The sequence below is a fragment of the Phaseolus vulgaris genome, chromosome 5 (assembly GCF_051622355.1).
Source record: "Phaseolus vulgaris cultivar YP4 chromosome 5, ASM5162235v1, whole genome shotgun sequence".
In the NCBI taxonomy this organism is placed as follows: Eukaryota; Viridiplantae; Streptophyta; class Magnoliopsida; order Fabales; family Fabaceae; genus Phaseolus; species Phaseolus vulgaris.
In genome coordinates this window covers 7,309,530-7,381,618 of record NC_143502.1, presented here as the reverse complement: position 1 = coordinate 7,381,618, position 72,089 = coordinate 7,309,530, and the positions used below count along the sequence as shown (strand labels likewise).

Sequence of the window (72,089 nt, the reverse complement as noted above, 5' to 3'; positions counted from 1 at the left end):
ACAACATAAAACATGAAACTTGAGACTGTTTGCAAGCCATGTTAATATTTCAGATGTTGATGGATCATTCATGATTTGTTGCTTAAACCATGACATGAAAGTTTTGTTATGCTCAATTAACACCCATTTTTCTGATTGTCTTGGATTCTAATATTTCACAATGTCTTTGTGTGTATCTAAGTATGGTAACACCTCATTAGTGTTATTCAGGATATACAAATGTGCTTGCAGAATCTGTTCTCTAGATTTGCTTATGACATGTACACCTTTTGAAGATTTACTCATTAATCTAGGAGAGTGCCAACATTTTTCAAGAACTCCTATAGATTTGACTTTTGACAAGTACTCGAAACAAAACTCAATAGATTCTTCTGAAATGTATCTTTCAATAATGGAAGCTTCGGAACAAAATTGATTCTTCACATATCCCTTCAAAATCTTCATGTATAGTTCAACCAGATACATCCATCGTATATAAACTGGCCCACACGATCTGATTTCTCTTACAAGATGAACAACCAAATGTACCATGATATCAATAAAAGATGGAGGAAAAAACATCTCAAGTTGAAACAAGATAACAATGATTTCTTCTTCAAGTTCATCCAACTTCTGAGAGTCAATCTCTTTACTACATGTAGAATTGAAAAATGAACATAGTCGAGTGATTGTAAGCCTAACATTTTTTGGTAAGATTCCACGAATAGCCACCGGTAGTAATTATTGCATTAGAACGTGACCATCATGAGACTTTAAGCCAATTAGTTTCAAATCATTCATAGATACAAGACTTTTCACATTTGAAGAGTAGCCTTGTGGTACCTTAACACCTTTAAGACATTCACAAAAACTTGTTTTCTCTTTCTTTGACAAAGTGTAACACGTTGCAGGCAAGTATGTACGTTTACCAACTTCTCGCAGTGCCAATTCCTTTCTTATATTCATCTCAATCAAATCCAGACGTGCATTCACATCATCCTTTGTTTTGCCTTTAATGTTAAAAAATGTTCCTATTAGACTGTCACACACATTCTTTTCTACGTGTATTACACCTATACAGTGTCTGACATCTAACTTACACCAATACGGAAGATAAAAAAAGATTGATCTCTTCTTCCATATTTCACTCACAGTTTGCTTCTTCTTCATTTTTCCAAAAGCCACATTAACATTTTTTTATCTTTTCATAAATTTGAAGGCCACTTAAGGGAGTGGGATAAATGTATGTTCTTGGTATCCGTTAAAAGCTTTTTTCAATCTACGATATGGATGGTATTTCTTTAGAAATCTACGATGCCCAAGATACACAGTTTTTCTTTCGTGTTTCAACTGCTCATATGATGCCTTCTCTTCACATGTTGGACATGCTTTATAGCCCTTCACATTATAACCTGACAAGTTCCCATATGCAGGGAAGTCATTGATAGTACAAAATAACATTACATGCAATCAGAAAGATTCATTCTTAAATGCGTCAAACACATCAACCCCCTTCATTCCACAATAACTTCTAATCTCCAATCAATGGATTAAGATAAACATATATGTCTTTTACAGGTTGTTTTGGACCAGAGATCATCATACACAACATCATGTATTTGCGCTTCATACACAAAGCAGGAGATAAGTTGTAAATCACTAACAAAACGTGCCATGAACTATGATTACTACTTAAATTTCCAAAGGGATTCATTCCATCAGTAGCCAATCCAAGTCTTAGTTTCTTGATTCTTTTCCAAATCCAAGAAATTCTTTATCAATCATCTTTCATTGCAAAGAATCAGCTGGATGACGAAGTGGTCCGTCACATTTTCTATTATCTGCATGCCACCTAAGGTTTTTAGCATCATTTGTATTTGCAAACAAACACTTAAGCCTTGGAATTATTGGAAGATACCAAACAACCTTAGCAGGAAGACCTTCCTTTGTGACTTCATCATTATATTCTTTTTTCACTAACTTTAACTTTATAACGAGACAAACCACACCTGGGACATCTTCTTAAACTACCATAGTCATTTCTGTATAAAATACAATCATTAGGACATGAATGCATTTTTTTATATTCCATTCCCATCGTAAAAATAATCTTTTTTGCCTCATAATTTTGGGCGGGTAATGTATTTCCTTCTGAAAGCATGTCCTTCAACAATTCAAGTAATTTTGTAAAGCTTTTGTCAGCCTATCCATTCATTGCCTTCAAATTCATCAACCTTAATAGTGTTTATAATCGTGTGAAATTAGTTGAACCAGGATACAAATGAGTCTCTGCATCATTAGACATTTTCGAAAACCACTTTAGCAAAAGATTCTGCTCCCACATCACGAATGATATCCTCTAATCTATCGTCCATTGGGTAATCATCAACAAAATCCGAAGCTTCGCGGATACTTGGTAATGCAAGAATTAACCATGTCACGTTCATGTTGTATAATTTTTTAGAAACCCATCACACAAAAGATGTTCTCTAATTTCAGAAACATTCAATATTCTTCTATTCAAACAATTCACATAAGGAAACTTCATTCTTAGTCCGTTATGATTACTAATGACATTACATTGTGCAAACTGTATGAATTCTTCCACCCCTCTTTCGTATGCATCAGTTATATGTGGTGTATTAATCCATCTCCGATCCATAGAGCTTGTAAACTAAGAAAATTATTTAATTCATTATAAACCTAAATCAAAATTGTCGAAGGTCGGACACCCTCAGACTAAGAATCAACACAAATATTATCTAATTCATTATTAAACTAAATCAAAATTGCCAAAGGTCAGACACCCCCAAACTCAGCATCAACGCATTTAATACAAACCAGTATTATATAATTCATTATAAAAACTAAATAAAAATTGTCGAAGGTTGGACACCCTCAGACTTAGGATCAAATCGTTTAATGTATACAAATATTATCTAATTCATTATAAAAAAAATCCAAAATTGCCTAGGGTCGGACACCCTCAAACTCAAAATCAACATGTTGTTAGAATTGTAGACCTTAAACAAAAGAGGAGGGGGGGGGGGGGGGTGAATGGTTTATGAAATATTTTTGAAAGTTTTGAAGGTAGATTGAAAGCCAATGAGAAATCAATGAAGGAGAAATCAGTTCAGCCAAAAACAAATATGTTTTTAATATGATTCCAGAAAAATCAACCGGTTATTTTTATCAGCAGTTATTAAAAACCAAAGCAGAACAAATTTAAATGAGATAAGGGATAAAAAGATCAACACATAAAGTTTAATATTGGTTCACTCTTTACCAAGAGCTACATCCAGTCCTCAGAAACCTCTGAGAATTCCACTAAGCAATCAAACACCTTGATTACACAACCCACACCAAAGTGGTGATCTTGAACCCTTTAAGAACACACACCACCTTTGGCAAACAACACCACATATCATAGAACAACCTCTGGATTTGCACAACAAGTTCTTACAAAAATACAATAGTCAAGAGAGAAAATGAATGATAATACCTGGGTCAATCACAAATTGAAAATGAAAAGTACAAAACAATCCTATTCCACTTTTAGGAAGAATCCAGAGCTTGAAGCAATCTTGGAAAAATTGATTCGAAAGAGATAATATGAATCACTAACAACCAGAAGCGTAAAACAAATTATTTAAACTCCAATTAGTTGTTAAAAATATTTAATGCAAGAGTCAAATCAGTTTTAAAACAATTAAAACAGATTAAACCACTTTAACAAAATTCTGTTAAGGATTTTCAAAAATCAATCGATTGAAAAAATGAAACAATCAGTTGAATAAGCTTGACAACAAGGTCAACCAATTTCAAGCTTTTTCAAAAATAGTAAGTGTAAAACAACCAGTTGAAACGACAATTGAACAAGTTAATTTTCCACTTTCTTTAGAAAACATATATTTTCGAAAAGAACTTGAATCAAACAACTTGGATCATGACTATGAGTGGATTAACAAATTCAAACTACACACAATATACACACACAAGCAGCAACAAAGCCTTCAAGCAATCCACTTGGATTTGGAGACATCAAATCCTATGTTCAACAATCTCCACCTATTTGATGAAGACAAATCTATGGTTTTCTTGTGTTATCCTGTTTGTATTTGAAAGCACATGCAAAGTAGAAATTGTGCATGTATAGAACAACCTAGGTTTTAAATTCTCCCAAGAACCTGTTTTCCAGCAGTGAAAACAGATATGGAACAAATCTAAAAACCAGTAAAAATCAGTGTTCAATATCAGTGTTAATTAGAGCATTCAACAACATTCAATCAGTAGATCATACTAGATTTAAAGCCAAGATAATACAATAGCAATACAACACTAAAACCAAATAAGTCTTCCCCTGTTTATCTTCACAAATAAAGTAAGACAAGTGATAAAAACAACATTTAAGAAAAAAAATAAGAGAATCAAGAATATCCAACTCATTTCTTAATAAGAAAAACATGTCATTAGGCAGTGACTTTGTGAATATATTTGCAAGCTGTTTTTCAGTTTCAATAAATTGAACTTCACAATTCCAATTACTCACATGATCTCTTATAAAATGGTGGCAAATCTAAATGTGCTTTGTCCTTGAATGTTGAATCTAATTTTTTTATGAGATTAATAGCACTTGTGTTATCACAAAGCAAAGGCACCTTGGTAACTTTCAACCCAAAATCTTCTAGCTGTTGTTTAATCCATAGAATTGAGCACAACAGTTTTCAGCAGCTATGTATTCAGCTTTTGCAGTTGAAAGAGCCACACAAACTTGCTTCTTGCTATGCCAAGATATGAGACTTGAGCCAAGAAGATGACAAGTCCCACTTGTGCCTTTTCTGCCTAGCTTACAACCTGCAAAATCAAAATCAGAGTAGCCAACCAAATGTATAGGAGAGTGAGAAGGATATCAAAAACCAACAATGGTTGTGCCCTTAAGATATTTCAGAATTTGTTTTGCAGCTTTGAAGTGAGATTCTTTTGGATTGGATTGAAATCTAACACAAAGACAAACTGCAAACATGATGTTTGGCCTGCTAGCAGTTAGATAAAGAAAAGGGCCAATCAATCTTCTGAATTTGGTTTGATCTACTGTTGTTCCAGCCAAGTCAGCATCCATATAACAGCTTGTAGACATTGGTGTGTGGATGCCTCTTTGCATTTTTCCTTCTCAAACTCCTTGAGAATCTCCTTGCAATACTTGGTTTGGTTAAGGAAGATGCCATCCTTTGATTGCTTGACATGCAGCCTTAAGAAGAAGGATAACTCTCCCATTATAGACATTTCAAACTTCCCCTGCATTGCTGCCATAAATTCTTCACATAAACTATCATTAGTAGCACCAAATATGATATCATCAACATAAATTTGAACCAAAATGATAACAGATTTGAACTTTTTAATGAAAAGAGTCTTATCAATTTTGCCTCTCGCATAGCTATGAGACAAAAGAACATTGCTAAGTCTCTCATACCACTGTCTTGGAGCTTGTTTGAGTCCATACAAAGCTTTTTTCAGCTTGTAGACATGATTGAGATGTTGATGATCCTCAAAACCGGGTGGTTGTGAGACATAAACTTCCTCATTTATGAACCCATTGAGAAATGCACTCCTCACATCCATTTGAAATAGTTTGAAACCAATCATGCAGGAAAAGGCAAGCAGTAGTCTCACAACTTCCAATTTAGCCACAGGTGCAAAGGTTTCATCATAGTCTATGCCTTCCTCTTGATTGTAACTTTGGCAACCAACCTAGCTTTGTTCCTTGTAATCACACCAGCTTCATCTAGTTTGTTTCTGAATACCCATTTCGTTCCAATTACATTCATGCTGTCAGATTGAGGAACTAGAGTCCACACTTCATTTCTGGTGAATTGATTTAGCTCTTCTTGCATAACAGCAATCCAACTCTCATCCTTAAGTGTTTCACCTACAAATTTGGGTTCAATGTGAGACACAAAGGCCATATGTTTGCAGTAATTAGAGATAGAGGTTCTAGTAGAAACTCCCTTTTCAATTTGTCCGATGATATTTTCCATTAAAAGATCCCTAAGAACCCTACACTCCTTAGGAAGCTCATCCTGTTGCAGAAATTCAACCGGTTATTTCGCAGATTCAATTGGTTGTTTTTATGGATAGGTTTCCAGCTTCTCTATAATGATGTTCTGCTCATCCTCTTCTGCAAAATTCTTCCTGGATTCTTGTTCTACATGATTAGACTCATAAAAAAAATGTGGACAAACTTTTCAACAGTCATAAGCCTCTTGTTATACACTCTATAAGCATGATTAGTTAATGAATAACCAAGAAAGATACCATTATCCGCTTTTTCATCAAACTTGGCAAGGTTTTCCTTACCATTATTTAAGATGTAACACTTGCAGCTAAAAACTTTTATATGACCAATGTTGGGTTTTCTCCCATTAAATAGTTCATAAGGAGTTTACTTCAAGATTGGTCTAATGAGGACCTTGTTCATCACATAGCAAGTTGTGCTTACAACATCAACCCAAAAATATTTTGGTAAAGAGGACTCACTTAACATGGTTCAAGGAAGTTTCTCAAGAGACTTGTTCTTCCTTTCCACTACCCCATTTTGTTGGGGAGTACTAGGAGCAGAAAAGTTATGGAAAATCCCAAATTTTTCACAAAAAGCACTGAAATTTTCATTTTGAAATTCTCCTCCATGATCATTACGAATGTCACAAATGTTACATGTTTTGTAATCTCTTGGCAAGCTTTTTGAATGCAAAAAATCATCACTCTTGGATTCCAAGAACAATGTCCATGTGAATCTAGAAAAATCATCAACTATAACAAGAGCATAGTAGTTTCCACCAATACTCATGGTTCTTGAAGGACCAAATAAATCCATGTGCAACAGTTCAAGGGGTTTTGAAGTAGAAATTATATTTTTCAGTTTGAAAGAATGTTTGATTTGCTTCCTCTTTTGACAGGCTTCACACATATGGTTTTTCTCAAACTTGAGTATTGGTAAACCTACCACAAGATCTTTAGAGATCAATTTATTTAGATGATGCATGTGGATATGTGTTATCCTTCTATGGTTCCACCATAGAAGTTTCCACCAATACTCATGGTTCTTGAAGGACCAAATAAATCCATGTGCAACAGTTCAAGGGGTTTTGAAGTAGAAATTATATTTTTCAGTTTGAAAGAATGTTTGATTTGCTTTCTCTTTTGACAGGCTTCACACATATGGTTTTTCTCAAACTTGAGTATTGGTAAACCTACCACAAGATCTTTAGAGATCAATTTATTTAGATGATGCATGTGGATATGTGTTATCCTTCTATGCCATAACCATGATTCCTCATGTTTGGTTAGAAGACAACCAATAGATGCAGAATATGAGATATCAAGAAGATAAACATTGTTGACCCTTTTACCAATCAACAATACTTCTTGTGAATTAGGTAACCGTATCTCACAAGTGTTGGGCTTAAAGGTTACTTGATAACCTTTGTCACACAGCTGGCTAATGCTAAGGAGACTATGTTTGAGTCCTTCCACAAATAGCACATCATGAATCAAGAAGGTGTTCTTGTCACCAATGATGCCTCTTCCAATAATCTTCCTTTTGTTGTTGTCTCCATAAGTCACATGACCTTCTTGCTTGAGGAGAAGATTGACAAACTTGCTTTTATCCCCTGTCATGTGCTTAGAACAACCACTTTCCAAGTACCACATATGCTGATTTTCCACCAAAGGACCCTACAAGACACAAGATAAAGATGCAAGATTTGGCCCCCTTACAAATGTGGGTCCATGAGAATTAATAGATGAATTAAGATCCTTAGTTTTCTTAGGAACCCATTTCAAAACACCCATGGGAATAAAATTTTTTCTAACTCTGCAGAATCTAACAAAGTGAGAGTGAGGAAGAAGTGAGATGAATGGAGGAGAGTGTTGGTCGCGCGGAGAGTGAGGAAGAAGGGAGTTATGAGAGGAAGAGATGAAGTGAGGAGAGTGAGAGGGTGGCCCGCGTGGAATAAGCTTCCAGGCCAAGGATATAAACAACATATAACGACGGTTTAGGCAAAAAACCGTAGTTAAAAAGTAGCGAAAATTTGAAAAAAAATTACAGTAATACCACCACCTCTCTTATTACGACTGTTCTTTAAGAACATTCTTTATAGGAAGTCCTTTTTTTTATGTATTTTGTACTAGGGCCATATGAAGAACATCAAGGTACTTAAAAAAACTATTTAAATTTATAATTTATTATTTCACTTAATTCAACTCTACAAACTAATTTATAAAATATCATGTAATTTTAATTTATAAAATATGATTCATTGATATATTCTAATTTTATTATATCTTCAATTTATGTTCGATTTCTTAGTTAATATATGAAACTATCTGTGTGTGTAGGGTAGGGTCGTGATTAAGGGATGGTTCGTATTAAGTGACTCATAATGCATTTTGTATCTTTAGTTATATATAGGCATGCATTATAAAAATACAAACGCAAGTTGTATAAAAATAAGCATGCACGAATATATCCTCAATTTTTATAAGCCATGTCCCTTATCATAGCTTAAAACTTTCACATTAATAAATGCAGATCCATTTACCTGAATAAAGTGATGATGGCTATGGTTTTTGTTTTTAACTTTGATGTTAAGTCATTAATTTGTCTGTGTTGGAGACAGGTGGTTTGTAACTGAAATAACTAGAAGCAACTTGCAAGTTCAGGATGAATGGAATCATTGAACTCATTAATGCCAACTTTGAGCATCTTTCTCTCTGTTCATATAACATTACCAACTGGGTTCACCAAACAGAAAATGGGCCTTTGGCCAACTGTGAATGATACAAAACTGGTATAATATATATATGATCATCTCACCAATTCTCATTTTTTGTCAATATGTTTCAGAAGGGTTTCATGATTGAAGTCTCTCTTTCTCTCTTGGCATTGTTTGTAAACTGATAAATTAAAGAATGTGAAGGGATCTGAGTTAATGATTGAGAGCTTGAAAGGGTGCATGATATGAGACAGTGGAAGTTGATATGCATGTGAGTGTGTGGAAAGAAGACGAAATTGGAAACATTAAAGAAATAGAAGAAAGGTCAGGTGTTATTGTTTTGTTTAGAATAATAAGGAAAGAGTAGGTATTATATGTAGAATAGCAGAATGCCCAAATACAATGCATCAATCCTTCTACAATGGTCGGCGAGGCGAGCATGTCTGTCTTAGGTTCCACTTCTTGTCCATATACAACTCATGTAAAATCTCTCATTACTTTATACCTTTACTCTCACTCCTTCCAATTTAATTACTGTTATTTGTTTAAAATATGGTGTTTTTTTTTTTTTATGAAATTAGGATCAATTTGGTTGGGCTGACTATACACCATGTTTAGTTAGTGAACTTAATCATTGTGTTCCTTTTATAATTTCTATTTAAAGAGATCATTGCTTGTAATTAGTGGGCAACAGGACAAAAATAAAATTTAATAGTTGCTCGTGTGGATGTAGGTTACAGTTGACAACCGAACCACGTTAAATTCTGTATTGTTTATTTTTTTGGATTGATTCGTGATTATGTAGGTTACACTTTTTTTTTTCCATCACTTCTATATAAATTTTTGTGTGTTTTTCTGTTCCGTATAGCTTGTTTCATATGCAACAATTATCTTTGTATGTAAATATAATGCATGGGAAAATTATAAGAAGCATATGAATCTATTCCTCGATTGATATGTTGATAATCTTACAATAGATTATAAATAAAAAAAATATGTTTTACTGAAATGTGAATCACAAGTAAAAAAGATAAAAATAATTTTGAAATTGTATTTTATCAGATTAAAATTGTAAATTTATATTTTCTGCAGTTGTGAAAAAATAATATTTTTCAATCATCATATTACAACATGCAAGATGTTCTTGTTTCAACTATTATAATTCCAAGTTAGACTCTATGAATAATGTCCAAACTCGAATAATCATTGTCTTGCAAGTGTTATTTTTTTCTTAAATAATTTTTATAGTGGTAAAAGTATATAACCTGACTAATTTGAAGCATTTTATTTTTTTTAAAGATTGTTTATTATGATTTTTAACTTTTGATCATCTATACATTTTTTTTAGTTTAGGAATTACAGAGGTTCTTATCTCAAGTTTGTTAGTATTATTAGAGTTGCTACATTTTGAAGTATTATATATTTGTTATGCTGTTTCATGGTTTTCTCATGACCTTTTCATAATTTTTTTAATAAAGAATATTTTACTATACCAAAACAATAGCTTCTCAGTTAAGACCTAAGAGACTGCTAAGTCTTTTCTTTGTTTTTAGTATTGATGTCTGACTTCAAGTTCTTGCATTATTAAAGTTATCATATTTAAGATATAGTTTACTTTAGTGTTTAATAATTTTATCACGATTTCGTTCTTATTAATTAATGGCTGATGTGATTTAGTACCAACACAATATAACAATGTAAAAAAAAAAGTAATACTTCGAAGAAAATTTATGGTTATTAAAAGTTGTTAAAACTACTATAATATCATTTCATAAAAATCTATTTTAAAAATAAAAATATATAATCACTATATTAATTAAAATAAATACTATTTTATTAGTATCCAAAATTAATTTCTATTGATAAATAATTTTTAAATTAATATTTAATTAACTATCAAATTTTTAACTACTAATTATTCAGATTATAAAATTGATAACTAAAAGCTTCATATTTAAATAAATATCAATTGAGAAACTATTTATTAATAGAAATAGAAATAAATTTAGATATCGATAATTTTGTAATCTCCAAAATAATATATAATTTAATTAATATAATAATTAATTATTTTTTATATAAAATAACTTATGCTTAATAATTTTATGTTAGGCGACTAGAACATTATGAAATACGTATTATGTAATAAGTTTTCTCAAATGTTTAAACATTTTAGCATTGAAATTTATAGTATAGGCTAAGTTAAACAAACTACCCTAACACAAAGTAATGAAGATTACACATGGATATTTTTGTGTGGTGACAAACATATGGTTCGTTATGGCATCAATTCCATGCTATTAATTGCTTTGATGTTGAGAAAGTTTCATTGATTTGGAAATGGGCCACACAAGTTTTGAAGAGTTGAAAGAACATTAGCCAGAGTCTCATAGGAGTGAGAAGCAGACACACATAGTGCAATGCTCATTGAGATGAAGCAAGAAAATATTTGTGTCTTCCTTCACATGAGATTTTTGACGTATGATGAGATTTGGAGAAGGGTTTATCGGAATCTTCTTTATCAATTCTGTTTTTTTTGTTTTAATTATTATTACTAACCACTAAATTGTCAGGGATATCTGTATGAGCAGGTTGAACAATTAATGTGCATCTTACGAAAATAAACTAAAGGCACATGCACACACATATATATTAGGTTAAACAGGGATTTGTCTGTAATTTTATTTCTCTGTATAAATGTTGAGCATGACAGAAGAACAGATACTATATATTATTCTTAGTACTTTGAAGACTGTGTTTGCATGATAAGAATCTGATGTTTATATTGGACTGTTTCTTGGTGTTTTGTTTTTAAAAGTTTTGTTTTTAAATAAAATTAATATATTTATGTTCTTTTATGTATTAATTGTTTAGTTTAAAGTGAAATATTGTTTGTCTTTTAAATAAGTTATTATGGATGTTGTGGGTTGGATTTGGTAGGATTTACTCACTCGATCTATTAAAAAATATTGTGTTGGGTTAAATTATTGTATTTTTAAAATTGAGTTAAGATTTTGAATTTTTGTTTTGTTTAAAATTGTAATTTTCAAGCATATTAATTAATTAAAAAATAACCAATAGTCTTCTCATTAATTAGTTCAAATATTTAAGTAAGACAATAAATATGAAAAGAAAAAAATCATAACATAATTTATCTATAACACAAGTATTAAGAGTTCAAGTTTGGATATTAGGCAAATCATACTAAATTCATTACCTAACTAGTATAAGAGTTAGTTAGTTTGCATTGAGTTATGTTTGACCAAATTACAATACTATTTAGGTAAAGTATATTAATTCATCTAGATCACTCAAATAATTAATATCCATGTAGGTATTACCAAAATTATTTTTAAATTTATGGTTAATTTATTTAGGAAGGTATTAATATATTGTAATGTATTAGTATTTCCAATACTAGTTATTTAATTGAAAATGTTAAAGAAACAAATTATAGTATTTGTATAGTTTTTCTTTGCTCAGTGTTATTTGCTTAAAAAATGAAACCAATAATGTATTGAATTTAGTTCAAAAAATATATAAAAGCCTTAAAAATAATTTAGGAAAGGTTTTAGATATTGTTTCTCCAAATATTTATTAATATTACGTAGATTACTAGTTAAGTCTTTCAAAGTACAATTTTTTTTAAGCAAGCAATAACACTATTATTAATAGCATAAGGGATGATAATGCGGGCTGGTCTGTCCCACATAAAATGCGAACTTAATTTACTACTCCGTCTCACATAAGGGTTGGTCCATGAATCAGCTCGCATAAAACATATTTTTGTTTCAAAATTAATAAAAAATAATTTTTTAAATAGAAATTTTGAATAATTTTTTATTTATTTATTTAGATGTATTAAGTAAATGGTCTTACAGTATTATTCTCATTGACATATGCGTAATAAGATGTGAGTAAAAAATTTGGAATGTGAAATATGAGGTTGCATGAAGAAAATGTGGGGGTAAAAAAAAAAAATTCAAATTTTTAAGTTATGCAGGTTAGTCCGCCCCACACTTGACCCGCATGGACTACGGGTTATGTGGGGCAGGCCTAAACAGACTAGCGGGTTGAAAAAGGCAGCCTGCCCCACATTTTTCTCAATAGGTCAGCCCACACCGCCCGTCCTGCTTTTCTATCCTTAGGTATCACCCATATAATACATTTCATGATTCCAATCCTTCTCCTAATCTTCCCATCCCGACCCAGTAAATGTACAAAAACTAATGTCTCCCCCCTAATACATGCCTACATACATTTTTTTTCATTTTATTCTTGCAATAAGTGTCTATTTTGTGTTTCTCCCAAACCTTCCATTAGTTTGTTTCTCAGTTTCTCTGCACAAGCTCTCTATTCTTCAAATTTTTCACACTTCATTGTCTTACTTAATATTCCTTAAACATTCTAGGGGATATAAACATCAAATTGAATATGTATTTATACAATTGTTTTTCAGCCATATCCATGCTTTTAATTGGCCCATTATAAGCATCTCATTTGCATTCACTTTTCCATTCCTAAAATATTACCTCATTCCTTTGATACTACACACTACTTGTAGGTACAATTGGCTCCAGAAGGTACAATCAATAAAAAATTATAATAGGCAAGGGATAAAGAGAAATATGCATAGAGTTTTATACAAGTTCACCTAATCACAAGGTTACGTTCAGTCCCATTAAGCCAATCGCTTAACAACCTTCACTAACACAAGTATTCTACACATCTCCAGGTAACAAGTATTCTACACATCTCTAGGTAACAAGTATTCTACACATCTCTAGGTAACAAGTATTCTACACATCTCTAAACAACAAGTATTTTGCACCTCTCAAATTAATAATCTTAATCTCCCCTTAAGACTAAGACCTCAACAAATGAGAAACATTATCAATCAGAGAGCAAAAATAGCAGTGCACAAGGTTATCTCACATAGTTCACTACCCAAAATATGAATGCTCTAAATAATAGATATGAAATACACTTACAAAAAGACTATACACACTCAGAATATGAATACACTTTGTAAGCTTTGTATCTTTGTCTCGTGTAATTGTGTGTGTCTTTTTCACCTTCAAGGTCTTTATATAGTCTTCAAATTGTGATCGTTGAAGCTTTGATTCTTCCCTTCGTTCATATGACCGTTAGACGTTGGATGTAGAAATTCTTCAACCTGATTGATTTCTCTAGGTCTTGGACATTAAATGTATTTGGTTTATTTCTTCTTTAGTCCCAAATGTGAACTTTGATACTTCAATAATATAATATTGAGTATCTAATATCATATCATTTATCATTGTGTATTGTTCATCATTTTCTTCTCGTCAAACGCTAAAAACGACAACTTTTGCTTTAATTTGATTCTGCGTATATTTGAGCGTATGAAACAATTTGAATTGTTTCCTTTCAGATCTCTAATGTGAACGCTGACTCTTTAATGTCTTGTGACTTGATTCTTCAATTGTATATCTGTCACGTTGGATCCTCATAAATTTAGTAGACGCTTTGATAAAAAAACTTTAACTTTATTGATATCTGCGCGTCTTTGCTCTTTACATTTCTTTCTATACTTGTTGTGTGAACGTTGATAGATATATCTGGCAGTGATTGGATCACATACTCCATGTCTTCATCTCATACTCGTTCTTTTGAATAGTTTCCTTAATCAACCAAATAAGAACGTTACCCTAAATCTTCATTGTATCAAACAATGAATTAGGAATGTTCTGATACAAGCTCTAAATACTTCTTTGCCTTATGATTACTCTTTGGATTTAATCAGTTGCATGAGCTTTCTTTAGGCAATGACTAGATGAAACTTTAATGCTTGATTTGTGCAATTCTTGTTCACTAGTCTTCTCATTTTCTTTAGTCAGTCGTTGAGTATGGAAACTCAAGATATTGACTTATGGATGTCTTGGTGTTTCTAAAATACATTTAGAAACCTTTTCTAATTCTCAACAATCAATACATTTTATATATCAAAGCATGAGATGTTGAAAACAATCTCTTAGATTATTTTTGAATTATCAAGTGTTTATATTCTCAAAAATTAATTTAAAAATATTATCAACACTTTTCAGATTAACTAAATTAATGTTTGATCATAACTAGATTTAACCTGATTTTATATTCTTGTGAATATTTCGAAAAATATGTTATTAATTTCATACTTTGTTTTAGACTTTGAGTTGATCAATAGGTATACAACTATATTTGAAATCAATTTGTAAACACACTGAAAAATATATATTTCTTTATGAACCATGTAAGCACAATATATTCATTGTGCCATGTATTTCAAATTAATTCTACAAACACATTTTATTATTAGTTTCAACTATTTATTTTAATTTAATTGTTTTTAGTAACTTCATAATATCAAAAAGAGTATGAAAACATTTAATAACCATTTGAACATATATAAAATGTAAATTATGAGTTTGGGAACTTCCCTGTTAAATCGTTGTACAACGCCCATTATCATTTTTCATGTGTATGACTTGATCTCCGTTTGATGCATTGTTGATACTCTTAACGTCCGTTAAGTATACCACTTAATAGCATGATCCATTGAGTTTTTTTGTACACATTGTCTACTATCTTAATAAGACCTTTGGTACAACTATTGTGCGTTTGTCACTTCCATCTGATACTTTTAGTTGATATTAAGTTCATTATTGTCATCGTCTATTACACTAGTGTTTGACATCTTTCACTTTTATGATGAGACAATCGTCTAACATGAATTCTCTGCAACATCTATCACATGTATTGTTTGATATATAGTTTATGGTGGTTTTGTACATGAGTGAGCTTGATTATACATCACAACACATCCTATAGTGTTGTCTATCATCAAAACTCTTAGATTCTCAGTCTGATAGGTGAAAGATAGTTTAATATCTTTAGACTATGATTTGAGTTGATTTTAAATTGGCACATTTTAGAGGTTCCTCTTTTGTTTATGATTTTTTAGATTAACAATTTAAGGTGAGAACCCAAAGAAGATCTCCACTGGACACGAACTTAATCAAGTGGCCGAGTTAGTGTGAAGGTTCACTTCTAGAGGGCAAAGAGAAAAACACAATATGGTGATTATGATGATGAAAGTAAATTGTGGAAATGGAAGGAAGATAAGATGAAGAAAGACAAGTGATAACCAAAATTAAAAGACAAACATGATATCATAAAGAGGAATGGAAAGGATGGGGCAAAAAGAAAGATAAAAAGAGGAAGGGATGAAGAAAGCTTATGGAAGAAGAAGGGTTGTCACGCCACTTGGAGAAAGGAGGCACTCTAAGATGAGTGGTGAAAGAGCCGCCACTTGAAGTGCTCACACACTCAAGATAAGACCCACCATGAGAACTCTCAAGTCTCACAAAAACACTCTTGCAGAGTTTCTTTACTATCCAAATTCAATGTCTCCATACATGAGGCAAGACACCTTTTATATATGAGCGAGTGACTTGGAGAGCAAGATAGAGGGGTAGGGATGTCATTTGTGAGAAACCTTCTAGAAGGTAGGTCAAAGAAAACCTAAACCTAGGTGCACATTGCATGAAAGGTGGGCTTGACACAAACCCAAATTACTAAGCACACCCTACTCAAATTACTAAGCACACCCTACTCAAATTACTAAGCACACCCTACTCTAGCTTATTCTTCTATTTGGACCCCTAAAGTGAGCCCAATTTATTTACATAAACTTGTCTTTTAAAAAGACCAAAAGAAAAAACATTTGATGCTTTGGCCTATGTCCAGTTCTTCTTTTGCTGAGGTCCTTCTGAAGTTTGATGGGAATGTCTTGTATGCTGAGATGACAAATCAATTTGTGAAGTGTCTCTTATGTTCTTGGTCATCTGCTTGGCTAATTGGGTTGTATCACACTACTAACAATAGCAACCCACATACTCTTCCATATTTTTTTCCTTTTTTTCTCAAACCTATTAAACCATGTTGTAGCATATGTATCTTTACATTGTCGGGATTCACTCTATCTTCCCTTATCCACCTATAACAAGCATACTATACTTGATTCATAGTTTGACAATTAAGAAACAAGTCTTTAGTTGTTTCTTATTCCACCCCACACATAACACATAATTTCCCACGAGGATCTACCTTCTTCTTAAATTATCTTTGGTTATAATTCTGTTTAAGCTTATTTTCTAGGCCAAGAGTATGGTTGTTGGGATTGTTGTTGCCTCCCTCAACTTGCAGAAGAATTCATCTTCTCCATCCATACAATTGTCTTGTATGACTTTGTATGTTTATCTAACCGCGAACACTCTTGTCTCCCCCCCTCTCCACACCCACTTATCCTTAGCATTTTGTTTGATTCGAACTATATGCATTTCTTGCATAAATTGGATAACTTGAGCAAGTTCCACTCAAACTATTTCCTTCTCCAAGTAAAATGTCATTCTCATTGATTTCGAACACTTTCACCCATACTCTCCACCTCCTCGTCCTTATTGGTTGAATTCAAATACAACCTTGGGTACTTACACTCCAAACCCACCTTCCCAATCCAGTTATCCTTTGAAAACAAAGTTTTGTTACCTCTCCCTATTTTTCTTTCCATTATTTTTTTCAAACTAGTGTTTTTATTCTTCAGACCCACACATTAATCTTAAGATCTTTCACGCGATTTAGACCTATTTCTAGATTTCTTATTTAATTCCTTCCAGGTTCCATACTTTGATTCCACCATCTCCTTCCATAATTCTCGCTTATCTGTCATCATTTTCCATTTCCATTTTGATAGCAAAGCTTTGTTAAACTGTCATATCCTTAATTTCCAAATCACCAAGTTCTTTTGATTTGCAAACTTTTTTTCCCATTTCACCCATAATGCGTCATATGTCATAACCCCAATCTCATAAGAATTCCCTCTATACCATCATAATTTTATTTACTACAATATTAAACATTTTAAAGAGTGACATAAAAAACAATGGTATAGTTTTTTACAACCAAACTTATTAAGCTAACTTTCTCCTTGAGATAGACTTCTACCCTTCCAACTTGCTAATTTCTTCTTTATTTTATCGACTATTGATTCCCAAAATTTATCTCTTAGGGTTTCCTCCCAAGGACATTACCAAGTATGTTGTTGGCAATGCCACCACTTTTCAGTTCAGAATTGATGCAAACCCCTCCTTCTTATTACTATACACTCCCAGCCCTCAAATTGCTCTTGAAAAATTTGATCCTCGATTCTAACGTAATTTCAAAGCATCTTAGAATGCACTTTGAGACTTATACATTTTGTATGGACTTGTGACATATAAAAATGGTGTCATATGCTAATTGAAGCATATTTATTGCCACCTTTTTATCCCCCACCTTCACCCATACCATATTCTTGCATATTGTAAGTCTCACAAATCCCACAAGACCTTCAACCACCATTAAAAAGTGAAAAAGGGCTAAAGGATCTCCTTACCTTAGATCCTTAGTTGGTTTGAATTTAGTACTTGGGTTCCCATTAACTAGCACTAAAATTGTACTAGACTCTAGGCATCCCTTGAGCCACCCAATCCACTTCCCATTAAACCTTAATCTCTTCATCAAGTGTACTACGAATCTCCATCTGATAGAGTTATATGACTTTTCAAAGTTAATCTTCATGATAATACATCTATGTTTTTTCCTTTTAATCTCTTCCACTGTGTTGTTTGCTACAAGGACTTCCTCAACCAAACATCTTCCCTCCAAAAAAGCACTGTTTCTTGTCAATGAGTTTTGGTAACACCAATTTCAATCTTCTTGACAACACTTTCACAACTATCTTATAAAGGCCACCCACTAGTTATATGGGTCTATAGTCATTTAAGTTCATTGGTATGGCCACTTTTGGAATCAATGTTATGAATGAAACATTGACTCCTTTTTGTCCACCTTCCCATAACATTAAAATCTTTTGTTGCCTTCATGATATCCTTATTCATCGCCTTCCTAAACTCTTTTATAAATCTAAAATTAGGTTCATTCGGTGGGTTTTTGGATGCTTCACATTCCCACATTGCCTCCTTGACTTCATTTTCCTCAAAAGACTTTTTGATCTAGCTTCTCTCATGTTGTTGGAGAGAAAGAAATGAGATCCCATTTGCATTTTCTCTCTCTCCTTGAATCTATCTTGAAAGAAGTCTATAATACACCTCTTAAATGTGTCTGGGTCCTCCTCCAGAACCTCTCCCCACATTAGTCTCCTTATTCCATTCTTCTTTCCTTTGCAGCTCATCGAGGAATGTAAATATTTATTATTTGCTTTCCCCAAAGCTATCCATCTTATCGTTTGTCTATGCCTTCCTGTTTAAGACACATGCCATACCACTCAACAAACAAACCTTGTGTTTCCTTTCTCCCGTCTTCATCTAGCCTCTCTTCATCATCCTGTATATCTAGTTCTTTAATTCTTTCCATGATCCTTTGTTTTGATTTTTCCTCCTCCCAACATATGTGTCTACTCCACACCTTCAGTTCGCCTTTAGTTACTTTAGTTTTTCCTTCATAACATATATTCCATTTCCACTTACTTGATATTCACTCCACTTTTGTTTCACTACCTCTTTAAATTCTTTGATAACTAACAAGTTATCTAAGACTCTAAATAGTTTTGGTCCTCAATCCCTGCTTAATGTCTTCACTAATAATGTACAGTGATAAGACACACACCAAGGTTGCACATATTGTGCAACAAGTGGTTATATCTGCAGCTACTCCGAAAACACACATATCCTGTTAATTATGTTTTTAGTTTTACCATTTGGCCTAAACATGTGAATTTCCACCCACCAATGATAAGTCCAACATCCTTTCCATAAAATCATTAAACACCTTGATATCCTTCTTATTTGTCCTTCCCCTCCTTTGCATTTCATTTCCGTTTTCGGAGGTATTCTCTCGGCTTTGGTTTCCTAAATGTACAATATCCTTATCCCTTCCTTCCTTGTGCACTAACTTAGATAACTTTATTTTGTTGGCCCCTTAACCCCCTTATGTTTATGTTTATGTTTAAAATCTTCATACTTGACCTTGTTTCGTGCCCTCTTCCGACTTTCACTGCAAGAAAATTATTAAATAGAAATCAATTTTAAAGACAAAAAGTAACTAGTTACTATATTGACTAAATTAAATATTATTTTAAACACTAAAAAATTATTGCTATCTAAAGTAGTTTCTACTATTAATAAAATTTATAAACTAGTTTTTAAATTAGTATCTAATTAACTACCAATGTTTTAACTACCAACTTTAGAATCTAAATTAATTTTATATGTGATTTTAAAACTAAATCTCTTGAATTTTAGATTACTAATTAACAAGATCTTGAACTTACTATGGTAAATTGAAACTATTCTAGCTCTAGTTAATCTAGGTAATTAGTGATAATTATTTAGAAAGTTGAAGTTCCATGATACATATGGCGATTCTTTTATTGACTAAACGGTTCTCTTCCAAAAAAATTCTTCACTTTGTGTGTGAATGTTTTTTGTTTACTTTTGGGTAGGAGGGGGGTATTATTCAACATCCATCCCAAAATTCAGATACAAGTACCATAACATTAATAGTGAGAGTTTTTCAAAGAAATGGTCTAAACAATTTGATTTATATTCGTCAAATTTGGAGGGGATGAGATTCCCTTAAAAAACTTGGAGTTGACTAAATTGTGCAAGTGAGAACAAGGGAACATCACCCATGCCCCTTCATTACTGTTTTGAATTGAATATTAACACTTTCTTAAATTTAACATTTCCTCATTAAAGAAGAGCAGTTGGATCTCTCTTATCACGAGGGATGGAGGTTCATAATTTTGGTGTAGCCTCCATTATTATGTAGCCACACTAAATACTTCTGCTACCTAAGGAAGTTGAACCCCATTATTTATTAATCATCTCTGAATTCTAGCTTTTTCTAACTCATATTAATGCATTAAGAAATGGGAAAAATTTGGAATAATGAATTGTGTAGGCGACAATGTAGGGCCAATGTTGACCACGTGGCAGACAGCATCACTAACCCCTTTCTTCCATGGTAGGTCCCAACCTTAAGGACTTCAAGCCTTTCATACTACCCCACCATCATGTCACATGGGACCATTTTCCTCTTTCATTTATTACCTTAACCTTAGTCACAAACAAAACCATAATTATTTATCAACACATTCATTTTCTTCACAAACAAACTCTTCTACAATTGAATGCTTCTAATGGTTAGGATAGTTTAGTCACATGCAAATACTTTAATTTTAAGGGTTAAATATATCTTTTTAAATATATTTAATGGAAATACTTTAATGGTTAAATATATTTTTTATCCTTAAATATATTTAATTTAAGAATTAAATATATTTTTCATCCTACAATATGTCTTTTTATCTTGTAATATCATAAAATTAGTTTTTTTTAATCCAAATTTGTTAGATCATTAAAATGTTTAAAGTATGGAAATTATTGAACTAGGTTATTCTTTATGTAAAATTGATTCATGGAATTGCTTGAAATTGAGATTACACTTCATCAACCCATTTAAAATAGTAATAGTGACCATCATTATCCAATCAAAAAACAATAAATTTTTTAAAAATACTATAAGTCATTTTACATACAATGGCTCATTCTATATATTTTGATACTATATAATATCAACATTGTCTAAAGAATTTTTTTTTATAATACATGAAAAGAAACATATTTAAACCTTGATTTAATATGATTTAGTTACAATGGTTTGGTTTAACAGCAAAAGAAAGTCAAGGGTTCATAAATAAATGAGTGAAGTCAAGGTATGATAATTGGGCTTAATGCATGCATTACCTAGTCACCTTCCTTATATTACACCTTTTTTATTATCATGAACTATTTCACCAGAATTGTATATATGAAAAGATGTTAGAACTCCTTAAAGAAAAGAATGCATGACTGAATACCCAAACCAGAAAGGAAAAGAATGATGACTGGATCAAATGTCATGTTCTAATGGGAAGTAAAATATCACATTTGAGTCCATTATTAAGGGCTGTTCACTACAGTTAACAAGATACCACCTCCAACATGATACCAACTCCTTATCTGCTCTAGCTATTATATATTCATCTTCCCCAACAATGTTAAATCAATTTTGTAGACTAATGCAACCCCATCATGCACACTATTCAGCACCCTCCCTTTTTTCTGCTAACAAATTCTTGGTTTGCCAAATGACCTGCATCTAACCTAGCTAATACCTAGCTTTATACAAAAACCATGCAAAAAACACATTTCCATTTTCCAACGAACCACTCCATTTATTACTACTCTCTACCTGCATGTATCTATCTATGAACACTGTATCACTGTCACCGACTCAACAACAATGATAGAAACAAACGAGATCGAGGGGTATCCACTCCCATACTCCACAAAGTCAAAACCCTATTCATATTTAATTTACATACTTCTAAGTTACCATGATTCTAACTAATTTGTATTGCAAGTTAAGTATCAATACCTTTCTTTAATATGAAACACTCAACTTTTTAAATCTTATACCTTAAACCCTAAATACACTCAACTCATACTGTATAATCATTTTCATACTCAAGTCAACTGTATTAAGGATATATAAATGACATTGCAGAACACTATCAAAGGTGAACATTTGTCCACAGGTATATAAATCTTAGTTCAATTGTGTGATATTCTTTCTTCACTTTGCCCTTCCTTTGTCACATCATTTCTAAAATATCAACCTAATAATAATAATTCAGAGTGTGATAATGATACTATAATAAGAATGATAAAAAAAGAAAAGAATAGAATATATGGAAACTCCAGTTGGTCAACCTAACCTCTGCATCTGTCCACTGTCCATGCCCCTGCTGCTCCAGTTGGGTCAACTTCCTGAAGCTTCGGACCCACCTTCAGTGTTGCCATCCTTTTATATATCAAAACGAAAGCACCAATGTTAATGTCTCAGAACCAAAACCCACACCAACAAGCATGGAAGAACCCACATTGTTGTTCCCAGACACAGACCTGGATCTCAGTTTTACCAGCACCACCACCGACCGCACCAGCGCCCGAACCAGCCTCGCTCGAACCAGCAGCCTCACACTCAGCTTCAACGATCGTATCTCCACCATCGAGCCTTCCATCTCCGTCGTCAACCGTCGCCCCCACCGTAGCTCCGACCCCCACTGGACCGCCATCAAAGCCGCCACCATGCTCTCCTCCGACGGCCGCCTCCACCTCCGCCATCTTAAGCTCCTCCGCCATCTCGGCTCCGGCAACCTCGGCCGCGTGTTCCTCTGCCGCCTCCGCGACTACGACGGCGCCAACTTCGCCCTCAAAGTCGTCGACAAAGACCTCCTCACCCCCAAAAAACTCTCCCACGCAGAGACCGAGGCCGAAATCCTCCAAGCGCTCGATCATCCCTTCCTCCCCACGCTCTACGCGCGCATCGACGTCTCCCACTACACGTGCCTCCTCATGGACTATTGCCCCGCCGGGGACCTCCACTCCCTCCTCCGCAAACAGCCCCACCACCGCCTCCCCCTCTCGGTAGCGCGTTTCTTCGCCGCCGAGGTCCTCGTCGCCCTCGAGTACCTCCACGCGCTAGGAATCGTCTACCGCGACCTCAAACCCGAGAACGTTCTCTTGCGCGAAGACGGCCACGTCATGCTCTCGGATTTCGATCTCTGCTTCAAATCCGACGTGGCACCCAGCGTCACTCTCCGGACCCACAGCAAACCCCCTCGCGCGGGTCCCACCAACGGTCGCTTCAGTTATAACCGTCGCCCCTACAAACAACACCAGCAAACGTTTCTCGCGGAGTTCATTGCGGAACCCGTGACGGCGTTTTCACGGTCGTGCGTGGGGACGCACGAGTACCTGGCGCCCGAGCTCGTCTCCGGTAACGGTCATGGTAACGGCGTGGACTGGTGGGCTTTTGGGGTTTTCGTTTACGAGTTGCTGTACGGGACGACGCCGTTTAAGGGGTGCAACAAGGAGGGCACCCTGCGCAACATAGCGTCGTGCAAGGACGTGAGATTCGTCCACGTGGCGGAAGGAGAAGAGGCTGGGATGGGTGAGGCTAGGGATTTGATTGAGAAGCTGTTGGTGAAGGATCCAAGGAGGAGGCTAGGGTGCACCAAGGGTGCCACTGATGTTAAACGACACCCGTTTTTTGATGGGATCAAGTGGCCGTTGATTCGAACTTACCGGCCACCGGAAGTGAAGGGATTGGTGAGAAGGAACAAGTCGCACGTGAGTGGTCACGTGAGTTGCAAGAGAACGAGGTGGTCGTGGAAGACACTTGCCCATGTCCTTCGGAAATATAATTTGATTCCAAACTATAGTAGTAATAATAATAATAATAACTATTATTATCACTATGTTGATGATAGTTATAAGGTTAATTAATTTGGGTGGATAGACATTAGAACAAGATATGAAGGATAGTGTGACCATACTTTCCAATTTTGGGTGTGCAGTGAGAGTGAGTGAGTCTAGTTTTTTTTTGCTGTTCTACATGAATTACATACCATATATACATTGATTTCTTTCCCTTCATTGATTTCTTTAACTTCATTTTTCCACCCTTCAACTTTAAGTGTTTCACCAATAGAATATAAGCAATAACCGAATGAATGTTCATTTATTTATAAATGAAGCATAAATTATTGAGAATATATGAAAAAAATAGTGTAAAGTGTTGGAAAAAATGGTTCTAGACTCTTTGTTGTTGTTGTGAAAGTGTTTTTCATATCTACAATCTTAATTTCAAGGTATAACGTATGAACAATGGTAGAATAACTATTCTTTGGTTGATTTATTATAATTGATATTATATTAAGGATATAATAGAAGATAACAAAATTTATTTATAAGATATATGAGTTTTATTTCCAATATATCATATGAGTATATAAAAACTAACTTAGATATTTTATAGATGAGTTATTATTAACGTATCAATTAATAATCAATGAGATAAAACTAATAACTAATATAATATTTAGTGACAATATTTATTTGAAAATCATTTTATTAAAATTTGATTGTATTGTATAAGGTCATTTAAAGTCGTATAGAGTAAGTGTGTTATCCAACTGAGTAAAGTGAATATGATTAAGAGCATCTAATAGTAAAGTCTTATTTAATAGTAAAGAGTGTCCCATTTGATGAAGTGCATCTTGAATACTCATATGATGCAAGATTGTCTTATATAACCGTCATGTCTACTTCAATGTAGATTGTCTAATAAAACATGAAAGATATGTTCTATGTGTCCTATATTTTGTTACGTGATACATGACATGATTTTAGGGAGTTAGTTATTGTTCATGTTAAGAAAAAAAAAATCAATACCTTATGGTTTTGACTAAGTGCTGAAAACACTCATGTTCTAACATAATCATGGACCGTCTGTAAGATGATTAATGTTCAACAATACAAGTTCAAATAGATCACACATCGTTTGTAAGCCAATTAATGTTAAAAAACATATCATACAAAATGCAAGTATTACATATGATAGAAGAAACAATGATGTGCAACTCTTTCTTACATTTGCCATAATGCTTATATGATCAAAACATACATTTACAATATCAAACGATAGGCACACCTTTTGAATAATATATATATATATATATATATATATATATTATGTTTGTGTGTGAATGCATTTACTATTTGCATGTAGAAAATGTCCATTACCTTTGTCTACCAAAGAGATCTATTAAATATGCAAGCTAAAGTCAATATCATATGATCTCTTGGAAAAATAGCTAAAGTTACCTTCATCACCAACCTCCTAAGATAAAGAGCATTTCAATTTTGAACTGGCTATTTTCTTTGTACGATATGTACTTTAACCATAAATTGGTGCAAAAGGCTATGCTAACTAGGGAGATAAGCATTGTTAGTAACTAAGGATATTGTGAAAAGAAAAAAACAATTATATTTGAGCTCATTAGACACATAAAAAACATGCATGAAATTGAAGTTGCTCAACAGTTATAAATAACCTCGCAACGGTTACCTTTTTCCAGAGCTTATTTAAAAGCTTTTACATCAAGAAGAAGAAGAAGAAGAGAAGAGAAGAGAGGAACATACCATGCTAGATCACTACTCAAATTAAGAACACTCCTATAAGCCAAGGAGTAAAGGTTGCACTATGCCAAAATATTGTTCAAACGTTGATCAAACCTCCAAAGCTTCAAAAAATTATCCTAAAGCTTAGAGCAAAAACACTCCTAAATGTATGGATCCTTTATAGCTTAAGAGAGAACACTAGAAGAGTTCTTCAAACACCTAGGAGAGAGATTGCTTACCTATTGCATTTATTGAAAGATGTTACCCCATCTTAGAGTGAAAGAACATTTAAACTACGAAAGAAAGGAAAATCTTTGTATTTTTCATCAGACGCAATCCTCCTTAATGATCAAGCCCAATGATTTATTCATAAATGAAATACCTAACCTTTGTATTTTAGCTGGGAGTTTTTTTCTGGAAAATAATACTCAAGGGAGTAACCATGAGTGGCCAGGTGCCCAAAGAGTATTCGTTGAACCAGGATTGGCTTGGTAAAGAAAACTCCTTAAGCCAAGAGTGGCTTAAGGAAAGAATACTCAAGGGGTTATCCAGGAGTGGTTACGAGCCCAAAGAATACTCGATGTCAGCCAAGAGTGACTTAAGAAAATAATACTCAAGAGGCTAGCCAGGAGTGGCTATAAATCAAAAGAATACTCTATGTTAGCCAACAGTTGCTTGAAGAAAAAATATTCAAGGGATTAGCCAAGAGTAGTTATGAGCCCAAAGAATACTTGATGTTAGCCATGAGTGGATTGAAAAAATAATACTCAAGGGATTAGTTAGAAGTAGATACGAGCCCAAAGATTATTCACAGTGTCTAATTGAACTTGCCTTGTTGGCCAAGAATTGGATTTAGTCTATTGCGATAGATGAACCAAAATAAATTGTTGTGTATGTGTTCTTCCTTCCTTATCTCCTTTACATTACATGTCATTATCATCCGCACTAACCAAGAATGAGAGTTATTGTGATAATACTTTTTAAAAATGTTTTGATAAAGTGTTTTTAGATGAATTTTTTAAATCTTCATATGAGAAGGTTGGCCAAATATAGGAACTATGGTTTGATCACTTATTAAATTAAAATATAAAATACATCAATCAAGTGATTCAATTTAGTTTCAAATCTTGCATCTATTGTGACGTCTTAGACAAAATAGTTACGTTTAAAATAAGTTTTCAAACATGTTTGTCTGTCATATGAAATGTTGAGAAGGCATCTTATGTACTTCATCATATGCACTGGGTTGAAAAGTATTAATGAAAATACACTTTTTTAAGATAGTTTATTTTAACAAATCAATCTAAAGCATACTACTGCTACCTCTGTGCAAGGTCTTTTTGACCATGTTGACCATGGTGCCGCTACTATTTCAGAGCACGACCTCCCCCCTGAGGATAACCAGTGTGACCCTACTAGTAGGGTCATCATCTGACTTCTTGGTAAAGGGTAAGTGATCCTAAACTTATATTTATTTTTATCTTCATATTACAAATGTCTGTAATTTGATTTGTTTGTATTGTAGTTGGACGCCAAATAATTATGCCAATGATGCCATTGGACATTGCATTCGGTCTCAATTTAGAGTCCATATCATCAATATGATGTCATGACTAAGGAGGACAAACTAAAATGGTGGAGTGACTTTAAGGTAACTTTAAATTTTAATTACAATTTCATACAAATCAACCAAAATGGGAAAACTGAAACGAAATATTTTCTTCTTTTTAACAAAGTAGAGTCACTTGGGCACCTCAGGATGAGTGACAGATTACAAAGGTCTATGAGTCTAAAGTCAAAAAACGATTTTGTGTCATGTTGACCAAAGCTAGGGAAAAGGGTGTCCGACCTACCTTGATAGGGGAGCAAGCATGGGTTGAGCTTCTAAACTATTGAAATAGACAAAATTTCAAAGATAAATCAACTCAGAATAAAGTGAATAGGGTTTCAGCTCATGGTGGAGCATTGCACTCCACAGATCGAAAATCACATTCAGATATTGCAATGACCTTGGTAAGTACTCATCACTATCTTACATGGAATTCATTTTACATTTGCAACATATACTGCTTCTAATTGTACAACATTATTAGGAACGTCAATATGGCCATCCCCTGAACCTAATGAACAATTTATGGTCACCCACACAAACAAGAAGGGTGATTAGGTTGATACTCGTGCTCGTGAAACTTATGTAAGTTATTTTTTTAAGTTTTCTTAAATTTTATTTTAATTTCGTAACATTTTCATCTCCTAATGACTTATGTAGGAAAATTGTCATGAGCGCTTGAGAACCCTTCAAGTAAATAGTTCTTAGGACTCTAGCATTGTTGTCCATCAAGTTGATCCAGCAACAAAGCTTCAAACTTGGAAGGAAGCTATTGGAGGAAATAGTAGAGGTTAAGTGTATGGCACAACAGACTTGGCTGCTAACTTCCACCAAGGAGTCTTTTCCCTCACTCAATCCTCTACTTTTGACGCTTCACAATCTGATCAGTTGACTGAAAATCAACAACTTCATGCAGAACTTAATATGTGGGGTCAAAAGTATGCACACTTAGAGGAAGAAATGAAGGTAAAAAAGGAATAGCTTGTCTCAATTTTGTAACGTGACAGTGCTTCCACTAGTACAAGTTAATTCCACCACCAGTATGATCTAGAACATGATGACCAACCCCTCCCTTAAAGTGCACCCTAGACTGTAAGTTTAACTATTTCACATTTTTATTATATACTAAATATTTTAGTTATTTCCATTTAGTTAATCACATTGTTTGTATTCTTTTTACAAGATTTTACATATCATAACACTGCTATTTCTACTTCATGTGATGTATTTTATATTTTCATTTTCACTCTTTTAATTGTATTATCAAACATTTTAAGCTTTAGTACTTTAGTTAGTTTCTGAAGTACAATTTTATTTTATGGTTTATTTTAATTATAAGTTCTATTTTATGTATTAATATTTAATATGAATGATTTGGATGGATGAAATTATCTAAATGACTTTGTTTAACTATTTGGATGATTTTTCTATTGTGAATGCAGTGTGAATGATGGGATTTGTTATTCTATAGCTGCTACAGGTAAAAATGGCTAGAACAAAAAATAAAATATTTTTTTAAACCATTAATGCATCGATCAAGCCCACATAAGTTTTTTTTTTCTTAAGTTATGCTTCGACCAGACCGATGCAAAATTTGATGCCATTTCTTTCTCTTCTTCGTCGGTCGAACTGACGAATATGCATTTTTCTGATACATTTGTGTCGGTTTGGCCCACGCATAAGCCGGCGATATTACGTCGCTTTTACATCGGCCTGGCCGACGATATTTGCATCCTTTTTTCATCGGCTTGGCCTACACAATATGCTCATGTTGGCCGACGAAATGTCACTTTGTTTCCGCAAATTTTTCGTCCAATGGTTGGTTGACGCAAATCCGACGTTTATTCGTCGGTTTTGGTTCATTCGCATATGTTTTTGGTCGACGGAATACTTTATTTTTCTTGTAGTGCATGGTGTGCAAGAACTCTCGTCTCAGCTTCTCACCATCTAATATCTTAGTTCATATGATTTAGATTATCAATGAAACAAGAGATCTCTGTTACAACATAAGTGTCTTTACTTAATACACAAATCAAATAATGGTTCATATATCTTCCTAGATTTGTGACCCAAATTCATACAATTTTTATCATTCTCAATAATTGTTTCATACAACATAACTCACTTAAACAAAACCACAAATCAATTAAATATACAAATTAATATTCACATTCAATCCATTAAAAAGACAACAGCAAAAATTGTTTAGCTAGAGTGAAAAATGTCTTGCTTTAGCAAAAACCTCTTTGTTTGAGTAAAATTCTAGTCGAGAACAATGATTGACTTTCATTTCTATTTTCACTTGAACAAAAATAGAGTCAAAAGCAAAGGTTGAGTTTCTGCTTTATTTTTATATAAGCAAAAATATGAGAAAATCACTTACATGCAGCAGAACCAAATATATTTTCAAAAGTTTTATTCAAAGCCACTTTAACAAAAATAACTTTCAAACAAACTAAAAATGATCAATACAACCATAATTCGCTCAATCATCACCCTTTCCTCATTTCAATTCAACAATTATCATTCAAGCTCAATGTATATTCCCATTCAAATCAAACTCAAACTAATATATGAAAAAACTATAAACTAATATATGAAAAAGTATAAGAACTATCTTTACTAATCTAAATCATATCTAAAACACAGTTTAAGAGACTTTATACCTTAACATGTATAATCTAGCCATTATATCAACTTCTCTACGAGTGTATCACATCAAAACATTATAAAACAATCATTTATTAACCAAAAACTCAAAAAACATAAATAGATTCTCTTGCCTGGAATTCTTTTCTCTAAATAAAGTTCTAGCTCAAGCAAAAGAATTAATCAAAATCTAGAGATCTAGAATAAAAAATTCAAACATAGAGAGGATAATTTTTTTCAAATAACCTCATTAGATTTTTGAGAAATTGAAAAGAAAAAAAAATCTTTTAAAATAAATAACAGCTAACTTTATTTACAAATTTAATCAGTTAAAAAGGATCATTAACTCTCAGCCACTACGGATGATTAGATTATGAGAAAATAGAGTTTAGAAAAATGAAAAATCTAATTAAGTCAAACTACTATGCGGTGCTTTCATCTATTAAAAATTCATTTATTTAAATTTAGTTTTTATTTTTATCCATAATTTATAACTTTGGTTCTATCATACTTCTATTTTATTTATACAAATTTTAAAAATTAAAAAATTTAAATTTCCAATCTAAATTTTATTAAAAACCTGGACGGATTGGATAATCCAATCCAAATATTTGGATTTGAATTTGAATTTTTATAAATATAAATTACTTTTATAAAAAATTATAGATTACTTGCATGGGGAGAGAGAGAAAGGAAATAGCAAAAAAAACAAGTTTTATATTAATTTAATATAAATTTTAGCTTTTTTTTCAAACAATTCTTTTTAAAAACAATCGTAGTTTTTATGAATAATTTTTAGGTTGAAACTCCATATTAACCACTGTCAAGTTAGGAAAAGCAGCTACTGTTTTCCAATTACTTTAATATATATTTTTCTCAAATTTTGGGCCTAAATAAAACCTATGCCCAACAAGTTTTCTTAATTTTTTTTTTCAAATTTTGCCAAAGCTTTATGGTACGACTATTTCTTCCTGCACCTCCATACCTTCTTCTCTCACTTCCATAAGTTTTCAAATTTCCAAAACTGCCCCTTTATAATATTCTGGATTACATAATTCGAAAGTCATTTTTCAAATTTGTAATTAGCTACCGGATTACATAATTCGGAAGTCATTTTTCAGATGCATGATTATTCTCTGGATTACATAATCCGGAAGTTTTATTTAACTTATGGATTATGTAATCCAGAAGTCTTTTTTCAAATGAGTTTCTGAATTACATAATCCGGAAACTACTATATGGGAGTGACATAAGAAGAACAAAAATGTATTTTCATGTTGTGTATGGAGGTGGCAGAAGAAGATATGGAGGTGGAGGAAGAAACGGTCTTCTGGTATACTACAAAACCCATAAACCATGCAATTGAGGCCTCAAAAAAGGTACATACAACTATAGAAACTCTTTTTCATAACCAAGAATCATATATCCTGAAAATCGTAAATCCTAGAAATTTTAATTCCTATAAAAAACTAAAATGTGTTTGGTTGGTAAAAATATTACGGAAAATATTCACATGAATTTTCTTAAAATAAAATAATAATATGTTTTCTCTTTTTTACTAATTTTTTTTTAATTTATTAATATATCGAATTTAATAAGTGTAAGATGGTATTGTTTTTTCAATACATTTTCTATTTTAATTTGAAAAAAAAAATTCTCACCTCTCTCCTAGGAATGTTTTTTGGAAAGTTTGACTAAACTCCATTTCATAGAAACCTAGTTTCCTAATAAGAAGGCTAGTTTTTAAAAGATAAACTAAATATGATAACATATTTTCCGAACCTCAAATTTTTAGGAAATTAAAAGTTTCTCTTTTACTAAACGTTACTAGCTTCTAACCTCTTTCATAGGAATGATTTTGTGGAAAATTTGACTTAACTTTATTTGTAATCAATTTTGTTTCCTAGGAATATTATTAGTTTTTAAAAGTTAAACTAAACATCATAAACATATTTCCCGAACCTCAAATTTCATGAAACTAAAAGTTCCCCTATTATACTCCTAAATATCAAAACAAAAAATTGGTTATAGTGAAAAAAAAAACATATTTTTTTTTCTTATCTTAAAAAGTAACTATGAGATAATGTATTTAAAAAAAATTACTATTAAAAATCTCACATGAATTAAAGATAAGAACGTTTTCATAATATATAAGTAAATGTAAATTTTATCTTATGAATTAATTTATAAGATTAAGTTAAATTTAAAGTTTACATTTTAATATAATATCAAAGTTTTATAATTTATTTTAATAAAAATTTGTTTAACTTATCTCATTACCTGGTATACCAAATTATTTATAAATATATAATCTCAAATTGACAAATCTTGTAACGGAGATTTGCATCAAATTTGATATGTTATTAAGCAAAATTCAGCATACTTAATTAAGTTATAATACAAATAATATTATTTTATTTAAACTTGTCGAAGGTTAGATATTTCCTACACGATTCTAATTTATTATGTAAATTGTAGTTTCTTGCATGTTTTAAGGGCTCTTGAGATTTGAGTAAGAATAATAATTTATATTATTCTTGGTATGGTTATGCTATATTTGTGATATTTTAAATTTATTTTTAAGACTTTTAAAATCATTTATCGTTATGCTAAAACAAAAGTTAGTCTATAATGTTATAGTTGGAGTTAACCAAATAGGTTCGTCAGAATAATTAGTAAAACGAATTAGGTTAGGTCAAAGAATTTGTAATCTAAATTGATTTGAACTACTTTATCTAATTTGTTAGGTGTGCAATATAAATAAATATAATTAGATTGAACTGACTTTTAAACTTATTTCTTCACAATAAATTTTATTTATCTATTTAAAATCGATATTAAAATTTAAAATAATATTACAATTTCCAAGAATGAAAAACAAATAAAAATATTCTATAAAAATTAAAATTCACTCATTTTATAATTATAACGACTAAAAAAGTTTAAAGCCAACTCTATTTGGAATAACTCTATAAAATAATATTACAATTGTACACTTTCATTTTTTGACCTTATAAAAATTATTTAATTCCTAATATCTGGACACTTGTAAAACGTTCCTTTAGGCATTTTTTCCCGTTAGCATTTTAAAATAGTTATTTAATATATTTTTATATTTTATTAAAAATTTATGTGTTTATTTATTTAGTTTTTTCGATACAAACCGTGAAATATATTTGTGTCTTTTAATTTAATAACAAATACATAATGTGACAGCTTTATCTTAACCAGATAAAATTATAAATTATAAAGAGTTTTTCCTACGATAAAAAAGGGAAACGAAAATATAATAATGCTTCATAAGAGAGGATAATTTTTTTTCTATATTTTATAATTAAATATGTAGGAGAAATTATTAATTGCGTTTAATATTAGTTAATTGCGTTTTAAATGATGGTTACTGCAGCTTGTGGATATTGGCCAGAAATTTTGAGGTAGACTTTCGTAAAATTTGTTATCTAAATTAGGCTATATACCTACCCTGCATGCTTGACCTACCTACTACTTTTTGCCATACATGCTTATAAGCCAAATAAATGTTAAAATCTTGCATCTATTTTTTTTTTTTACTGTGTGAAAGGTTTTTATTTTAAAAGATACCATCTCAATATGTATTATAGAAACTAAAATAATACTTTTAACACCTTTCAAAAAACAAAACACTTAATCTATAACTTATTTTAACAATAAAATAATATATATTATCATTTTAAGTTAAAGAATAATATTATAAATAATAAATAATACAAAAAAAAAATAAAAAAAAAATATATAGAATTATCTACCAGACTGAAGCTCGTAGATAATACTTACTTATGTTCAGAGCACTTACACAATTTTATTAGTAAATAATCTATGAATAATATTGATTTATTTACAAATTTTTACTTTATATAATATTAATTTTAGTAAACTAAAATATTAATATTAAATTCATAATTAAGTGGATTGTTGAATAGATTAGATTCATAATTGAATTGTTGGCCAGTTTTAAACTATAGTAAACAATCTTTGATCATATATTATCTATGATTAGATGATATTCACACAAATATTTAGTATGTTGAAATCAAATATTGTTTAACATCTTGGTAGAAAAATGTTTGATTAAGAAATATTTAAAAATAAAAATGAATTATTGACAATGAGGGAACATCTATTTTTTGGTTCAAGTGAGGATCACATCTTCACTATGCAATTATCAACCACGGCAGTGAACACAACAGTGATCACCAAAATTATTTGTGAACACTTATAAAAGCGCATTTTGAATTATTTATAGTTTAAATTTTAATTAATTTTAAACGTTTGATTTTTAAGTTAATTATTCTAGTGTTTACTTTTTTATATTTTCATACTGTATATTATATACTAATAATCTTATATATTTTCTTAGAATATTTTTAATTTAATTTAAAATAAAGATAACATACTTGAATAAACGAGATAAATTTTTATATTGATTTATGTATTTTAAATAATAATAAATTTATTTTACTTTAAAAAATAAAATACTATTTTTTTACGCATTATAAAGACAAATATATATTAAATATAAAATAGTTAAAAATTAACATTGACAATAATAACATACCTAGAAAGTGTAAACGTTATAAACTATTAAAAGTCATTTATTTTAAATATTATTATAAGATAAAATTACTTTCACTTAAAGAAGTAAAACAAAACTAACTACAATGCTTCATCATCACATAAAATTTACGAGAGAACGAATTCTGACATAATTTTTAATCATTGATTTATTATAATTTAAAGGATAAATATTACCTATTTTAATATAAAGAGAAAAATGAAAGGAGGAGATATGATATATTTATATTACATTTTAATATTATTTTATATAGTAATCATAACGTAGAGGAGAGTGCATTGCAATTTTGAAACAATTTGGAAGTTTAAGAATTTAAATATTATATGATTATTACAGAACAAAAATTCTTATTATATATTCAGATATATATCATTATAAAAAAATATTAAATAAAAATTAATTTTAAAAATAAAAAAATAAATAATTATTATATTAAATAAGTTAAATACTATTTTAAAAATTAAAAAATATTAATATCTAAAGTAATATTTATTATTAATAAATAATTTTTAAGTTAATATTTAATTAGTTACAAAATTTTAATTACCAACCTTAATAACTAATGAAATATTAATTAATAAATATTTATTAATATTATAAACTATTTTAGATATCAATAATTTATTTAATTTTTAAAATAGTATCCAATTTAATCAAATAATTAATTATTTTTTATTTTTTAAAATTAATTTTTATTTAATAAATTTTTATAGTGTATATATATTTTTAATTGGAACTTAAATATTACCTTTTATTTAGTAAAAACTTCCATTTTTCAGTAATATCTTTTATAAAGTAAAAAGCTTTATGCAAATATACTCTTATGATTGAAAAAATAGATGATTAACCAGTTGAAAGTTTCTTTTGAAAGAATAGAAAGCCAAAAGCTAGATAATAGTTAAAAGTTGTGATTTGAAAGATTGTGCTTTCCAAGATTCTATATATAAAAGAAAATATTTAATTTATCCAGCTAAAAAACAATTAAGTTAATTAATAATTTCAATTAATAATGTTAGAAATTTAATATTTAAAAAAATTCTATAGAATTGAATTATTTTACCTAATGATATAAAGGATGCTTTTTTCTTAATAATGAATAATATATTGTTGATAAAGCGAATAAATACATTCACTCCTTAAAAAATATAATAAAAATCTTATTAAAATTTTACATAAATAAAAAGTATAAAATTAGCATCTGTTAATCTAAAAATGAGTATTTTTTTTAATAAAAACGATATTTTTTAGAAAAAGATAAAGAATTTATATAAAGAACAGGAAAGAGTATTAAATTAGTTTATTGATGGGAAGATTTATATGATCATTTTTATTAGAAGAATAATACTTCTAATAGTGATTGCAAAAGTAGATGTAGCCGTTGAGACCTACCTTGTGGAAAGTTTGAGGTGAATGAGTGACTTCCAAGTGGAGCAATATGAGAAGAGAAGGATAAAACGTACCTGATCCCTCCACCAAGAACATGCAAGTCCCATCTACAATCAACCTTAATATTGTTGGAAATTCCACATTAAAGGAGAGATAACAATAAATTCTGATAATTGATCTATTGAATATGTTTAATGATGGACATTTCAATGTCTTGGAATTATACATCTCTTGAAGACTATGAAGTTCAACTTAGAAAGTTGAAAATAATCTTTTCAAAGTATCTTAAAAATGTGACAAACATTAATTATCTATTATTTCTTTACGAAGAAATCTTTCTCTCATTCTCTATATAAAGAGAACTTGTGAGGAAGAGAAATGCAAGCAAGTGAGAATAGCAACATAAAGAGTAAATGAGAGAATTAATATCCACCATAATGTGACATTAGAAATCATAATGAGAGGCTAGAGAGACATTGTATTTGATTTTTGTTAGGTGAGATTAAGTGTTATCCTCATAAAGTGAGAGAAACAAATATTGTAATCATACTTTCACAATTGAGACATTTTTTGGACTAAGTTCAGTGGGTTTTTACTTCTCAAGTTGAGGAGGTTTTCCCACGTAAAAAATTATCAGTATCATTATTCTATGTTGTTCTATTTTCTTTTTTCTGTTTATTGCTTTCATAAGTGTCCATTTTGTATCTACACAAAGGAGGGAGAATTAGTTCTATTTTTTCGAACAATGGTATTAGAGCTTGGTTCTTATACAAGATGGAAGGAGTCATTATTGATGGAGACATGTTTAAGTTGACAGCAGACAATTATTCCTACTAGAAGTCCATGATGGAGGATCACTTATATTGTTAGGATATGCATGAGCCTATTTCTTACAAATACAAAGCAAAAGTAAGTGACAAAGATTGAGAACTTTTGAATCAAATAGTTATTGCAATGATTTGAAAATATATTGATAGAAGTTTGTTTGAGCATGTGTCCATATACACAAATTCTTATGAGTTGCGATCAAAACTTGAATATATGATTCTAAAGAAAACTCCAAGAAATAAAGCATCTCTTGTAAGAAGACTGGTGAAATTTTACTACAAGGATGGTCATAAACCTAACACCTTCAAGATCTCTAGATGAAGAGATTCCAGAGGAAGTGTGGTACAAGAAGAAAATATCCTTCAACCACTTGAGAGTATTTAGATGCATAGCCTTTGTTCACATTCCAAATGATGAAAGAAAAAAGCTATAAGTAAAGGCCAAGGAGTGCATTGATGACTTTTCTACGACAAGTACACCTTGTTGTCAATAGTAATAATGTGTCCCTAAGGACGAATATCGAACCCACAAGGAACCGTTGAATAATAAAGTAAAATATTTATTAATTATAAAACAAAATAATAAAAGTTTTTTTGGATTTGTTATGTTGGCATTGAATGACAATATTAAAATATTAATAATAATAATAATATAGAGTTATTATTATAATATTAATATAGAGTTAATATTAATATTATTATTATGAATATTATTAATATTGTTATTAATATTACTAATATTATTATTTATATTATTACTAATAAGATTATTATTATTAATATTATTAAAATTATTATTATTAGTATTTTTTTATTTTTAATATTACTAATAATTTTATTAATATTATTTATATTATTATTAAAATTGTTAATATTATGAAAATTAGTACTATTAATATTATTAAAATTGATATTATTAATATTGTTATAATAATCTATACCTATATATAAAGGAGATTCCCCTCTTTAACTACTCTCAATTTTTTTTTTCTATTTTATCCTTATACCAATATTTGGTTTTATTTGAGTATTATGGGTATTGTGTCATTTCCTATTTTTTCTAAAACATTTGGTATATGTGGAGGGGTAGTTTGAATTGAAAGAGTAGTTTTGAATTTTAAATTTTGAAGATCCATTATTCTCTTTACCACATGTAACCTTTTCTGTTAACTACCGCTCCTACTTCTTCATTAACCTCCATGCATTCTCTTTCTCTTTTTAACTTTCTTGAGAGAAATTGTTTTTGAAGAATAAAAAGAAAGCCAAAGAAAGAGAAGCATCCTTGTGTCTCTTAGTAGGAATGTTTTCTTTCAAATGCTAAAACGACTCTTTTGTAAATGCTCAACAAATACTTGGAGAGGGACAAAAACTCAAGCCATGATGTAGATTAATGCCTCCTTCCATGTCTCACAGTTTCACCACCCCATCCGTGCTGCCACTCGCGATAACCGATCCATCTGTAGGAAGCGCCACTACGTTCATGTAACCATCGTGTCTGGAGGTTGCAAAAACGCTTCAGCAATGCGCCGTCGTCAGCAGCCTCGGAGATGACTGAGTCGTTGGAGAGCGTGACAGAGAGGACATGATAGGTGTGTCTGACAAAACGATGCATGTTGAGGTCGCTGGCCATGGAAAGGGAAGGGGGTTTCGTTGACTGAGGTTAATGCGATAGATATAGTACGTTCTACTTTTGGTGGTTTCTTCTACTTTTAGAATTTATTGTTGCTTCTTTCTCCCTCTCTCTTTGGGCACTATCACATGACTTTTGGTCTTGAATTAAAGATTTTTTATTATTTTTAAGCCTTTAGTTTTCCATATGACCCTCAAACATTATTTCATAATTCAGATTTATAGAGTATTTGCTTAATTTCCATGTAACTGTATATAATTTTGATAACTTAAAATAGAGAATTAGCCAAGGGTTGGCCACACTGAATTGAAAGTTTTCTTGGGACTTTGTTTACTTCCTTTCAATATAATTCATGTTAAGAAAATATTGGGTGGGTTTTATCAATCACACTGAAACAAGTTTTGCTTGGTAAGTTTTAAAGGATTAATGTTTAGTGATATCCTTGTTAAGTATTATGTTATTTATCATTAGACAATTGAAGATCGTACCTTATTGGTCAAAGACTAAAATAATACTCATGTTATTCGTATAATTATAACTCATGTAACTTGGTATTTCTGAGGTGCCTATGATATCAATTATTAACCTGCATATTTTGTGAGGAATTGAGACATGGGAAATTGAGAACAATGTGCTTCAGATACGATTACTCAAGTTTGGTGAACGGGGTCATGCATTTGATGTATTATAACTATACCTTGATTTAAGGTTTGCCATTTTATGACCTATTTATTTTTGTCATTTGCAATGAGAAAATGGTTATTTTCCCATTCTAAGATTGTAAAGTAATTAAGTTTATATGTATCATATTAACACTATGTATACTAGCGGAAACACAGACGACAAAGCGCCTGTGCATCTGCATTTTTTTATTTATTATTATATTGTATATTATTATGTGTATTCATATATTTTAAATATCAAATATTACTAAGTAAAAATAAGATAAAAATATTTTCTCTCTTTATTTATGAGTTTTAACCTACTATTTTAATAATTAAGTTGCAGTAAACAATATATTAAACAAATTTAAATTTATAACACAATAAACATAACCAATCTTGATTTGTTGTTACTAACATAAAACTAAAAAAGAAAAATATAATAATGAAAATAAAAAAAAGAAGAAGAATAAGATGAGAAACTCAGTAACAAACCTTAAGAAAATATTTTTTTTCTAATTCCTTTCCTCCTCTCCGCAAGAATGTTGTATTCAAAACGCATTCATCCTCTCCGTAGATGCCCATATCAACAATGATGTCAAGATAACTCTGTACCTTAAAGCAATTACGTCATCATTCTGGTGAATCGAATCACTAATTTTGATTGGTTGTTACTAACGTAAAACTAAAAAGAGAAATATAATAATGAAAAGAAAAAAAAGAATAATAAGATAAGAAACTCTGTAACAAACCTTAAAAAAATATTTATTTTCCAATCCCTTTCCTCTTCTCCCCAAGAATGTTCATAACGCATTCATCCTCCCCATGCCCACATCAAGATGTCAAGTTAACCTTGTACCTTAAAGAAATTACATCTGTAACATCCTTAATTTTACCCATATATAATGAAATAAAAGTAAAACAAGCAATATCTAATTACAAATAACGTATACTACTTTCTCATATGTGTATCTCAAAAGAAATATCCCTCTTCATAGGGATTTAATATATACATCAAAAGTTTTAACAACAAAACAAAGCATTCAAATAAAACTATCTCATCCTCCAGCTGCTCACTAAGGAGCTCTATTACCTGCAATCTCATATGCTCTTGTGTAAAACACGACCATTACAGATAAAGAAACAAACACAAACAAATAACAGGGTAAGTTATCCATATAAAAAGTTTTGATATAATTTAAATTTCAAATTAATAAGCATAATTCATCAATTCTCATATGATTTCTCAAACCATCAAGTGTCTATTACATTTCATAAAATTCATCTTTCATATGTCAGACTTCTACTGACTCACAACACATAGATACTTGACTCTACTTCCGGAAGACTCGTGCGTTGACTTAAACTCAGAGATCTGCACTTGTCATACTATCTCACTGGGAAATCCGCACAGCTATGCGCATAAAGAATCTCAATATCATATCTCTCCTAGTATGACAGAGTTAACTCATATAACAAGTCAAGTTAGTTATCTTTCAAACAACTTACCCATTCATATGAACCTCCTTCGACTCTCACCACCTGAATAATTTCATCTATATGATTCCATTATCTCAGGAGAATCAGGATATCTCCTTCTAGACGAATCCCTAGTCAATGCACATCCTAAACAATCTTAACACGGTATTTTCTTTCCTGAAAATACTATGTTTTGATTAAAATTCATATTCTAAATATCACAATCTCCAACATCAAACAATCAAATCATTCCAAATTTTAGAATTTCCAAAACACACAACAATTCATTTACAAATCATATAAATGCCTTGAATCAAAAGGGCTCCAAAGTGTATCTAAATAACATCAAGTTTTACTACCCAAAAAGAGAGACAATAAAAGGAGAATGAAAGAAAATTATCTCTCGACTGCAACTATATCCAACAGCTCTCAACTTCTTCAAATTTGCACAAGCAAGAACTAATTCCAACATGTATTGTAATACTTTAATATTTAGAATTATTGCAAGATTGTTACTCCAATTACAAAAGGAGAAAAGAAAAGTATTATCCAACATTGTATAACATTTACAGAATGAAAGAAAAGAGCATGAACAATAAATGTTCTTCTTTTTACTTTACATATACCTAGCACCACGTATCCAACATTATTTAATAAAAAGGATGGGGAAGCCACAACATGAAAATTAAAGTTTGATCACCAATTGTTAAACCCAACAACTAATTTTTCTCAAAATCACCAGAATTCATATTACAATCAACATAGCAATTCTCCAAATAATCAACTCTCAATTTACTTTAAAAATTGTCACACAATCTTTAGTTCATAAACTGAATCATCACGAAATAATCAAAATATATGCTCTGAAATTGTCAAGAAAAATCATCACAAACCTTTTTCAAATACATTCAGTAATTCATTCAATTCCAAACTTATATACATTCTACACCATCTACTATATCTAAACTTTTCATTTCAATCTCAAACAATTTCCAATCTACACAAAAACAAGAGATCCTGCAAGAAAAATTGAAACTGGTGACCATGTCACCCCCCATCCAGATTTTCTAGCCTAGGGTTCTATTGGCAATTTAAAACTAGCTTCCCTTACCTGATAGGAGAGCCAAATCTACCAAAAGCCTAAAGGTAATTTAACCTGCACCACAGAATCCTGATAAAAATCTAACTATATAACTAAGACCCTTTGTTAACAAAATTAACCCTGAAGCTAATAAGACCAAAATTAACTCAAAAGAAAAAGGGGCCAAAAATGAACTTACTCTATCTGAGATTTTGATCGGACAAGAATGTCATATTTAGAACACATTCATCCTCCGCGCCGATGCCCACATCAACAATGGTGTCAAGATAACTCTTGTACATGTGCAGTATTCTGCCTTCGGTGTACGAAAATGAAAAGTAGAGTAAAAAAAATAAAAATGAGTAACATTAACAATTAAACAACCAAGAAAAGAAAACTCTCACTTACAGAGACTACGTGCGATGCGTGCTCTTCTTCTTACTCTTCTTATATTGAAGAATGAATCTTTTTTATCTAATGGAAGTGATATGAACAGAAGAGATAAAGTGAGAAAGAGGGAGGAGAGAAAAACGATAATAAAAATTCCAAATATAAATTCAAATTGAAAAGAAATTGTGAGTGAAAACTGAAGAAATAAAGATATATTTCAAAAAACAAAATTAAAAAACTCCATTCTGATAACTGTTTTAATATTTACAAAATTATAAAATAACTAAAAATAAAATTAACTTTTTTATATATAAAAAAGGGAAAATCCCATAGATAAATGATACAAATAAAAAATGCAGATATACATACACGTCAGTGCTATGTTTCCACTAGTAATAATAATAATAATAAGCATAATAATAATCACTACATTTCGATTCTTTGAAATCAATTTGTTAAAATTAATATTACTAATATTAATATTAATAATAATAAAAAACATTTTTTTAATATGTTTACTTAAAATTAACATCATATGAAATTGTTTTATTTGTTGTTGTACTATGTACTATCATACAACAAATATATTTCATACCTACCAATCCAAGCATTTATTTTTATTGCAAAAGTTTTTTATTTCTTTGTAACAATTATAAATATTTTATCTATATAGTGAGACTATAAATTACACATTAACATAATAAAAAAATATAATAATTATATTTTGATTTTTTTCTTCTTCTAAATATTTGACTTGAAATTCATATGCGACAACCTTCATAATTAAGTCGACGTAAAATTTCGTTCAAAATATATATGACGATGATATTTTTTTTCTAGGTATGGTCTAAACTCTAATTGTCCATGACTTAAACTATTGGATAAACATGGTTGAAGTTAGATGACATTAAATGAATTTCATGGACGTTATGTAATATAAATTCACTATAAGTACTTAAATTGACGCGAACTCCATTAAAAGTATATATACAATGGGAAAGAAGGAATAATAAAACACGAGTTCAAATCCTTAAAATAACAAAAATATTGTTTAAAGTATAAAATAACACTTTTATCAAACCTTTTTTTTTAAATGTATTGCAAATTACAAAATATTACGGGTTTTAAAACTATTTGTGCCACAATTATTATGTTTTGTATTATCTATTTGTGTGCTACTTTTATACCACTTATTATCTACAATTAGCTTTTTTTTTCAGTATTTGAATTTGAGTTTGTAGAAAAAGTAGCTCCAATTATATATATAAATAAACTCGTCCGTAATAATTTGTATTTTATGATTTATCTCATCATTTAATTTGTTTTTTTTTTAGTTTCTACGTCGAATTATATAAATAGTAAAAATATCGTATTATGAATCGATTTTGTAAGATTGATTATTAATATAATAAGATAATCATTTAAAGTCTATCCTAAAAAGTTTGTTGGTCTTATCAGATCACTGACTATCATCAGACTATCCACAAATTATAGTTTCTAGCACGAATTGAGAATCTCGACTAAAGTTGAATTAAGATTAAAATTTACTTTCTAATGACATAATAGGGAATTGAGAATTTTTTTAAATTTCTTTTTTATCTGTTTGTATTACATGTTGGAAATATGTGAGCTTTTCATGGACAAATAATGAGGAGAAAATTAAAAAATGTTAATGAGAAAAGGTAAATTTTGGTATAAGGGTGGATTGTTTTGAAAATTTAACAACATTAACTAAATTAATTATGTTAGAAACATCTAAATATAGCAAGACTAAAAGTGTGTAGAAATAAGGATAAGAGGAATAGTATTTTTGAAAAGAAACAAAAAAAGAGTTGATTGAGGGAACAGTCAAAGCAAGAAAGATAGGTTGGAAATTGAACTGTGATTAGGCACTATGGCACTGACTCCATGGAAGTCCATATGTGAAATGATTACTCTCCTGACTCAACACATGAAGCACAGCAAAACTTGGCACACAAATTTTCTTTTCTTTTCCTTGTTTTCGAGTATTTTGGCAAATTGGCAGGCCCAGCAAGAATGGCGGGGATCGTGATCCTGAGGAATCTCTTTGTCACGTCCCTCTCAATCCGCACCGTTTATAGTTAACCCGTCAACTCAATCTTTCAAAGTTGAATGATAGTAACAGTGCATGGAGTCCACAGCATAAGGTGGTGGATTGCCAGAATACCAACCAAGAACAAAGAAGCAAGACACACACACAGAGGTTGAACACCTACAGGAACAACCACAACAACAACTAGTTTATGCCACTTCGCTGTAAAGTGCCTACAACACAACAATAACAACGTAGCTTTGACCCAATACTTCAACCATCCTTAAGTCACGGTTCACCTCCACTTTCATGCCCTCATCAATCAATGTTATGTGTCTTTTAGTCTCTTTCTCTCTCTCACACTGTGTTCAGTTGAGTTGTGTTGTGTTATGTTATGTGCTCTCTCTCTCTTTCTCTCTCTCTCACACACACTTTTTCTCTCTTATCCTAGTGTTTTGTATTGATTGCTTTGGTGGGTTTATTTATTTTTCTTTGTAACCAAATGGGTTGTTAATAGTTTCTCAATTGGCTTCTGCTTCATTCACTTGCTTGCTCTCTCACCGCCAAGCATTCTCTTCCTTTCACAACACGGTACTCTTGTTTTTCTTTTCTTTTTTTTTCTATGTCTTCTTCTGCTTTGTCTTGAACCTCTCCATTGTCCCGTGTTCACACTTGCTTTTGTGAAACTTTTCCTTATTTCCTCTTTTGTTTGCTCAATCATTTCAGCTGTTGTTCTTCTGGCAAAATCAAGCCAACCCCTCATGCTTTTTTGGTTTGTTTGAGAGAAATGATGGCATTGGACTGTAGTTTTCACTTCCTTAGTGGGGTTTACATGATGCTGTTGTTTTGCCTTGGCATTGTGCTTGTGAATTCGGTTAATGAAGAGGGGTCTAGTCTTTTGATGTTCAAAGCTTCCCTTCATGACCCAAACAACAATCTCTATAACTGGAATTCTTCTGATTTGACTCCTTGCAATTGGACTGGTGTATATTGCACGGGTTCAGTGGTAACTGGTGTGAAACTTTACCAACTCAATCTATCTGGTACTTTGGCTCCTACCATCTGCAATCTTCCAAAGCTGCTCGAGTTGAATTTGTCAAAAAATTTCATCTCTGGCCCCATTCCTGATGGTTTCGCTGACTGTGGTAGTTTGGAGGTTTTGGACCTTTGCACAAATAGGCTTCACGGACACCTTCTGACCCCTATTTCGAAAATCACAACACTTAAAAAGCTCTATCTGTGTGAAAACTATATGTATGATGAAGTGCCAGAGGAGCTTGGGAATTTGGTGTCACTTGAGGAGCTTGGGAATTTGGTGTCACTTGAGGAGCTAGTCATTTATAGCAATAATTTAACTGGGAGAATTCCCTCTTCAATAAGAAAGTTGAAGCGGCTTAGAGTTATAAGGGCAGGTCTGAATGGCCTCTCAGGACCAATACCAACTGAAATCAGTGAATGTGAGAGCTTGGAGATATTGGGGTTGGCACAGAATCAGCTAGAAGGTTCCATTCCAAGGGAGCTTCAAAAGCTACAGAACCTCACCACTATACTTCTGTGGCAAAATTCTTTCTCTGGAGAGATTCCTCCTGAGATTGGAAATATTAGTAGCTTGGAATTGCTTGCTTTGCACCAAAATTCACTAACTGGTGGTGTCCCCAGGGAACTGGGAAAGCTGTCCCAGTTGAAGAGGTTGTACATGTACACCAACATGTTGAATGGAACAATTCCACCTGAGCTAGGAAACTGCACAAAAGCTATTGAGATAGACCTATCTGAAAATCATTTGATTGGGATCATTCCCAAAGAGTTGGGCCTAATCTCTAATCTTAGCTTGCTTCATCTGTTTGAAAACAACCTGCAAGGTCATATTCCAAGGGAGCTTGGTCAGCTGAGGGTGCTAAGAAATTTAGACCTGTCACTAAATAGCTTGACTGGTACAATTCCACTGGAGTTTGAAAACCTTACATACATGGAAGATCTGCAGCTATTTGACAATCAACTTGAGGGTGTGATTCCTCCTCGGCTTGGAGCTATTAGAAACCTTACTATTCTTGATATATCTGCAAACAACCTTTTTGGTATGATACCTCTTCATCTTTGTGGATATCAGAAGCTGCAATTCCTGAGTCTTGGGTCAAATAGGTTGTTTGGAAATATTCCTTATAGCCTGAAAACGTGCAAATCTCTTGTGCAGCTTATGCTGGGGGACAACCTGCTGACAGGAAGCCTACCTGTTGAGTTGTATGAACTTCACAATCTTACTGCTCTTGAACTCTATCAGAACCGATTTTCGGGGATGATAAACCCCGGGATAGGCCAACTAAGGAATCTAGAGAGGCTTCTCTTGTCAGCTAACTACTTTGAAGGCTATCTCCCTCCTGAGATTGGAAGTTTGACACAACTTGTCACATTCAATGTTTCCTCTAACCGTTTCAGTGGAAGCATTCCTCATGAGTTGGGAAACTGTGTTAGACTGCAGAGACTTGATCTTAGCAGGAACCACTTCACTGGTATGCTTCCAAATGAAATTGGCAGTCTGGTGAACTTGGAGCTGTTAAAAGTTTCTGATAACATGCTCTCAGGAGAAATACCAGGCACTTTGGGGAATCTTATTCGGCTCACAGACCTGGAACTAGGTGGCAACCAGTTTTCTGGAAGCATCTCTATCCATTTGGGAAGACTTGCAGCTCTTCAGATTGCTCTTAACCTGAGCCACAACAAACTTTCTGGCTCAATTCCTGATAGTCTTGGGAACTTACAAATGCTAGAGTCTCTTTATCTCAATGACAATCAACTTGTTGGTGAGATTCCTAGATCAATTGGTGACCTTCTCAGTCTTGTAGTATGCAATGTATCTAACAACAAGCTAGTAGGATTTGTTCCAGACACCACTACATTTAGAAAGATGGATTTCATGAACTTTGCTGGGAATAACGGTTTGTGCCGTGTCGGTACCAGTCATTGCCATCCATCTGTATCTTCCTCTCATGCTGCCAAACAAAACTGGATCAGAAATGGTTCCTCAAGGGAAAAAATAGTGAGCATTGTTTCTGGGGTTGTTGGACTAGTTTCTCTTATTTTCATAGTGTGGATATGTTTGGCTATGAGGCATCGTAGCCATGATGCTTTTGCCTCACTTGAAGGGCAACCTAACACCCATGTCTTGGATAACTACTACTTTCCTAAAGAAGGGTTTACATACCAGGATCTCTTGGAAGCCACTGGCAATTTTTCAGAAAATGCAGTTCTAGGAAGAGGAGCTTGTGGCACTGTGTACAAGGCTGTTATGAGTGATGGTGAAGTGATTGCTGTCAAGAAGCTGAATTCACGAGGAGAAGGAGCAAATAGTGTTGATCGAAGCTTCCTTGCCGAGATTTCAACTCTTGGAAAGATCAGGCACAGGAACATTGTGAAGCTGTATGGATTTTGCTACCATGAGGATTCTAATCTTCTCCTATATGAATACATGGAAAATGGAAGCCTTGGGGAACAACTTCATTCAAGTGCAATCACTTGTGCACTGGATTGGAGTAGTCGATACAAAATTGCTCTTGGAGCAGCAGAAGGCTTATGCTATCTACATTATGATTGCAAACCTCAAATCATTCACCGTGACATAAAGTCAAACAACATATTACTTGATGAGGTGTTTCAGGCTCACGTTGGAGACTTCGGTTTGGCAAAGTTGATTGATTTTTCTTTCTCAAAATCCATGTCTGCTGTGGCTGGTTCCTATGGCTACATTGCCCCAGGTAAGAACATGTTCATTAGATAGGTGCAGTAATTATAGTAGTTTTACCTGTTAGAGTAATTGAGTCCCCTTTTTAATCTTTTGTTGTGATTTACTTTACGATATTGGTTTTAATCAGATATGACCATGCTTTGGAGGAAAAAAATTGTTAAAATGCATGGCACATGAAAACATGTTTTCAGTAAAAATGTTACTAATCCCCAAAATGTTTAATGCAAATTATTACGAGTTGACATTAATGGTGTGCTAAACATGTCATATTTTTACCAAATTTTGGCACAATAGCTAAATTGTTGAGTCTTGATTGTGTGTATAAAAAGGTTTTGTGGTATTTTCATCAACAGTTATACTGATTATAATCCTTTTTGTTGGACTTTTTTTTTGTTGAAAATCTCACGTAGACTAGAGATAAAGATTTTTCATAGTTTATAAATGGGTGCAAATCTAATCTTATAAGCCGATTTTGTAAGATTGAATTAGATTTAGAGTTCACTTTTTAATGTGGTATCAGGGTCAGGTTTTTTTATGATAGCTTGATTACCTTTTCAGAATACGCTTACACGATGAAGGTGACTGAGAAGTGTGACATCTATAGCTTTGGGGTAGTTTTGCTTGAACTAGTCACTGGGAGGTCACCTGTTCAACCTTTGGAACAAGGTGGTGACCTAGTCACTTGTGTGAGAAGAGCAATTCAAGCATCAGTACCAACATCTGAATTATTTGACAAGAGATTGAATCTTAGTGCTCCAAAGACAGTTGAAGAAATGTCTCTTATCCTCAAAATTGCCCTGTTCTGCACCAGCACGTCTCCACTAAACAGGCCTACTATGAGAGAGGTCATTGCAATGTTGATTGATGCCAGGGAATATGTCAGCAACTCTCCAACCTCTCCTACATCAGAATCTCCATTGCATGAGGATGATGCCATTTCTTCCAAAGGTTAGAAAAAAGCCAATAACAGTCCTCCAAGTTATATGCATACTTTTCTTGGGTTCCATTTGCATACATTCTTAAATATCTATTTTGTTCCAAAGTTCTTCTCATGATCAATGTATTGATATTTTGGAAAACTAATTGGCTTGTTGTCATGGTTTATGCAGATGATGGTGTTGAATTGTAAGCTATAAGCCTCATTTATGGAGCAAGTTTTTGGTACAACACAACACAATCTTAATCTAAAACAATGTCACAACACAATCAATTTGAAAGAGAAGCAAATGAGTGCATTAACCCAACCAAGTAAAGCTACTCTAATTTGTTATACCTTAGGTGTATGACCATTCTATTAACATAACAACCTCACTCTTCTTCTCCATCTAGGCATCCTTTATTTGATGTCTATGATAGTGAGTTGAACACACAGAAATCATCCAAAAGTAGGTTCTGCTTTGAATACTAATGATGATCATCTTTGTTTATGATTTTATACAATTTGGCCAAATGTAAGCTGTAAAGTTCTTATACACCTTCTTATGTTCTTACAAGGCTTGTAATTGTAGAGATTTTAATTTGCAGCATTGAAGATGCTTAATGCCACATGTATATCTCTTTGTTGAAAGTGTGTGTGTGTTGGGGGAAATGGATTCTCTCATTTCAATTTTCAAATGAATGTGAAAATTTGATGTCTATATTAATAATTACCCATTTTAATAATTTTCATAATGCACTAACTTAGTTAATTTCCCATTACCCTGAGCTTGTTTTATTCATTTTCAATGTTTACTTATCTACATTATAGTTTTAAGAATAAACTTTCTTTAATACTCTCATATTAAAAAGAAATCATTCTACAATAGTTTTTTTTAAATAAAATAAGAATTTTCTTAAGTATTAAATAGATGAAACTGGTGTGAAAGTATCCTATTTTAAAAAAACTAGTCTTTTAGTTAATCCTATTTTATCTATTTTCATTTTACCATATTTCATCTCTACCTTTAAATTGAATTGTAGTATTTTTTTAAAGAAATACTTAAAAATAAAAAAAAGGTGTATATGTTTGTTTCATAATTTAAGCTGCAATATATTTATATTAAAATATTTATTTATTATAAATTGTAATCATATAAAACAACCATTTGTATTAAATTTTTAATAAGCATGTACAAAATTAACTATTATATATTATTCATTAAGTTGTCAAATCTTATATTTCGAGTGAAACTGAATTTATATATTTTGAGTAATGCTGATTAAAAAAATAAAAATAAATATATATATATATATATATATATATATATCGAGTACCGTCTGCGATTTCGCTTGGCGTGTTTGGTGTCTTTGTTTTAAGTGGCTAGGCGTATCCTTCGTTATTCATAAGGATCCTTTGACAAACTTTCTACAGTTCAGGTAAAGTCAGGCTTCAGATTCGGTTAATGACGTTTGGGGTGCAATTTGGGTTGAAGTTGTGAGTGGTATTTGGAATCATAGGAACTGCGTGTCCTTCGATATAGGGGGGTGGTAGATGCGCTCGAAGTATTCGCCTTAGTATAGGTAAAGGTTTGGTCGTTGATTTACGCAAAGTCTCATTGTGCTTCCTTCGGGTACTCTAATTGAATTTTAAACCCAATGGATTGTATGAGGATGGTAATTTAATGTTTTCCTGTAGTTAGTTTAGTTGTTCTTTAGATAATCAGGTAGGCGTTTTGTGCTAGGAGTATGGTAAAGTATTTTATTCTTTATGTATAAGAGTTGAACTATCGCTAAAGTAATTTTTATTTATTTATTTATTTTTTATTGTGGATAAAAAAAATGTGAAAAAAAATGTGAAGAAAAAGACAGTTAAAACAAACCATCAAAATAATAAAATATCTTTTGACACGTGAATTGTATTTTAAAGTGCTGCGACGTGTAACAACTGTCATTTAACCCACTAGAGATGCTGTCACCATGTTTACGTCATCTTTCTTTCTAATAATTACTCTTCAACCCTTTTAATAATTACTCTGCAACTTTCTGTAATCTTTTATGGGTTTCACTGTTTTACATCACAACAACATTTCTACAGATAAAGTGGGATGTGTATTCTCTAAAGTAAACAAGATCTTTTTAGAAGTAAAGAAAAATTAACTTTTTTTTAACATTATTATGTATTAACTATTAGTTTTCATCACAATTAAAATTACTTATTTTACTTTTACTAGATCACGCCATATAAGCATTTTTAGAAGAAAGATAAAAAAAATCTCTATAAATTAAATTTAGTTTATATATTAATATTTTTTTTAGTGAGATATAAGTTTAAATCAATCTTATAAAACTGATTTACAAGGTGAAGTTTCCATATACTTGTATACTGTAAAATGTTCTTACTATCCGTCGAAACTGTTAATTCGTATGTGAAACTATATATTTATGATTGATTCGATACTTGTGGCTTGGTAAACCCAACAAACTCTCCTTAGGGTAGATTCTAAATGATTTTAATACTATATTAAAAAGTGAACTTTAAGTCTAATTCAACTTTGTAAAATCGGCTTTTAAATGTGCATCTATTTATATACGATTAAATGTCGACTCAATTCCTCATATAACACTATTTACACTTTTATTTCTCCATCTAACACCCTTTTGTTTTTATTTTCTTATCTAACACCATTTCAAAAGTAAATAGAAAAATTAATAAATTAATTTTTTTTATAATTTTAATTTTAAATACATTAAAAAATATTTTTAATGTTTAAAATAGTTAGAAATATAATTAATAAATAAAGAAATGAGTTTTTACAAAATAAAAATAAAAAATTAATAAATTAAAAATGTTTAGTTTATTTTTTTTTTTAAGAATGAAGAAAATAAAAAATTAAACCCTATAACAACATAAAAGTTTTTATATCTTGTCGATTTGTGATCTCCAAAATCTCATATAATTTTTTTATAGCTTATGCATAAATCAATGTATACTTTGGTTGGATTAAGAAGTGGATTTGAGATGATTTTAATAGAAAGTGAAATTGTTTGAATTAAGGTGAATAAAGTAGAAAGTTTATGAAACTTTGTGAGTGATATGATGAATGTGACTAAAATTGTATTTTTTTAACTAATAAAATTATAAATTTACAAATTTATCCTTGAATTTAAAAATTATTAAAAAATTAATTTGTTTGATTTTTTTAAATTATAGTTATTATTCAAATATTATATCATTTTTTAATAATTATTAATTTATAATTTTATTTATATTTTTCATGTTTAGATTGTAATTATAGTTTACATAAACATTATTATAATTTGAGATTAAAATAAAAAAGAATAATAAAGTAAATTACAAATAATTATATATATATATATATATGTGTGTGTTTTTTTTTCTTGCCAATCCTTCTCAAAATAAAGAAAATTTAAAACTGAAAAAGATTTTCGTTTTCTGTGATTTTATGCTTTCTTTTATTTACAGTGAAAACCTATTTTCTTTTTTTTGTGGAAACTAACGGGGCTTTAAAGTTATAATTTTATTTTTAATTTTTCTTTGAAATGTTGTTTAAAAGAATTGTGGAAACCTACTGTTGTATAATGTTATAAGCAATTGTTGTATGAGTAGTAAAGTGATGAAGCTAACGTAGTGCAAAGTTTTGGTACAGTTGTGGTTGTTGATGGTGTTATAAGAGGCAAGAAAATGGGCGCATCCTTGTCCGTTAAATTTGTCAGCAGAAGCATGATGATTATCAGAATGTTCGTGTATCACAACTTTAATTACCACTGTGTCTGGTTTTCAAACGTGAAGACCTTCTAAGGCTCTTTACTTTATATATATACATTAGATTTGATAGATATTATTAAAAAGTAAATTTTAAAATTAAAATCAATCTATTCATATTAAAAATAGACTTTAAATTTAATTTAGTTTTATAAAATTAATTTGAAAGTAAGATTTGTATTTACTTATAAAATATAAAATATTTTAATTTTTAATTAACGTGGATCTCCAACTTTTGCTAGCATCACTAAACTCACTTGCCAACTCTTGCTAGCATAATTGTGATTGTGTTTTGGTATTTCAGAAACAACTCTTAATGCATCATACAAAGATACCTCTTTAAGCTCCATTTGTTTCTAACGAGGAATTTGCGCGAAGAAAAATATAAAAATCAAAGAATAAAAAATTAATTAAAAGCAGAGAATAAGGTAAAAAAATTCAACATTCTTTCTTTATTTTTATAAAAATGGTTTCATGTTAGGCATCACTCTCCAACTTGACTTCTCAGTTGACACCCCAAGTAACAACAATCATCTGTCATCACATGAAAAAAGTGTTATTAAATTTTAGAATAAAAGAAGATAAGAGAAGAAGAAGAATATTATTAAATATGTAATTGAGAGCCCACATGCAGACGGGGCAGGTCAGAATATATAGGTATAGGAGCTAATAACAGACTAACTACTCAAACTATATTAACAAACTAACTACCCAAACTATATTAGCACTAACATCCATCCTGTTAAACTTATGTGGGTGGAACACCAACCAAAAGTTTACGGCGGAAGTCCAACCAATGCAGGGCCAGAGATGGACTTGGTGAGAATGTCTGTGATTTGGAACCTTGCAGGGAGATTAACTAAAGTGATTTTGTGTTGTTGCACGTAGCCTCGGACAAAGTGAAGATCCAGTTCGAAATGCTTGGTGCGTGAGTGCTTTATAGGATTGGCACTAAGAAGAACCACACCTAAGTTGTCAGAAAATAGTTGAGGTTGAGAGTTGGGTAGGTGCAACTCATGTAAGATAGATTGCAACCAAAGAACTTCAATGAGAGCTGTGCCAATGCTTCAATATTCTGCTTCTGTGCTGCTACGCGATACCACTCACTGCTTGTGAGAAGACCACACAATGATGTTGCGACCATAGAAGACACAATAGCATGTGGTGGATTTGCGATCATTAGCGTCACCACCCCAGTCAGCATCACTGAAAACACGAATGGTTGGAGAAGAACACTGTTGAATAATCAAACCATGGGTGCGAGTACCAGTAAGGTAACGGAGGATGCGTTTGACCGCTTTCCAATGATGATCTTGTGGACTATGCATGTATTGCTAGACCTTGTTTACTTGCATAAGATAGTTCAGGACGAGTGATAAGCACGTATTGGAGTGCACCAACGACAGACTGAAAGAGAGAGGGATCATGAATGGCGGAGGATGCATCTTTTTGAAGATGAAGGTTGGTTTGCATGGGTGTGAGAGGTTTAGCTGCATCCATTTTTGTGCGATGAAGAAGTTCAGTGATGTATTTTTGTTGAGATAGATGGAGACCACCATTTGGTAGATGCTTGACTTGCACACCGAGGAAGAAGTGAAGACGACCAAGGTCTTTTAGAGCAAAACAGGCACTAAGATTCGAGATGAGCTGCTGGATTGTTGTCATGGAAGACCCTATAATTATAATATCATCCACGTATATTAAGATGAATATGGTGTATGAGGAATGAAATTTAACAAATAAGGAGATATCACTTTTAATGGAATGAAAACCAAAGGATTGAAGGGTTGTACTTAACTTGTGGAACCAGGATCGTGGGGCTTGTTTTAGTCCATATAACGCTTTGTGTAGTTTACAAACTAATTGTGGAGAGTTGGACACGAATCCTGGTGGTTGAATCATGTAGACGTCCTCTTTGAGATCTCCATTCAAGAAGGCATTGTTGACATCAATTTGATGAGTATGCCAGTTAGCGGAGATGGCATGAGACAAGACAAGGCGGATGGTTGCAGGTTTAACAACTGGGTTGTAGGTGTCAGTGAAATCAGTCCCAGCGGTTTGACTGAACCCCTTGGCAACGAACATGGCCTTGTGACGTTGGAAAGAGCCATCTGCATTGTATGTATTTTTTAATAACCACTTGCATCCAACGGCTTTGGCACCAACATGGAGAGAAGTTAAGGACCAAGTGTGATTGTTGATGAGGGTCGTATATTCATTAGTCATAGCTTGCAACCAAGGAGGAGAAGACAAGGCTTCTTTGATGGAGGTAGGAATGGGTGAAGTGGTGTTGATGTGAGACATGAAACTTTTGGGTTTGAAGATACTAGCCTTGGAGCGAGTTGTCATGGAGTGTTTATTTGCAGGACCATTATCAGTTTGGGCAAGAGGCAGCGAGGGATAAGGTAGAGGATCATGAGGAACAGAGGAAGACGATTTCGTGTTGTTATGTGCAACAGGCACATGCACAACATCGGTTTGACGAAGAACAGTGATATGATGATTAGAGCAGTCAAATTCAGATTGTATGGTGGAGGTGGGGGTGAAGTTATATTCAGGTATATTGTAAGGAAACAAATTTTCATTAAAGACAACATGTCTAGAGATATAGATCTTACCCATAGGAGAGAGACATATGTAGCCCCTATTGTGTAGGCTGTAACCAAGAAACAAGAAACATGCAAATTTAAAATCCAGTTTGTGTTTGTTGTAAGGCCGAAGAAGCGGGTAGCAGGCGCAGCCAAAGGTTTTTAACCGAGTGTAGTTTGGTGCAGTGTGAAAAAGTAAAACATGGGGAGATTTGTTTTGAAGAACAGTGGAAGGTAAAATATTGATTAAATACGTTGCAGTAGTAAAAGCTTCGCCCCAGAATTTTATGGGTAAGGAAGCAGCAACAAGCAAGGTTAAACCCATATCAGAGATGTGTTTGTGCTTGCGTTCAATGGAACCATTTTGTTCGTGTGTGTGAGGGCAGGTGAAGCGATGAAAAATACCATGCAATTGAGTAAAGGATTTGAAGCATAAAAATTCCTTAGCATTGTCAGTTTGAATAGCACGTAACTTAAAATCAATCTGATTTTCAGCAAAGGTTTTGAAGTGAATAAGGGTGTTTAAAGCTTGAGACTTATTATGCAGAAGGAAAAGCCAAGTATATTTAGTGTGAGCATCTAAGAATGAAATATAGTAATGAGCACCATTGGAAGCATAGACTGGAGCAGGACCCCATATATCAATGAAAATTAATTGCAAAGGTTCAATGTATTGAGTAACAGAGGTGTGGAAAGGAAGCTGATGAAGCTTTCCATGTATGCATGGAGCACAAAACTGTTTTTGAGAAGTGTAAGAAATGTTACATTCATTTAAAACATTCTGAACAACAGTAAAATTACTATGTCCCAATCTGTTATGCCAAAACTGTAAAATGGGTATCTGAGGTGTATAAGAAGCATATTGAACAGAGTGATGCATAGGGAGAGATGGCGAAAAGACATAAAGTCCATCTTTAATTACTCCTTGAAGTAAAATCTGATGGGTTTCCTGATGTTTGACATAGCAGAGGTTAACACGAAATTCAAAGTAAACATGATTATCTTTGGCAAATTGAGATACGCTAATCAGATTTTTAGTGATAGCATGAATATGCAACATATGGTGAAGTTTGAACATGGTGTGAGAGTTAGGGTCAATATAGACAGCAGAACCTGTGTAAGATATATTGGTACCTTGTCCGTTGCCGAGCTTGAGATCATCATGGCCTTGATAAGGTTGTTTTTGAGTAAAGAACTCAAAGTTTTTGGTGATGTGGTGTGTGCACCCGTATCAGGATACCAGAGGGGATCTAATATAGTGGAGGGTGCCCCAAGAATTGACGGTGTAGAGTCGTAATCCATGGGAGATGTATAGTGAGATATATTGGCATTATAAGACTCAGTAGTATGAGGATCATACCTGTGCCAGCATGCATCTGTAGTGTGACCAGATTTGTGGCAGATCTGACAGATTGGTTTTGCAGAATTCCAAGAAGCATCAGGGTTGAGAGGAGGACGAACGTGAGGACGAGGATTGGTTGGGCGAAACCCAGTAGGATGTGGTGATCGGCCTCCACAAAAATTATAGTTGAATGGTTCTTTTTTTGTATTGGTTTTTGAGATTCCAGGAAGAGGAGACGGTATTTACCTAAAGAATGGAGTCTTGGGCCAGTTTGTGCCTTTCGAAGCATTCTTCTTATGTGAGAAGAAGGGCTTCAAGATCATCCATCGTATATGGATCTTGGCAAGAAAGAATTGAAGTAACGAATCCATCATATTCTGCAGAAAGCCCATCAAGAATTGCATCCACATGATTTGTAGTAGTTATTGGAGAACCAACTACAGCAAGGGAGTCAACAATTTTCTTGATGTTAGTGATGTATGTGGTGATAGATTTGTCGTTCTTTGGAGTTTTGAGGAGAAGCTGAAACTTTTTAACCATGGCTCGAGTGCGTGAAGCAAAGTGAGTGAGAAGACGACACCAGATTTCAGCAGAGGAATCCAGACCAACCATCTTGGTTAACAGAGAAGAGGACATGGAAGCAAGAAGACATGCCACCAGTAGTTGATCTTGTTGCTGATAGGTGCAAAATTCAAGATTTGGCACGGATTGATTGTCTTGACTCGGGAATTTAGAGGGAACTTTGGTTCCATCCAAGAAGTGAATCAGTTGAAGACCACGTAGGGTGTCACTGACCTGTTGCTTCCATACAAGGAAGTTTTCATTTGTAAGCTTGAGAGAGATGGGAGTGTGAAAGTGATGAACGATAGTCGAGGTGGTCATCATGTAGTGGTCAGAAATGGAAGATGGAGAAGAAGAAGGTGAGGAAGAAGACATGACAGGAAAAAAAAATTCGCTCAGGATACCATTTTAGAATAAAAGAAGATAAGAGAAGAAGAAGAATATTATTGAATATGTAATTGAGAGCCCACATGCAGACGGGGCAGGTCAGAATATATAGGTACAGGAGCTAATAACAAACTAACTACCCAAACTAGATTAACAAACTAACAACCCAAACTATATTAGCACTAACATTAAAAAAAGGAAAAATAAAGAAAATACAAAAATATGGGAGGATTAGGTCAAAACCCATATATTAACAAAAACGATACATAGGTAGACTATACTTATTCATAAAAAATTCTAAAAATAGACTAGATGGAAGCCTATTATACCAATGAAATGATTCTCTATGAATAAATCCTAAATTAGCAAACTTATCGGCACACACATTCCCTTCACGAAAAATATGAGTAACCGTAAACCTGATTTCTCACAATAATTAAGACAAATATTTCATCGATTCCGAAGTATCCAAGGAACATTTGTCTTAGCAGTAAACACAATACAAACCAAAGCAGAATCACATTCCAACCAAACATTAGTAAGCCCTGTCCTTTGAGCTTCCTCCATAGCATGTATAACCCCATAAAACTCAGTAACCAAAACAGGCTGAACTTCAAGGAACGCATAGAAAACTCCAATAAATTTCCCCATACTCCCACGAAAATTACCTCCACAAGTAGCAAGACCAGGATATCCCTAGCAGCTCCATCAGTGTTAATTTTAACCCAACCTAGTGAAAGAAACTCTCATCTCACAGGAAGAGGACGAAGAACTTTACCAGTACGAGTATTAATACCAAAAAACTTGATCACGTTGAAATCCAACATATAATTTTTTGTAGAAGCTTTAGATGAGTTACCCACCAAACAAGATAATTCTTTAATAACCGAAATAGTTGGAGAAACCTCAATCTTATCCTGAAAACAAGCAAAATTCTTCATACGCCATATCATCCAAATAGAAAAAGTTATCACAGAAAGCTTAATCAATTTAACCAAAGGACTACCACCACTCTTAAAAGAAAAAAGATCATCCTTATTAGAGAAATGAGAAGTAGGAAAAATCTCCCAAACCCAACTCCAAATACCCAAAGCATTAAAGCATTCAAAAAATAAATGCGGAATAGATTTCTCGTGCTTTTCACAAAGGGTATACATTTTATCCAAGAGATCATTTGATATAACTCGTGTTTGCAAAATCTTCTTAACAGATGAAAGCAACAAACATTTCCTACAACATAAAATAAACATATATATATTTTTGTCTAATGTGAGGTTAGAAACATGTATGTTTTGTGTAGAATAAAAGCTTTATCATATGTAAAGATAAGACTCCACAATGTTGTATCATCTGTTAGACAAAACCATTACATCTTACCTGATCAGTTGTTAAAATAAACTACCATCTTACAAATAAAACATGACAATGTCCACAATTATTTTCAACACTTAATCAAAATCATAAGATGTTTACTCTAAATATATATATATATATATATATATATAAATATATATATAAATTTTGTATAATAAGTATTTATAAATTTTATTTTAGTACAATAAAAAATAGTCTTAATATAAATTTTTAATTTTATTAGTTTAAAATTAACGATATTAATGTTAATTTTTATCTTTAATAAACACATTACAATTACTAAAGATCAAACACTTTCTCATTTACCTCAATCATTAACCGAGTATAAACAAAAAATAATATAGTTAATTTTTTTATAATAAAATTGTTTTTATTTTTTTCTTATTATATAAAAACTAAATATATCAATACTTATTATACGGAATCAACTATTTATTCTAAAAAAAAAATAAAAATTCAAGTTTAACTATTTATCCTAAAAAAAATGTAATTGAAGTTTAGTTTGTTACGAGTTAGATACTCGCTTAAAAAATTAGACCTTAAGAAACAAATTTTCATAATTATAAAAATATACTAATAATAAACCTTTATTATTAGTAAAATATTTACTATTAATAAAAAAATATACATCAAAGTCTTAAAATTGTACCTTATTAAAAATAGTATTTACATAATTATAAAAGAAATACTATTTTTGTATATATATATATATATATATCATATGCCACACTACCAAGATATTTATTTAAGTAGATTGTCTTTTTAATCAAAGATTAATTTAAGCATTTGAAAACTAAAAATGTGGCGTAAAACTCAAGACACCAAAAACATAATTTACGAAATCTAAAATATTATTATACATATTTTATATTTCAGATATGACAAATGAAAACAAAAAAAAAACCTCTCCGTAAAACTTTTGAAGAACTCTTGAATTCAAGTTTTTAAAGATGATCTAAGCAATTACAACATTGGGTTCTCAATTTACTTTTGGTTAAAATATGAAAAATAATGTTTGGGTTTTGATTCTATTTGTATTTGAAGTATTATAAAAACTATGATCTAAGCAATTACAACATCATCGGATGCAACTCAAGTTGCTTTCGGTCACAGTTTGAACTTTAATGCTTTCTTTTTCTTTTTATTTCTATTTAAAGTATTCAAAAGATTATGATCTAAGCGATTACATCATTCGGTCAACCTCGATTTTCTTTCCTTTTCTTTTTAAATTACTAGGATTTTTACAACGGGACTTATTTTAAAAATATAATATAATTATTATATAAATTTGATTTGATAAAATATAGACGAATTTAAATAAATAATATTTATAATATATATAAATTTACTATTATGTAATTTTAAAATAATAATAAATAATGTAAGTAGTAATAATAATAATTATAATAATTTTTTTAAAGTAACGTGTATTATCATAATTTTGTTATTTAGTATCATTAATCAATATCTTTATTTTTTATATTGATATATTTAATTTGATTTTTACAACTCATTAAGTTTTAACATAGACCAAATTTTAAAATTTTTAGAAGTTTATTTTTTTTTAAATTATTATTTAAGTAGGAAATAAAAAAAATTAGGATTTTGAAAAACTTAGAAATTTTATTAATTTTATATTTTAATTTAAGAATGAATGTAAAAAATTTAGGATGTGTATTTATTTAGGATTTTGTATAATTTATAATATTTATTAATTTAATACTTTTTATTTAAGAATGACATTAAATGTTTTTGGTTTTAAATTAATTTAGGATTTTGAAAAAAAATATAAATTTTATTTATTTTAGATTTTTTTTTTAATTTTGACCTCAAATAAGTTAGGATATGTGTTTGTTTAGGATTTTGAATAATTTAGAAATTTTATTTATTTCAAATTTACATTTAAGTAGGACATTAAATGATTTAAAATTTATATTTATTAATATTTTCAAAAATTTATAATTTTATTTAATTTAAATATTTTATTTAAGAAGGACATTAAATAATTTTGGAATTTATTTATTGCAAATTTTTATTCAAGTATAACATTCAATAATTTAGGATTTGTATTTTTTAGAATTTTAAATAATTTAGGAATTTTATTTATTGTAAATTTATATTTAAATAAAATATTAAATAATTTAGATTTCTCTTAATTTAAGATTTTTAATAATTTAAGAATTTAAGAATTTATTTATTTTGAATTTTTATTATTTATTACATTAAATAATTTAAAATATGTATTTATTTACGATTTTGAGTAATTTTGGAATTTAATTTATATCAAAATTTTATTTAAGTAAACATTAAATAATTTAAATTTTGTATTTATTTAGGGTCTGAATAATTTTAATATTTTATTTATTGTAAATTTTTATGTAAGTTCAGATTCAATAATTTTGGTTTTGTATTTTTTTTTAATTTTAAATAATTTAGGAATTTTATTTATTGTAAATTTTTATTTAAATAAGATATTAAATAATTTAGATTTGTGTATTTATTTAAGATTTTAAATAATTTAAGAATTTTATTTATTTCAGGTTTTTATTTTATTTAGGTATGTCACTAAATAATTTAAGATTTGTAATTTATATAAGGTTTGGAATAATTTAGAAATTTAATTTGTTCCATTTTTTTATTTAAGTAGAACATTAAATAATTTAAGTTTTATATTTATTTAGAATTTTGAAAATTTTAAGAATAACATTTATTTTAGATTATTACTTGTGTAGGAAATAAATTAATTTATGATTTGTAGTTATTTAAGATTTTTAAATACTTAGAAATATAATTAATTTAAATTTTTACTTAAGAATCACATTAAATAATATAGGATATGCTTATATAGAATTTTGAATAATTTAGTATATGCTTACATAGAATTTTGAATAATTTAGAAATTTACATTAAATAATTTAGGATATGCTTATATGGAATTTTGAATAATTTAGAATTTTTTTTTATTTTCGATTTTTATTCAAGAATAATATTAAAATATTTTATACTTATATTTATTTAGGATTTTGAAAAACATATATTTGTTTTTATTTTAGAATTTATTTATGTAGAAAATAAAATAATTTAAGATTTTATATTCATTTAGAATATTGAAAAACTTAAAATTTTTATTTAAATATCACATAAAATATGTTAGGATTTGTGTTTAGGTAGAATTTTGAATAATTATTTATTGCGATTTTTTATTAGAAATTTTTATTTAAGTAAGGTATTAAATAAATTAGATTTATATTTATTTTAATTTTTTGAATAATTTAATATTTTTATTTATTTAATATTTTTATTTACGTAGGATAATAAATAATTAAGAATTTTTATTGATTTATTATTTTGAATAATTTAGGAATTTAATTTATGTCATATTCTTATTTTAGTAGAACATTAAATTTTTAAAATTTAGAAATATTTTTTTTATTATTTAAATAGAAAATAAAATAATTTAGGATTTGTATTTATTTAGGATTTTATATTTTTATTTAAGAATGACATTAAATGATTTAGGATATGTATTTATTTAAATATTTTAATAATTTAACAATTTTATTGATTTTCAACTTTTATTTAAGAATGACATTAAAATTTTTGGATTTATATTTATTAATATTTTTTTTAAACTTATAAATTTAATTTATTTAAGATTTTTAATTATGAAGTAAAATAATTTAAGATTTTGTATTTATTTAAGATTTTGAAAAACCTAAATATTTTATTTATTTGAGATTTTTATTTAAATATTACATAAAATAAGTTAGGATTTATGTTTATTTAGAATTTTGAATAATTTAGATTTTTTATTTTATTTCAGATTTTAATTCAAGTAGGACATTAAATAATTTAGAGTTTTCATTTATTTATGATTTTGAAAATTTTAAAAATAAAATTTATTTTAGATTTTTTTTTATGTAGGAAATAAAATAATTTTGACTTTTTATCAACTGGGCAGTTTCTAACTCCACGACGGGTTTGTGTTTTCAATCGTATATGAAATCTAAAATATTATTATTATTATTATTATTTTACAAACGAAAAAAAGTATATTTATTCTACTTAGTACTTTTTGTTTTAATACTAAACTAACTATAATTAACTGTAAAGAATTAAAAATAATATTAAAAAACATCAAGATTTGTACTTAAAAATTATTTCAAAATTAATAAATGCTAAAAAATAAAATAAAAACAAGACAAAAAAGAAAAAAAGGCATATCTTAATAATATAAAAAATAGGATTGATAAATAGCAGAAGAAACAGAATGGAGAACACGTGGTAGAAACTGGAAAGTGATGTGAAGAATTATAGCACGATGGAAGACGACTTATTCTCAATCTCCATTTACATATATAAGGTCCTTTGAAATTAACATGCTTGTGCTGCGTAGAAACTAAGATCGAAAATAACACTTAGAATATTCCAGAATACACATTAACATTGGTAGCATCTCAATACTCCAGAACCTGCGAACCAAAAAGAACATGTAATAATCTTATTTGCAGTTAAAAGCTAGAAGATTCTTTAATTATGCCAAGCTTACATTGACCATAATAGTCATATTTGAATAATTCAAAGTTCAAAACTAGCTATAAATATCAAGGCCTCACTCTTCTTTTGCAATGCAAATCACTTTCTTGTTTGAATCTTCTTTTATCATATCTGTTCTTCAAGTTGAATGAGTATGGCTGATGAGGTGGTTCTGCTAGATTTCTGGCCAAGTCCATTTGGGATGAGGGTGAGGATCGCACTTGCTGAAAAGGGTATAAACTATGAGTACAAAGAAGAGGACTTGAAGAACAAGAGTCCTCTTCTCCTCCATATGAACCCAGTTCACAAGAAAATTCCTGTTCTCATTCACAAGGGCAAGCCCATTTCTGAATCTCTTATTGCTGTTCAATACATTGACGAGGTTTGGCATGACAGAACTCCCTTGTTACCTTCTGACCCTTACCAGAGAGCTCAGGCTAGATTCTGGGTTGACTATGTTGACAAGAAGGTAACCTTTTTGTGCTTCAATGCTTTGATTCTTACTTGCAACCTTTTTGGGCTGACTATGTTATGATTATGGTATATAATGATGTATAGTTTCGTTGTATTGGAATATGGGAGATGCATAATGTAAGGAAGATGGTCCCCACAAGGATAGAAATAGCTACTTTCTTCATATCTTTTTATCCCGTGTGATTCCATAATTTATATTAAGTGGTTATGAAAGTTTTGTTCTTCTTTAGCAAGATGTAGGAAAAAGTATTAGATTAATAGCGGTGTAAGTTGATCCTTTTCTCATTATTACATTTTTATGATTTAATTGAGGGTTAATTCTGAAATGCCAATAGATGTATGATCTTGGAAGGAAGATTGTCTGGACATCAAAAGGAGAAGAAAAAGAAGTTGCTAAGAAGGAGTTCATAGAAGTCCTTAAAGTGTTGGAGGAACAGCTGGGAGACAAGACTTATTTTGGAGGAGACAATCTTGGTTTTGTGGATGTAGCACTTGTACCATTTTACACTTGGTTTGAAGCCTATGAGACTTTTGGAGGTCTCAACTTAGAGAGTGAGTGCCCCAAGTTTATTGCTTGGGCCAAGAGGTGCCTCCAGAAAGAGAGTGTTGCTAAGTCTCTTCCTGATCAACATAAGATCCATGAGATCATTGTGGAGATGAGAAAGAAATCAGGCCTTCAGTAGGTTCAGGTTTCAGCTTAATGATCATAGTAAAGTGTTGACTTCCTTCCTCATTCATAACCTTTCCATCGAATAAAATTTAAGTAATAAAAGGCACTTGAAGTGAATGTGCCAAAGTTTCATGTTTTCTGTAGTAGCTTTTGGGAAACCTCAGATGTACCTTTCATGTGTTTGTTGGTTTTGTTGTAATTTAGTATTTTCAGTATTATGAGATACTTGAGTCAGTGGATGACAGTGTTTGTTACATGAAGTGAAACAAAGTTTTAACATGGTTGTTATTGCTTTCTTTGTACAATAGGAACATGATTAAAAACAAGCTTGCGAGGTCACAACTTCATTAAGACTTTTGTAACATCATGTTTAGTAAACATTTTGGATCTGGTGAAATGATTATATATTTTAAGAGTAAACTAATCTTCATGTAATGAGTTGAAAAAAACCTTTTATTTTTTTCTTTACCATATAGATTCACTAGGACCATCCGAATTATGTAATAATTTCCCTAGCTTGTTACTGGCATTTCATATTTCCATCTACCTTTGATGTGTGTTTATATAATCACTATATAGGATGGTAATAATCAAAAGGGAGTAAATGTATTATATAGCTTGAAAATGAGAGAAACTTAATCCACTTTCTTCTAAGAGACTAAGGATCTAACTGAATGTTAGCAAAAGCTTTTAAAACGTAGATATTCCAAACTCAAGCAATAAGACATCTAAAAAAGGGAAATTGATGATTAAAATTCATCATGGTAAGACAATATATGTTCCCAGGGTGAAAGAACAAAAGTAGAGATCAAGCAAGATGGTTATCAACAAAAATTGAAAATAACACAGGAGATGGTTTGACAAGATGAAACATTCATTTTCTACTGATAAGAATTCTTTATATAAACGATTTCTTTTCACAACGTCTATAAGACAAGTATCTCTAGCCTATGTCTCAATAATAATTATTAGATGGTGTAACAATGTTTTCATTTTGTATATATAGAGGATCTCATTTTATATGCATTAGGCAGTCTAAGTTTATGTTGTTCATTTTGTGTCTAGGTAATCATATCTATATGTATTAAATGTTTTCGGAAACCTCATGTTTTCTTGATACATATAATTAATTTGCAATTATTTGACGAGTGTGCATATTATGTATTAGACGATCTAGGCTACACGAGCATTTAGACAGTCTAAAAGGGTAATAACAATATATAGTCAAAATTTGATGTTTTAGGAAAGACCAAAAATCTTGTTATGCATTTCAATTGAATTTCATACTTACTTGGTCAATGAATATTTGTTGATTCCCTGAATACTTGATTATATTTCTGATTGAATATTTGATTGAAAATTATTTGAGCATTTGGTTCAAGACTATTACATTTATGAGGATTTTAGTCTTTCTCGTTTTAGAAAGAAAAATATGAGTTGCAATCCTTTTAGTACTATTGTTGCCCTGGTACTTTATGGAACATTAGTATTATTTGCAAGAACTTGATAAAAGAGGTTTTGAAATTCTGTGTGATCTTGAACGCCATATCCAAGGCTTCTTAAATCACAAACCTTCTACTCATAATTGGTCAAGATATTATGGAACTATGTTAGGCTGGTACAAGAGAACACTTTTTTCTCTATAGTTTTGGGTAAAGAAGTGTTCATCAATCTGATCAGTTTCTATAAATCAATCAATGCAAAAGGTTTCCCAATTGTTTTTATCTTTTGAGGGAAGAGGTTTACTGTGAAACTGGCACAAGTGTACAAAAGCTATATGGTAATAACTTCTCAAAGGAGTTTGTTAGTAAGAAGGTTAAGAAGCTTTGTGCTAAAATAAAAATTTGACGAAAAATGTGTTACAAATGCATACGTCCAAAATATGATAATAGAGTGTGGAATGTTGTTGAAGAAGATAGGAAAATTAATGGATAACAACCCTTCCATAACCTTAGTAAATCGTTTGTTCTGCTTTCAAGGTATCTACAAGGAACTCTCAAAGGTAGACAATCATCTACATAATAAGATCATCACCAAACTGGAATGCATTGTAAAGCAACACACTTTTTTGTAATGAGTGCGAATCTAGGAATAATTCTAGAGCAACAACGGTGGAAATATACTAAAAAGGCTATTTTGTGTAGAAAAGAAGTAAAGCTTGTTAAGCAATTCATCTAACGTTTCCTTTCAAGAATGTATCATTAGATGGTTCATCAAGTTGTTAGAAATAATCATAATGTGAGAAAAGTTTCTCCAATCTATCTTTAAGGAGGAAGAGACATATACACCTCATAGAATGTTGTAAAGGAGAAACGTTTGAAGCGTCTACTGATAATTTGTTAGAAGACCATGTGGTTGAAGTGTTTATACCTCTAGATATTATCAACGTTTCCACAAGATATATCCACAAAGATTCTGGAGTTACCTTGTGTTGAAGTCCATAAAGTTTCTGTAAAGAAGGATGCTCTCAAGAGTATCTAAAGTTGTAAAAGACACTTTAAAGAGAAAATATTTTGTTAGGTTATTCTTTTGATCTCACTAGGTTACTTGGACTTATCCGTGTTCTCATCCGACTACCTCTAGGTTGTTTACGATTGGAAAGCCTAATGACACTCTATGTCTTTGCCAATGGACAAGACCACTAAATCACTCACAGCATATAAAGATGTTTTCTTTGCAAATTTTGTGGAATCGTGAAAAATTGGTAACAAAATGATTCAATTTGTGAACAATCATATGTTCGTTACTCCTCCATCCATGAAGACGTCTTTAGACACTGAGTTCAAGGTTCAACTAGACATGATCGATCCTCGTCTTCTTGTCTTGAACTTCGTGACGCTTAAGGAATCTACTCCTTTTTCACTTAAAAGACCTAAAGAAACTCCTAAAGCAACCCCTATGGATTGAAGCTATGTATTCAACAAGGGGACAAGGGTTTCTTTCGACCTCTAAATGAAGATGAAGTCATTTCTTCTTTGAAAGATAATCTAGCAAATCACTCACTAAACATTTCTGCCTTCATCTCATGGTCTCGAATAAGAAGATTTTCGTACTCAGTATAATGGCCGGGTGGTTCATTAATCATCTTTTGTAAGGCCTGTCCAGACTTATTCACCAATCAATCTTACAATAATGCTTCTCCAAAAACCTTGTTTCGCCTTCAGGAAATTGGTACAGTCTTTACCAAATACTATTTCAAGTCATTATGACTTGTACCATAGTTCCTTTGAAGAAGTGAAGTCTTTGTTGGATACAAATGCAGATGTTCTCAATGCTCAACTAAGTATAGAAGCTGAAGAGGTAGACAATCTAAATTTGGAAACAAAAGATAATGCTTCTATTGGAAAATATGATTCAATTCTTGCACAAGCATCAATAGAAGCTGCAAGATTTGATTGAACTAGTCAAGAAAGTTTAACACTAATTTAAGAGTGATTCTAGCTTCCTTAGTATTGGCTGGAGAGTGGATGGTAGTAGTTCATAAAATTAAGCTACCTACATATTTAGAAATAGTTGTTGTAATCTCATCAACATTTTCTTAAGTATTGGATGACACAAGTGTATCTGATATATCAAAATTAGCATCCACAACATAAATTATATCATCAGACGACATACATTTGACTATCTTAGTACATTTGGCTATCAAATTATATCTAGTATATGAATCATGTGTACTTATCACTAAGAATAGATCACTCATGTTATGATTTATCAAACCATCGAGTATGTCAGTATAGAAAATAGAGGATTTCTGAAGTGGTTTTGTAGAAATTTGTGGCTTTAGACTTGGAAGAAAGACACAATCAGAAGCATTAACTTGTTGCATCTTTTTCCGCTTTGATTCAAAATTCTTTCTCTGAGATATTTATTTGGCTTAAGGTAATCCTTATACCTCAATCATCCCTAAAATAGCCACCTCAACCCCCTTTCGCAGCAATGACAATTTCTTTCTGTGAACTCTTTTTTATGATGTCAAAAAGGGGGAGAAAATAGAAATTTTTTAGAAATAAAGTGTTTGAGAGTTTGGGGAGAACTCTTTATGTTTCTTATACGAACTTAACTGCACACATTCACATACAAAGTGTTTGTGCTTTATTTGTTTCCATTCATGAGAGCCTATATGTTTTGATTATAATAAACATTATAAGGTGTGTTAAGGTGTCTAATGAAGCTATTAAGTGTGCAAAATTTAGTTGAATATCCATCAAAGGTCTAAGTTGCTTATGCTTATCAGACAATCAAGCTTTGTAGTAAGTGTAAGATGATATTGGTGAATATGATACATAAAACAATCTATCAAGACATTCCCAAAGAGTCAACATGTTAGAAGCTCTACAATCTAAGACGATATTTGAAGACACAAATCTAGAAGATCTTGATAGGCGCTCTGCACGTCAGACACTTCTAAAGTATGATGTGTCAGAATGAAATATTATATTGAACATATAAGATGATCCTAGAACACTTAGAAGATCTCATCAAAAGATCTTAATAAGAAAGATGAGCAAGACTCATTAGACGATCTTGGAGTGAAAAGATGCGTTAGACAATCTAGTAAGGATACATCAGACGATTCAATCTTCATCTTAGCATTGAACAAATATCTAAGTGCTTATATGATATAAAAAGAACATTCAAAATGAAGAACGTTGTCCAAGAAGATAGTTCAAATATTTAAATATGCACCAAACAGTCTCATAGGATTGGATCAAACATTCTCGCTAGAAGGTATCTTATTACTTGTGGATATATCATAAGATCTAGTCAAACGGTCCCAAAAGGAATAACAAGATTAGATGAACTCAAAGCACGTGAAAGCTCAACTATACAGTGCTTTATAATATCATCAAACGATCCCTTCATCTTCTACACATCAGATGACCTGCTACGTCAAGGAAGTGTCCATAGTTAAATTTTACATTATTGGAATGTTTTATGACATAGCTTATATACTTTCAAATCTTATTTGACATTATTAAATCTTATAGAACAAAGTTTTTTGAAATTAGATAAATGATTAAATTATTTTGGAAATTTTTTGTATTTGAGAACGTAACAAAGTGAATATTTAAAATATGAAATTATGCTCTTCAATGATTTATGAATGAAAAACACTTTCCATATTGATTATAAATGTTTTCGAATACAATTGTCCATTTATGATTAAGTTTAAAATTGTATTGAAAAGTTTTCAAATGAACACTTTTCTAACTGGAATTTTTTTGAAAAACAAAACAAACGCATTTTCTATATAAAAGAGCTTTTTCGAAATATGTTTTATGGAAAGATATACAAGTTAAAATGTGATTATACTTCATCGCTCAAATTCTATATTAACTTAGAAAGTATTTGAAAATATTTTTCCTCAAAACAAGGAACATGTTGTAAAAAAGATTTCAAAAATTTGTTGAGTGCTCTAAAGATCTAAATATTCTATTTACAACCTAAAGACATGAATATGATAAGTCAAGTTATGGATATAATCTCACATGAAAAAAAAAGAAAAAAAGATTATGAAATCTTTTAAAGGTACTTGTAAACATTGTGGAAAGTTTTGATATTCTAGTGTCAAATGCAAACACATAAAACTATTACCTAAGAATGATAAGAAATGACCCAAAATGATTTAGGTACCTAAAGAACTCATAATTCATATTTTGGATATGTTGTATATGAATAAGAAGTAAGCTAGTTTTTCGATAGTGGATGTTCATGACACATTATAAGTACAAACTCTATATTCATAAATGATTTTATTTAGAGAGTTTTCTAGAAATAAAAGATGGTTAAAAGTTTACTAGTATACTCCCAAGAAAGAGAGGTGAGTCAAAGTGGACAAACTTCTTAATAAAAAACTTCAAAAAGATTTTTCCAAATGTATGCAAGGACTCCTAAAGACCAAAAGAAGATCAATTAAGATTTGCTAGGAGATTATCCCTAGTTGTCATAGAGACCTAAAATTAAAAATAATTTAAGAGCAAAAAATTCAAGTAAAGAAATCTTAAAGAAAACAATAAATTTTAGAAGTTTCTAAGCTGACACTTTGATCTCCTTGACATACTTTCACAAGTCTAGACATTTTTTATTACAATGCTTAGCTAAGAAGACGAGATTGCACCAAGGAATTTTCTCAAGACACTAAAGCAAATAAGAAAAATTACAAAAATTTCAACAAGAATTACACAAAATTGTGAAAAATGAAAATTACAACAAATGTAAAATTCACAACAATTTTTTGCTTTTTATTACTTTTTTTTAACTATGATCCTGCAACCAAAATATGCTTCCCTTTTAAGTGTTTCATTCCACAAATTATCCTTCTTATTTTCTAATGTCACCACAAGAGTACCTTATCAATTCTCCCATCAACACCTATTATACTATCTTTAAGAAATAAGATGAAGTAGTAACAATTTCCTCTCCCACTTAGAAGCAAGAAATAAAAATTAAGAAAATCTTAATTCAGAAAGGATAACTTCAAATGGAATATTATATGGCAAAACCAAAAGAGATTCAAGAAAAGACAAGAAAAAAATTAAAGAAAATTTAAAAGGAAAGCACTCAAATTGAACTAAAGAATAGGTCTAGAATGAGAATGTTAAAACTAAAAATTAAAACAAGTTGCATCATGAACATTTAGGACAGATTCAGTTGCATTAAAATGGAAATAAAATCAAGAGAAATTTACTCAAAGATGAATAGCACACAATGTCACGTAATCAATTAGAAAACTAATTAGAGCATCTAATAGTCTGAAACATTGTGTGAGTTATCCTATACTTTGTTTTTCTTTCTCTATATTGTTCGATTAGTCTTTTAGTTTTGTTTTTAGAATTTTTTTCTTGTTATCATTTTAGGAGGCCATACATTTCATATTTCTACACTTGTTTACATTTTTTTTACGAATAACTCAACTAAAAATCAATTCCACTCCAATTCAACTGACAAGTGCATGTATCATGATCGAGACAAAAATTCAACCCAAAATTAATGAAAATCTCTCAAAACTCTCTCGGCACACTGCAATTTAATTGTTTAAGAAAATTTTCAAAACTTTGTTGGAAACTAAAAGAAAATAAAAGTTCAAAAAAAGAAGAAGCTAGCAAACAATTAGGTTGTGTTATAAACTTAAGCAAATTGTGTAAAACTTATATGAACTACGTCTAAGGAATTGATGAACAATTAAAGAACTAAACAAAACTCTAAACATAATTGGAAGGTTCATACATTTAAATCTATGTAATGTGAAAAAGAACCAAATTTAAATTGGACTAACAAAGCATGCAATAGGAAACCTAGACATTGTATTGATATAAGAAACTTTTACGCTAAGAATTGAATCAATTAAGCAACAAAATTGATATGTGCTAAAAAGGAATTTAAAATATCCTAAAAGTGAAAGGAAATTAAGAGTAAGACAAGAAGCAAACACACAAAGAAAGAAAACTTAGTTGTTGAAAACCTCCAAGTCTGACTCTTGATGCCAAAA

General features: G+C 31.0%; 5 protein-coding genes across 5 annotated transcripts; 3 read left to right on the top strand and 2 right to left on the bottom strand.

The window, feature by feature from the left end:
- Positions 1-5,693: 5,693 nt before the first annotated feature.
- On the bottom strand, positions 5,694-6,853 carry LOC137833902 (uncharacterized). Its single transcript, XM_068641971.1, has 2 exons — positions 6,569-6,853; positions 5,694-6,059 (listed from the first exon to the last, which is right to left on the bottom strand). Exons 1-2 carry the CDS (start codon positions 6,851-6,853, stop codon positions 5,694-5,696), a joined length of 651 nt encoding a protein of 216 aa, XP_068498072.1.
- Positions 6,854-7,032: 179 nt separating this feature from the next.
- Positions 7,033-7,656, bottom strand: LOC150027456 (uncharacterized). Its single transcript, XM_090302855.1, has one exon. It carries the CDS (start codon positions 7,654-7,656, stop codon positions 7,033-7,035), a length of 624 nt encoding a protein of 207 aa, XP_090158981.1.
- A 15,044-nt stretch (positions 7,657-22,700) lies between these two features.
- LOC137835023 (serine/threonine-protein kinase WAG1) lies at positions 22,701-24,316 on the top strand. The gene has a single exon (XM_068643314.2). The coding sequence runs from the start codon at positions 22,745-22,747 to the stop codon at positions 24,164-24,166; it is 1,422 nt and encodes a 473-aa protein (XP_068499415.1). The 5' UTR covers positions 22,701-22,744; the 3' UTR covers positions 24,167-24,316.
- A 19,729-nt stretch (positions 24,317-44,045) lies between these two features.
- Positions 44,046-49,526, top strand: LOC137835022 (Leucine-rich receptor-like protein kinase family protein). Its single transcript, XM_068643313.2, has 4 exons — positions 44,046-44,812; positions 44,948-47,973; positions 48,522-48,911; positions 49,073-49,526. The coding sequence occupies exons 2-4, from the start codon at positions 45,009-45,011 to the stop codon at positions 49,090-49,092; spliced, it is 3,375 nt and encodes a 1,124-aa protein (XP_068499414.1). The 5' UTR covers positions 44,046-44,812; positions 44,948-45,008; the 3' UTR covers positions 49,093-49,526.
- A 14,018-nt stretch (positions 49,527-63,544) lies between these two features.
- Positions 63,545-64,902, top strand: LOC137835021 (putative glutathione S-transferase). The gene is made up of 2 exons (XM_068643312.2): positions 63,545-63,922; positions 64,263-64,902. The coding sequence occupies exons 1-2, from the start codon at positions 63,602-63,604 to the stop codon at positions 64,608-64,610; spliced, it is 669 nt and encodes a 222-aa protein (XP_068499413.1). The 5' UTR covers positions 63,545-63,601; the 3' UTR covers positions 64,611-64,902.
- Positions 64,903-72,089: the final 7,187 nt, after the last annotated feature.

Bases quoted from the DNA above. Each gene is read 5' to 3' on its own strand.
- LOC137833902 (XM_068641971.1), bottom strand. From the start codon at position 6,853: ATGGATTTATTTGGTCCTTCAAGAACCATGAGTATTGGTGGAAACTAC. The intron at 6,060-6,568 runs GTAGTGGAAAGG...TTTCTGCAACAG, and splicing joins GTACTCCCCAACAAAATGGG to GATGAGCTTCCTAAGGAGTG.
- LOC150027456 (XM_090302855.1), bottom strand. From the start codon at position 7,656: ATGACAGGGGATAAAAGCAAGTTTGTCAATCTTCTCCTCAAGCAAGAA.
- LOC137835023 (XM_068643314.2), top strand. From the start codon at position 22,745: ATGGAAGAACCCACATTGTTGTTCCCAGACACAGACCTGGATCTCAGT.
- LOC137835022 (XM_068643313.2), top strand. From the start codon at position 45,009: ATGATGGCATTGGACTGTAGTTTTCACTTCCTTAGTGGGGTTTACATG. The intron at 47,974-48,521 runs GTAAGAACATGT...TTACCTTTTCAG, and splicing joins CTATGGCTACATTGCCCCAG to AATACGCTTACACGATGAAG. The intron at 48,912-49,072 runs GTTAGAAAAAAG...TGGTTTATGCAG, and splicing joins TGATGCCATTTCTTCCAAAG to ATGATGGTGTTGAATTGTAA.
- LOC137835021 (XM_068643312.2), top strand. From the start codon at position 63,602: ATGAGTATGGCTGATGAGGTGGTTCTGCTAGATTTCTGGCCAAGTCCA. The intron at 63,923-64,262 runs GTAACCTTTTTG...AAATGCCAATAG, and splicing joins TTGACTATGTTGACAAGAAG to ATGTATGATCTTGGAAGGAA.